Source organism: Sparus aurata, chromosome 4 (genome assembly GCF_900880675.1).
Source record: "Sparus aurata chromosome 4, fSpaAur1.1, whole genome shotgun sequence".
NCBI classification, from domain to species: Eukaryota; Metazoa; Chordata; class Actinopteri; order Spariformes; family Sparidae; genus Sparus; species Sparus aurata.
Window position 1 is genome coordinate 21,246,820 of NC_044190.1, and position 60,948 is coordinate 21,307,767.

Sequence of the window (60,948 nt, forward strand, 5' to 3'; positions counted from 1 at the left end):
AAATTAGCGGTCTCCTAACTTGATCTCTCGAGAGGGAGTCTAACACAGTTTCACAGTGATTTAGACCATAGATTAAACTTACACCGGAATATCCCTTTAATTTTTTTCAGTATATCACAGTTCAGTAGGTCGTGGTTAATACACCATCTTTGCCTCATTTTGAGCACCAGGCCACCATGTCTGGCTACATTAGACAAAAGTAAAACCAAGGGTGGGTGAAAAACTGAAATGCAAATGAGGAAACTGAACTTTTATGGTTGCTGTAGGCTTTGAAGCAGCTGGCAGCGGGATGAGGCGGTAGACAACCCCACATCTTCCACAGATGTAATCCCCTCCAACAGAGCTGGGGGAACATATTAGAACAGGTTAGAGACAAGTAGGGATGGGCAAAATTGATGTGTTTATAAGTTATGACTTTATTACCAGGACAGATGCACATCCCTCTGCTAGGAGGGAGATAAGTACATGTGTGGTACGTGGGTTGTGCTTGCATTTTTTAAGCATAATGTGCTGTTTTAAGAGGATAGTGCTAAGATGGTTACTTTTAAATTTGACTCAAAAACTCACTGTCTGCTTTGTAGAATGCTTAAGAGTGCATTTCTCTCTATGGTTCTCCAAGTTAATGTAGACTTAAGACTTCAACAAGAACATTTCGTGTCCAATCAAACACTGCTCTCGAGCTGTCTTCTGTCTCAGACTCTGGTTGAAGTCAACTCACATTTCATGCCTTTCTGTAACTAAGAATAAACGGTTTTCTTCGAGGAAACCAAATCATACTAAGTTATACTGAACCTGGCTTGAAATCTATATTGCCCAGTACAGACACTATTCAGACCGTGGTGTCAAATTTAAGGGCCGTAAACTGTTTTTAGCCAATATCAACTTCCCCATTTCTGAACTAAACACCTTGTTGGGTCAAAAAGTATGATACCGAACACTTCCAAGTGTTTTGTTAGTATGAGAAAAAGCCTGAATGAGATGGTGTTGGGGTGGGGCTCTTTTGAATCAGATTAAGAGAAAAGTTTAGAATTTTAACATACTGTCTTGACAATATATAGTTGTTTTGTCATTTTGAAGTGAGCTTAAAATGTCAGTTCAGAATCCACAATCACAAAATAGTGTGAGCAAAGGAGGTTGTGAGGTGGACAGATGATAGTGTGAAGAATTTATTCAACATAACGCTGGGATTCACATCCCGTCACCTAACAGCAGTCAATCTAGGTTTATTTTTTCAAATCTTAAGCCAGCTGCGTGAACACAGACATAAACTTGGGGGTAAAATAGGGTCATTTTAAAGGCACTGCAAACAATCTATTTTGTTGAATGAGCACAACAACTTGCTGTCACAGAAGGAGATGCAGTGTTTCCACTCTGTGTCAGATAAAAAGATGAAGCCCATCCCTGCTGAATCTTGGGTAATCCTTTGTTCTGTCTCAATGGAAGTGGTAAATGTAGCGCTCCTCAGAGAGTGAGCACTTCAGCTGAGCCCTGTTCATTACCCTGCTACTATGCAGGGAGCTGTCTGGTAAATGGCTTTATAATGGCTCTTTGCTTCCACTGTGATCCCCCTGCCCATTTCTCTGAATGCTTCATGGTGCAAAACCATGTGACTCAAAACTACTATTAGTCTACCAATAATAATGAACCTTTTATACTAGCATTAAACCTCTGGCTTATGTTGCCCTAGAAGGCACATATAGTCATTGCAAGGCTGGCCAGTTGTCTTAATATTTATATATTCAGAGGCATGTCCAGAATGGGGCCTGCAGGGCTGCTGGGTGCAACTGCTTTGGTCACAGATGTGTGCAAAAATCTGTCAAATATGACTAAACATTTTTATCTGGTACGGCTGAAATTTCAGCAGGTCTTTTTTAAAAATGCAGCCTTTTTTCAAAAACACTGACTGGGTATGTAGCTATGTATGTGTGTTTGCAGGTTTGAGAACCCAGTCTTTCCTGCTTGCAAGTTCCTTGCTGGCGGACTAGAGAAATCATGAGAAATCGCAACCTGAACATATTCTCTTCATTTTGCATCAGGCTATTGATATTTTTTAGTTTTTTGGTCTATAAAAAAATACTGCATTGTCTTTTCCACACTGCGGTGCCTGAAATGCCCAGGCCAGACATCATCAGCAGAGGTAATCGTTTCTCCCAATTTTATTACACTAAAGCTGCTGTAAGTGTTATTTTCTTATTAACATGAGTGTTAAATAGCTCTATATTTCAACTGTAATCACTGTTCTAGAGTGTTTGGTCAGTAATCCATGTCTCTACTCCCATTACACGTACAGTAAAAGAGAATAGAATTTTCTTTCAGTGTACCACTCCCTGCCCAATTTATCCAATAAAGACAAAGAACTGCTTGGGGAGGGCGCAGAGAGCAGGATCACCCCGTTCTGGTACACTGGCAATGGCAGAACAGGTACCGGTAACGGCTTATATGACGCTCAGGGAAAAGAAAGATGCAAAGAAAGCTCCCTCGAAAAAAAAAAAAAAAGAAAGGAGTCGTGCAAATGTGGTGATGTAGAGAAGAGGGAGGGGATTTCTATCTACAAAAAGGACAGGAGGTTAGCTAAAACAAAAATGTTGAAAAATTCTCTGCACGCCAATGCATTTACTTTACTTATGGTGTTGGCAATAGAATCTCATGTCAGTTGTCAAAATAGGGTTTTATTGTGTAAAAGTAACAAGTACATTTTCCAGACAAACATTATAACTGCAGCAGCGCCGTTTTACCTCTGTCTAACTCCAGCTCACCCTCGCCCCTGCATCTAAACCACCGCAGATGAGCCACTGATCCCTGGCTCACCTTATTTGATGTAAATAATCTATGCTCGGCCAGGTGATTATTGCTGGCTGTGTAGGTGTGTGTGGGTGGGTGGGTGTGTGTGTGTGAGAGAGAGAAGTATATGACACAGTAGTTGCCAATTCAAAATAATGGATCCTGAGCACTTAAAATGCTCACACAAAATAAACAGGCAATTTATTCCTGCTGGGTTTACAGGTCTATGGTGATAAAAGTCATAAGAACATTGAGATTGAGGAGATGTAGATGTGAATGTTGTTAACACAACTATGAATGAAAGCATTTTTACATCTACTTTCCCTTGAAAGCCATTGAAGTTGTCCATTTTAATAATTTTCTGTGTTTAGAATCATCTCACAGCTCTTTATAAACTGTGAGGAAAAGATAATAAACAGTTAAGAAATTACAGGAGCATCACTTATATATTTTCTTTTCACTTTCTTGTTCTCAAACACAGAAGGTACGCAGGTTACTGTAGCAGATCAAAAATGTTTTGGTTCCTTGGCAACGAAATTGTGAGCACAAAACAACTCACTTACCTAAGTGTTTCTCTTTAAAGAAAGATTTTCAGGAGTGCCTTCCTCACAGTGTTACCCATGAATTTTGATTTCATTTGTTCATTTTCAGCGACAATGCACACTGTAAATGTGCCAGTGTTTGCCAAGAGGTTCATTTTCACCTGCTGTCCCTTGGCCCGATGTTAAATCAGCCACTAACAACAACAATTAAACTCACACCATGTAAAATTGGAACAAGAGAAAGCAAAAACGTGAAGCAGCTGAGCCAGCTTAATGCATGTGGATTTAGGACTGGCAACTTCCAAACTTCCAAACCAGAGTAAGCTGTTTTTAAAGTTTGGAAGACTTTGAAGTACAGTAAGCTACGGCACGGTGCCGCAGGCTGAATTCCTGATTGACTTGTTATCATTCAGAGGTTATTGTCTAGTGTAGAGCTTTAGCTGGCTTGCAATATATGGTTCCTAAAAGCTGAGGTAGTGATGTTTTTTTTTTCTAATAGCATCAAATGACAGTTAAGTACTGCATTCAATCATGAACTATGAAAAGATCTATTTAACTGGAATATTTTTTTTTATCTCATGGCTCCAAACATACATTTTCACAAGAACTTCCATCTCAAAGGCAGCTACTGGGGGCTACTCAAGGGACTACTACTTACTTTCTTTTCATCTACAAAGCTATTGACAGGTCAGCCCAATCTGTCTTCATCATGTCTCTGTCATTAATTGGTGACTCATCATGCTAGAGGAACTGTCTTCAAATTTGACTGATTTACATCATATGTATTTAATTAACACTTCTGACATTTTCAAACCTTTTCTTCTATTATTAACTTTTCTGAATATTCATGATTTGAGAGATTTTCTCAAGAACATGAATTAATGAGTAGCACAAACAAGAATAACAGCGTTATTACCGCGTCCCTGCTTGTCTCATCACTGTCTAGACTGGGACTAATTCTATGCAAGAAATTTTCAAATATAGCCACAGCTAAAGCCAATATCAACCATTCTGCTTTAGTTTCAACTTTCCTTTTACTGTAATGAAGTCGGATCATGGTGTTTTGTATCCCAGAGCCATAGGAGAGCCTATTTGAAAGGCCTTGATTTATTCTACTGCTGTTTTCTGTCTTTTCCAGACAATCAATAGACACTATCAGGTAAACAGATATTACTGGCATGTGTCTAAACTGAATTATAAGGGCTTTGGAGTGCATTGATTTTAGACATATGGCGTTATGAATAATGTTTTTGAGGAAATCAAAACATTTCTTCTTTTTTTTTTCTCTTTCTCAAACCCAGAGAGTCTCAATTATTCAGTACGAGTAAATACAATTCCGTTTTACCTCTGTATGGATTACAGGCCACCTCTACCACTTCACAATACAAAACATGCACAACACGCTGACAAATACAAAAAAAGAACAACTTACTAACGTATACTATACTAACTTTTCTACTGTTATTTTGCTCACTAAATGACGTCCACTACTACATGGACCCAGCCTTACATGGTCTCCTTGTGGTGTACTGTTGAGCGGTTATGTGTTATGATAAAGACAGTATTTAGTTCAGTTTAATATCCAGATCTATGACCTCAAATGTTTTCATAACCTACTATGTGATAGCTATCTTCACTTGCCACGACAATGGTCCCAGTTCCGTATCTGGCAAACTATAAATGGAATGCATTTATAAAGTGCTTGTATGCAAAGCTTTACATTATACTCCCATTTACCCAATCATACTAAAGTTTAGCTCTGGCTGGATTTTTCTGCCGACTATGGTTAATTGGACTACATAGCATTTTGCAGTCTACTAACCGGTCAATGTGCTTTACAACACTTGTCACATTCACACATTAACAAACATTCATACACTGATGGTAGAGGCTGCCGTACAAGGTGCCAACAAGGACTCTTTGACATGCAGCTTTTCAAACCAGCAACCTTGCGATTACTAGATGACCCGCTCTACCTCCAAAACTACAGCCTACAGGTTTAGTATCTTGCAATAGGGATCAAGGACATGAATTCGGGGGCGCTGGGCATTCAAACCAGCGACTTTCCAAATACTGGACTCTACCTCTTGAGCACCCCCCCCCCCCCCCCCCCCCCCGTGCAAATTTTAATAAGCTTACTTCACAATAAGTTCTCCCTGAACCCCGGATGCCTGTTGACCAAAATATTATCAACGTAGTCAAATTAATATCAGCTATAATAGCGTCATTGTATCTCAGGCACTGGGAGAGCTGAAGTCAAATACTGTCCTTGACTTGTTGTCGAGGTAGTCATTGTGGTGTTTGTCATAAAGTATTGGATGCTGTGAGACCAAATTCATAAGTTTTTCTCCCATTTTAAACTAGACAAAAGCTGAAACAAAGGATTGGTCAAACATATATAGTATTTCTGTAGGCATAAATCTGCTGACTTTGCAGTCCATCTGAATATTTATTCCCCCCGAATAAATGTTCAGCACCAGTGTGCATACGTTAGTAAAAACCCATAAAATCAGTTTTCATACATTTCTGCAAATGTTTCAGATGGAAATCCATGCTTGGTCTGAAAAGGCTTTTACAGATTACAGACATGGACTGAGTAACTGACGGTGACATGGGATTTTTTTCTACGCGCACAGATATAACATTTTAAAAAACACAAAGTTTATATCTATTATTACATCCATACTCAGGACTGGGGCTACATCCAGGTAGTAACTACTACTGACGAGGCCTTGGGTCGGGTGTCCATGCTCACAAACACAAACACACCACCACACACACAAAACCAGTGTAAGAAAACTTTATCAGATAGATAGTATTAGCATGTTAGCATTTAACATGGCAAGACTGAGTCTTGTTTTTATGTTTAAAACTGCTGTAAGTGATATATTGTTTTATTGAAATACGTATTAAATAGCTCTTTATCCATGTCTCTCTCCCCCTTCCAGTACTGGGCAATATAAAGATATAATATCCTTATCATTATATGAGATCATATATTGTCTTAGACTATTGACATTGTCAAATCGTGATATAGCATAAATGGTGTTTATTCATTGTTTTAAAGGCTGCATTACTGTTCTATTTGTTCTAGTACTTTACCCACTTGGTCATTATATCCACATCATTGATGACTATCAAAAATGTCATTGTGTTAATATTCTGTCACCAATGCTGTCATCCTAATGAAATGCTTTTGAGGAGATTTAAAAATATCGGCATATAGCCTAAAATATTGCGATATGATTTTCAGAGAGGAGGGAGGAGATTGCTAACTGCAAAATGGGCAGGAAGTTAGCTAAAACAACAACAACACTTACAGCAGCTTTAATGTGATCATATTAAAACATGTGTTGCCATTCATCACTGTACGAATTCAAAGCAATGAGAGGCATGAAGTGAGCTCAACTAAAGTGGTTCTATGCCGTGCTTTTTGTACCTGGTATACAAATATCACATTCGTGAACATATGAAAAACACAATCCGTTCCTAACTTGAGAATGTATTGTATGTGAAGCGGCAGAGTTGCCCCCTTTGCATAATCAAATTGGCAAGTCATTGATGCACTATTTTTACTTTTAAGTACACATTCAATATTCTGGTTGCACACTGTACAATTTCTGTTACTTGGTGAACTGCATGGATTTATTGCTGCCTCGTTTCTGGATTTGCTGTGCAAGCTCATAGGCATCATTGGATTTAATGAAATATGGGCCTGAGTTCTTCATGTAGGCAGTGGAAGAAATTTTCCAATTTATAATGATTCCACACTGATGCATATTTCGTTATAATGAAGTCAAACAGAAAAGTACAGAGAGAGAGAAGTGACAGCAGAAGATAACTCAGATTAAAACCACGACAGCTATTGCTTTAGCTGAGGGTAGATGCACATAAACATTGTTTACCCTCAGCTCAAAATCTGAAACAGCGCCTGATTGCACACGTCTGGAGCATTTATACATAGTTCACAGGGGTGAGTGTGCTCTCTCGCACCCTTTCTTGTATAAACTATTGGATTGCGAGTTTTTATTTTTTCATTTATCGTGGTATTCTGAGTGAGCACAGAGCAGCCGCCCACTCATGCTTGGTAGAGATAAAAACAAACCCTCCTCTGCACTTGAGCCATATAGGACACTTAATTGTAAGTTTGAAATTAGAACTACTTTGACTGTTAATGTAATCATAAAAATACTTTTCCTCATTTGCATTTCCTTTCTTCCCTCCTTCCTTTTGTGAGTCATGGTAACAGGTTGTCATCTGTCATTTCCGATTGTTAGCCGGAGGCATTTAGTGAATTTATAGCCTGTTGGTAGCTGGAAGAACCATGGAGCTTAGTGATAATTAAATCCCCTATACCAATAAGAAAATCAATCCAAAAATACTACCTGTGCCCTGACATTCTGTCTGTGACCAGAAAATGATCCCTCCACAAGCTCATGATATTATTCAGTTTGTATTTAGACAGAACGCTGCTAATTCATAAATCCTCTTTTAAGGTAAGCTGTGACAACTGACGTGCACTTCTGTAGTGCTCAGTGTCACAGAAGAAAATAAACCAGTTCTTAAACTCAGACAGCAAAAAGTTCGTTTTGTGAAGCGACTGTCACTTCTAAATGCTTTTGAACTATCTCAAAGATGAAATCATGCACCTGCAACAAAACAACTAAGGATTTACCATAGCTAAACTAAACTCTGCCTCCTCCTCCATATGTAGGACAGAGACAAAGGTGCTGACGCATCTAAATGTCTCCTCTGCTTTTCATCTCAGGTCAGTCATTATCATATCGAATTTGCATTAAATCCAAACTGTCCCAGAGCAGGAGCAGCACCTTTCTTACCATTCCACACATGTTCTCTCACAAGCAAATCCCTGCATTAATCTCTGCCCAGTACATCAGAGGTGTCGTCATTCATTGCTTATGTAGGCAAACATCCCCATGAACTTTTAGTCAACATTTATTCGTGGCTGGCTCTATAAACATTAATTATAAAATGAAATACCATAATGGTGTCTGATCCATCTCCAGTTTGTTCATTTGACCTGCACCAGAGTTGTTCGAACTTTGAGGCAAGTTAAAAAAAACACAAAGACATGACACAGATATTTTTGGATTGAGCGTGACTTACACTCCCTGAGGAAAGAAAGTCACACTCAATCAAAAAATATATCTGTATTGTGTCTATGGGCTTTTTAACTTGCTTCACAGTTCTGGTTCAGGTCAAATGAGGATGGAGTAGTCACTGTTAACTCCGTTGTTTAAATCTTACATAACTTATTTATACCACACATGCATTGATATTGGTACACTATTTTGGTATAGTGTGAAAATTTAAACTGCTGTACCCAAATGTTTTGATGGCTGCATTTTGTGAGTTTTGACTCCTACTATTCTTAAATGAAAATGTCAATATGTCATTGCTGTTTACTCTTCAAAATACATTTGATTTTAATGTTGCCTTTAACAATTAATCTTTTTATTTGTTGTGTACAAATAGTTGAATTTGAAGGCTCATTGAACCAAAAGAGAAAACCAAAACTACAGTACCTGGCCAACGTAGACCTCAGCAGTCGTGAGGCTTTGAGGATTTGGTTAAGAATTTTTTGCTATTGTTAGTAGGTTTCACCTGAATGCAGCTAGTTCCTCTTGATAGTTTTACTTCACATGCAAATGCCACAATCAGTGATGCAAGTATTGTAGCTGTTTATTCCTTAACCATTATATGTCAGCTTTCAATGATGCTGAGCTGCATTTACTGTCTCTTGAAGTGCATATCTGGTGCACAACATCACCTAGGTACCATGAGGACTTGAGGCTTTGTCTAGCAAAGAGCATGTGGTCTTCTTTAACAGCAACGACGGCTAACAGCAATAATTTCACAGCACTCCAACATACATGAGTAGTTGTGTAACCTTTAAGGTGACGATTTCCATGTCGGCCAATTTGAAAATGCAGATAAAAAGCACATTTTTAAATTATGTGTAAATGGCATCATCGTCATTCATAGACTCATTCCAGGATTTCTATACATCGTCATGGTTACCGCCAAAGGCTCATGTATGTTAGCATACTGGTCTAAAACGGGAGGTGTTCCCACAGCCCTATGTTCCCCTAAGATTTTTTTCAAAATTAGGCCCTAACCCTTTTCGATCAGCCTATTTTACTTTTTCTTGTAATGCTTGTGATGATTTCTGCTGCTGCTGATCGAAATAAAATTAGTCATTCATTCATACATTAATTTACTATAAAGTGCTTCCTAAAAATCTTGTGGGAGGATAGGGCTTAAATTGAAGGGAAATGTAGGAACACAAGACCTAATTTTGAAAATGTCCTGGAAATGGGGGAACATTGGGCTGTGGGAACATAGGCATGACCCCACATTGTTAATAATATTATTTACTATCTTATTCTTTTACTTGACTACTTTTTCTCTGATTCATTTAATAATTGCAGAAAAGGTAGGGTAAGTGTACCTATTAAGCCCACCAAATCTGCTTTTCAGACATTTTTAATATATACCGCCCCAATTAAAGTGAGAACATTTTAGTTAAAATGATAGTCTAATGTCTCATTTGAAGTGTCAATTCATTTATACCAATTTTTTATGTTTTTATTCTTTAATTTGTCAAAATATGTCAAAAGTCTGGCATGGGCTTAATGGGTACTTAATGTACCCAGTAAGCCCATGGGTGTTCCAAATAAGCCCAATTCATGACTTGTTGATAAATAAATATATATATTTAAAAATCTTAACAATCCAAACTTATTCTATTAAGAAATGTAATGTCTTAGCTCTCAATAGCTATTTCAATTGTGTCTCCACTCCTTTCCTCTGGCCTGTAAATTGCATTTGAAATAGGCAAGATCAGCCTTTTGCTGTGTTGTCAACACAGAAAAAGCTAAACTTACAACATGTCTTCTTTTGAATGTAGCCAAAAAACTATTCATTGACAAAATCAAAATTAGAATGGAAATTACTCTTGAGTACCTCATCTTTCCATATGTGTTGTCATTTTGTCTGTATCTCTATCCTACATTGTACTGTTGGCATTTACAATTGGCCAAAATTTCTGGTCCAGCCAGCTGGTTGAGAGTGCAGATGTTTTTATCTAGATTTCTGAAGACCTAATGACTGAAAGAAAGGCAGTGTACTGGTTCAATACTAATATTTTAAGGATAATAAACGAGTCAATTTCAGTATTTACAATTAAATAAATAACTTTAATTGATTTTTAAAACATAAAAACAGCTTACATAGAAACCATTAAAACCACTGTGGAGTACCATTAAAGAGTATGTTCTTGCCAGAACTGAGAGATTTGTCATTGTTCCCTCCCTGCATATTGGCGGCATGCTTCTGCCATGTGTTTGCATGAGCTGTACTTTTTTCGTGTTCTAGTCATGTCATCTGAAAGTAAAGGATCGAGAATTATGCTAATGGTAGGATAGAATGTAGGCCTATCCAGAATGAATTGACCTATGCAACATCACTCATATTTAAATTTGGGTATTTAATTATCTGAATTATGAAGCTGATTGATTAGGTGAGGTCAATTTTAGGCAGGAAAATGGTTCAAAAGTCAAAAGGGAGAAAATCTCCATTGAAACACAGCTAAGTGGGCTTAATGGGAGCAGGTGGGCTTAAAGGGATCATCAGTGAATTTCTGGTTAAAAGTCAGAATATTTTTTTCTACACACATGACATTAAAAAAACAACTACATGACATGAATTTATATATGCTGTACTAACATAACATGAAAAGTATCAATGGATCATGCATTTAAGTAATTAGCTATACTCATTTACATCCACCCTAAATGGTGTTTTTTTTTTTTTTGCTAGTGTCCCCTTTAAGCCCACTTGGTAAAAATGTTAATTAAAAAATAAATAAAGATTCATATACACATGTATTATCTATTTAACAGTACAATAGGATATTCTGCCTACAAAAATGTAAACTACACATGCTTATCATGCTTTATGTCATTGCAATGAGCAATGCTATGCAGTGACTATATTGATGCAGCATGTGGGTTGTTGGCTAGCATGCTAAAACACATATTTTGACTACAAAAGAAAAAACATTTCTGATTCTAGTAAAATTCTAACATATGTTTTATTTAAAGCACTAATCTCTTAAATTTTGATAACAAATGAGTATTTACCAAAAGCAGGAGTAGAAATATGGAAAAAAATGTTGGTTTTCAGGGCATCAAAATCACCTAAGTTTTTTTGTAACTTCTTCTGGGAGCAGCAGGTACATGTCACACATGTGCTTCGATAACTCAAGATCGACAAATCTGATTGACTTACAATCAAAAGTATAATTTATGTAACAAGCAGCTTCATTGGAAGAACCATGAACCAGCAAAAATGGTGATAGTTTTTTTTTTAAATTGACTCAGAAGTCACAAGTGGGCTTATATGGTACGTGGGCTTATTAGGTACACTTACCCTAACAAGCTCAGTGTTTTCACTTTTTCATAATGGACTGCGTTGAACCAGCTTTCTCTGACGCAGACAAGAAAGAAGAACAGATGCAGACACAAAAACTAAAGATATTTGAATTGTTTAAAAACAAAACCTGCTGTGACTGTTCTGTGCTAAAATCAAACAACACAGTGGCATCTGTGCAGGTCCAACCAAACCGTGGGCCTAAAAGTTTGCATTCAAAGTGGTGATGTGATTTCAAAAGCATTATAAGAAGTTATTCTAATGAACTCTTCATCATAACACTAGCCTGAAAAACAGCAGAAATATTTATAGAAAGACTTTGCTAATCTCCAAGTAAGCAAAAATCATAGGCATGGAGCCTGATTCAATTAAAACCAAATGCAAGGCTGGTACACAAAACACAAGCACTCTGAAGACACAACCAAATAGAAAGTGTCATTAACCCCCACGAACATTAATGTTGATCAATCAATAACATGGTAAACAGGCTATAGGAATCATAAGCCATCAACAACTCAAACTAATTGGAACCAGCCGCCAATAATTGAATCCAGACAAACCGCAACAACTGGAACTATTTAAGTCAGCAACACACACATCCTGTCATAATGGACACACAGCAGCATGCTCACAAAACCCAACCACAATGTTAAAAGACACATCTAAAAAAAAATTGCTTTACCTGAGCTAAGAGGTCAGGGGGCGCAAGGATCAACCCACATCTTCTGAACTCTGGTGTCTCTGCTCTGTCCGTGTCCCCAGCCTGGCTGTAGAAGCAGGTCATTCATCTGACAGTGGCAGGTCAACTTTTGTCTTCATCCAGTGGAAAGATGGTCCTCATTTCAGTCAGCAACATCTGGTTGAGAAAACAGTTGTTGATGTGTTTCTGCCGCTGCCGGCAGTTGCTTAGCTTTCTGAGGTAGCATACAGGCTAGCATGCTAATGTCATGTTCCTGGCTCTCAGCAGGTGTCGCTGTCTTTGCGCAGACAAGGTGGTAACTTCTTTTCTTCCCTAGTTCAAGCCTGGTATATGTCTCAGGGCTGTGCTGTCAGTGCTTGTCCTTAAAGTTCTTATTTCAAACTTAAAAACGGCCCGGCGACTCAGGGTCGGCATAAAAGGTGGATGAGTCAATTAGCTAGTTGGCTAGCGCTGCACAAACCGAGGACAGGTGAAGCCCAGCGCCGTGAAATCCAAGATGGCGCTCGTTGTTTACTATCTTGTATGAGATAGCGCTCCATGTGCCTTTTCACATAATTAAACAGTCAATTGATTATCAACATGGCCAATTATCAGATCTTATATTCAGCATTTTTCTGATAATTGTAATCAGTGTTTGGTTTTGTTTTTCTTTATTTTGTTGTTGTTTTATTTGTTATTTGTTTTTTTCTGATAATTGATGAAATAAGTTAGTTTAAACATGCACTCATTAAAATCTAATGGAGCATGTAATCTGTAAAGTTACTAGAAACCAAATTATAAAAATGAATGTTTGGAGTAAAATTACCAGCAAATGTAAGTAATTCAGTAGTACAGGTACCTCAGAATTGTACAGTGCATGAGTAATGTACCGACATTCCATCACGGAATTTAGCCCCGTTGGCACAAAGGTCCAAAAATGTTACAGTAGAAGTCTCTAAAGTAACCATATGGGGACAGTTCACAAGGGGATGTACACGGAGATTCAGGTTGTTATCCCTAAAGAACAAAAAATACTGAAAAGTTCATCAGTTCATCTGTGCAATCTTTTTATATATTTTTTAAATTGTATTAATAATTTCCAAATAATAATAATCAAAGGGAACAATTTTCCCTTTCAGCTGCTAAGATGTAGGAATGACAACTGAAGCACTGCCCAGTGAAACTCGCGCCTTCTGCTCTCTTTTACGTCTGCACTGACTCCAGGGAATGTACAGTCTGAAAAAAAATCTTTCTCTGATATGTGTGAATATTTGGAAATGTTTTAATTAGTTACTTGTTGTGCATTAACTCTCTCTTAAATTATCAGAACCTAAAAGAAATACTTTAGAAATACTAAAGGGCAAGTTCACAATTTTTTTAATGGCAAAAACTTGAAGTAACTAATAATTATACAGTGGTGCACAGCAAGACTGTGTCTGCTGTCGAGGTCACAGTACAACGCCCTGCCTCGCACTCCTCCATCAACGCGCTGTTTGCCACATCCTGTTCTTGGCCAGTCAAGCACAGACATGCTACTGTCAGCCAACCAGTTACTACTCCTGCTGGAAAAGGAAATCAGCATCCGCGTACAGTATGGTAACGCTGATTTTCTTTTTACCAGCAGGACTTGGCACCTGCCACAGTGCCAAAACTACTAGTTACTGGCTTGATGACCATGGTATTAATGTGCTTGATTGGCCCGCTTGCCTGACCTGAACACCATAGAGCATCCATGCCCAAAAATACAGACCAGCTGAAGGCCGCCATCAAAGCAACCTGGCCTTCCATTACATCACAGCAGCGCCAGAGGTTGATCAATATGCCTAAAAACATCTAATAGATATTTATTAGATGCTTCCATATCCACTGAATGCCAAAACAAATCCAAACACGATATGAATCATATGTTAAGGCCTTCACAGTCACAAGATCTCAATCGAACAGCTGGGAGGTTTCTCCTCCACCAAAACACCAAATGAGGGAATATATTCAGAGTTCACAGACTTGGAAATCGAGAGGCACTGAAGTTATTATGGAGGCTTGTTGTGGCCAAACATCAAATGCCACACTTTACTGGTTTATACTATACTTATACTCTAAGTTGTCAGCAGTCTTTATTCATTAGAAATGAAATGAGAATCATTTCCTCTTCACTGAGTTGCAGGGTAAACAAAAAGAGTAAGCAGGCAGCAGTGTCCAGGGGAGATCACTTCTATTCTGACCTGGAAAGTTCATGAAGAGCCAGGATGGAAGATTGTTGTACCTGTTTCTGTCTTTGTTGTACCTGTTTCTGTCTGTTTGTCTGTACCAGCGTTATCTACTCCCGCCCCACCATTGCTTTTGTTTCCCTGTCATGCTTTGTTTTTTGTTATCTTTGTTTGCTATTGGTGTATTACCTGTATCTGCTATATCTCTGTAAGCGACTTTGGGTCCTTGAAAAGCGCCATACAAATTAAATGAATTATTATTATTATTATTATTGAAATCTGGTTCTCAAGTTGTAGCATTATCTACAAATATTGTGACTCAATTTAAAGTCTCTAAAGTGCAGAATACCTGCACTTAGAGTGCATATTTCTTATTTAACCTTTACATATTGAATTACCATGCAGCTTTATATTGTAGCCAGATCTCATCTCACCTACTTTAGTATTATTGATAGTAGAACAATGCATCACATTTAATTTCTTTATGCTGTGTTTTGTCTGACTGTATTTTGTACTTAAAACTACTTAAAAAAAAAAAAAAAACACATACTCTGGGTACTTGATTCAGATGAAAGAGAAGAAGAAGACAACAAAGAAAAAGCTGAGGAAGACGCACATGAAGAAGAAATGAATCCTCTGATTTCAGCCAAAGTTGAGGCTGTTGTTGCTCAAGAAGCCCAGTCAACAGTTTCTCTAATATTCACGTCCGGCCTACAGGGCCTGTTACTTTAATGTGACAACAGCTTCCTGTGAATCCTTCAGTAATCAAAGCCTTGTATTTTACCCTGACAGCCTGAAATTAGACCTGAGCAAATCCTCAAACCTGTTCACGTGTTCACATGACATCCAGGTTGTGTTCCATCAGGTTCTACTTTCAGCTTTCATCAGATTACTGAAAATAAAAAGTTGTTTTTTTCTTTATTTTGTTTACAGGAAAGTACAGACTGATTGCAGATATCTAAACAAAACACAAACCAGTTTTCTATTATACACTATTTTACCCCATTACTATAGTCTCTCTTTAAATGTGGCTTCCCAGATCCTTTATTTTAGTCTGGTATATTTACACAAGAAAAAGCCAACAGCAGGCACCAGTTCTGGTGTGATCACAGTTCAATATCTCAGACAGTCACACGCGACAGTCACACGCAACTTCCTTAAAGTAGGCACCTGAACCGCTTGTGGAATCCAAATACATAATTTCAGAACTAAAAGAAAGAAAAAATCTGTTTGACATGGACTTCGACATCTTGTGCACTCTAGAACTGAGACTGAGCACAAATAGTGAGGTTGATGATGTAACTAACATGTGACAAATAGGAACAAGTGTAATTTCCATAGGGGATAAGCTTGATGGTGTTGTAAGAGAGGATTTTAAGAGATATCATCACTGGCAGACTTCTTTTATTGGATTCTTTTTATCACTGTGAAAAATATATTGCATTATTGAGCTTCATACAGCTCCAGATCCACGTAAGACATGTCAGTTACTTAGAAAGACTTAGAGAGTTGACTGTTGTAGTTTTTGGCATTATTCTATGAGGAGATTTTGTGTTTCGTGTTTTTCGCCAGTGTATATGTGTCCTCTAATTATAAAGTCACCCATTATGGAAAAGCCTGAAACATTTTTTTCTGAACATATCTTGGTTAAAACTTTCTCGTCAACTGGGACCTCTGCTAACCGAGGCCTCTGGAAACTGGATTATACTGATATATAGAGTAAAATATTTCTTTAAATGTAAAAGCAAGGAATTAAACAAATGCCCCTACTGAATGGATTTATGAATTAAAACAGATGAAACACAGATCAACTAGGGATCGACCGATATGGATTCTTTAGGGCCGATGCCGATACCGATTTTTTTTTCATCAGCCCTAGCCGATGACCGATACGGACTGCCGATTTTCTTGAGCTGATATTTGGAGCCGATACTACTTTTGCTCCCTCAATTTACGTCATAAAAATTACACAATGATGATAACAAATGTTACGAGTCTCAATTTAAAAAAAAAAAGGAACATTTATTGAAATTAAAAAAGGTGAGGTAGAACAAGAACAAGTAGGCTAAACAATATAACAAATATTAAAAACAGGTGAGGTAGAAAAGTGCTCTGTGAAATGCTGCCACACTGGATTGGTTTTCTGCTTTGCCATTTCTTGCAGCGTCTCCAGCAACACGGAGCTGCCTGTGGACGCATGTCTGTAAATAATGCCGGATCGGCGAACACAGCAGCCCGCATCGGCCGATGCCGATACACGTAAAAAACACAAAAATCGGCCGATAATATCGGACGGCCGATGTATCGGTCCATCACTAAGATTAACTATAGATGGAAAAAACGTGTTAAACTTGAAGACACAAATAAGACATAAGACAAAAAATAAATATATAAATAAATAATACCAGGTTGTCTTTGTAAGCTGTATATTAATGGTGTTATAAACTTGCCTGCTTCTGTGGTGGTATGCTGATGCCTCTAATATAGACATTCATCGTTATCTTACAATTATAAATACTGACTATAAAATGTTTGCTTATATAATTACGAAGAGACTGAATGAGGTGCTCAACGACATAATAGACCAAGAACAAACAAGAAAAGCCCAGGTGATGTGGAACAATCTCAGCATTTTAAGAGAAATCCTGCACAAAGCTGAAGAAAGAAATTGAAAAAATTATAATCCCAAAGAAAAGGTACGCACTGAACACACTCACATGTGTTTAAAATTCTGCACTGTTTGTAGTGTAGACCTCCACACAAATTTAGACAGTAATTATATACATTTAGCCTGTACATAAAAAGTTGACTAATTAGGCCATATATCTTTATCTCTATTTGACCCCAGTGGAGACTGTTAAATGTGTTTATATGGCTAATAGAACAGCATTTTGAACTCCATACCTGTGAAATATACTGGCAGATCTACCATCTTGAGCATACAAACGTGTGACCCTCAGAACTGTCAGGCATCAGGAGAGAACATCCAGTGTAGGCCTATTCTGAGTTGTGAGACAAATATTTTATGTTTTTCTGGCTCGCAGTGTCCCAAAAGTATCTTGGTGCATTTTTTTCAAAAAGCTGTAAACCAAAAAGTCAATAAATAAAACATTTTTAAAAAATAAAATAAAAAGATACTATTCCTAAGGTCTCTCAAGGTAAAATATTAGGGATGATTTTGCTGGTCTGGAGAGAGTACACTGGTTTATTCTTCACTAACATCATACTGTAAAAGCAACATGAAGTTTAGTTTGCCACAAAAGCAGCCACATTCAGCGCAGACCAAACAATTGTGAAGCTAATGGTGTAGACACAGCCAGACTGGAATTCATAATTTGAGCTGATGTTGGCTGAGGTCATTTTATATTTGTACTCTCTAATTTTTTGTATGAAAACTACCTGAAACTTTAGATGTTCAAGCTATAATTGTAACACTATGAATAGTAATCAGTATCTCAAACGGGCCCTTGGACAGCAACATGCAGCACGCACTACGTTTACGTTAAAGACTTTGGTTAAAAACCACTTTGAAGGAAATCAGAAAAGGCAAAAGGATCAATTGAGCATTTCCCCTACAAGTCTGATGCCCATGCTGCCCCCTCCTTTCGGCTCCTTTGAGTTGCAGCACGGCTCAGACTCAGAAATAACATTAAAATGCAATGATAATTGAAGAATCTCCCAGGTGACTGCCACTGCAGAGGAAGCACTCTCAGTGTTATCCCAGCCCACATCCTGTTGTGATAATGTTTCAGACCTTGGCAGGGACAACACACAGCAGTCACTAGGGAGGAGAGGGCAGTGGAGGTGAAGAAGCTAAACAATAAGCTCGATGCTTCAAGGCTATTGCTTAAGGGAAGATTATAAAACGATGAATATTTATTATTTTTTTCTTTTGATTGTCTGCCTGTAACAAATTAACACACTGTGTCCTTTGCTTTAATATGGTCTTCCGTGGTTAAATTCACATTATGGAGGAGAGCAGAAATGTACTGGTGGCACGCTGCCTTAAAGACCCTGACAGATGAAAATTGCCGCCCCATTCGATGTGAAAATCCTTTATATATCCGTGCAAGGATAACAGCAGGATAGCAGTTTTTAACAGCCAATAAGCCCAAACTGTTTCTGCAGAGTATAGCTTCAATTTGCACTTTTAATTAGGCCACACACACACACGCACACACACACACGCGCGCGCACACGCACACACACACACACACACACACGTACGCACACGCACACGCACACACACACACTAACACTTACTCATTTTTATTTGTGATAATCATACTCCATAATGACAAGATGATAACAATCCAGCTGTTTGGAGCTCATCACTCTCTCCGTTCTTCAGCACAGAGAAATTATTGTTGTGGACTCATTCGCCTGCATGAAACAATTACAGGGTACCTGAACGGCTTTTGTGGCTCCAGAGAGAGCTGCCAACTACCTGGTTAGGTCTAGGCTCCAAAACTACCTGGTTAGTCTAAGGCACCAAACTACTTGGCTACTGTAGGGTTTAGGCTCTGAAACTACTTGGTAAGGTTCAGGCTGAAAAAACAAACAAACTACTTGGTTAGTTTAAGGCTTGGAAGCTACTTGATCAGGTTTAAGCTAAAAAAAACAAACACTTTGTTAGTGTTAGGCTTCAAAACTAATTGAATAAGTGGGTTCTTACTGTGGGTTACAAAAAACTACATTCATATTTGCAAGTTGTGTTACGAAAGTGACCTGACTCACACCACGCAATGTAAGTGACGTTATTTACGTATGTTAACTTAATTACATAACATAGCTTAAAAACAGATCACTCTTGACTCTTGGTCAATAAACGGGGTGCAAACTATAGAGAGCCAACCAGTTACCACCCTGACCATCCCAAGACTCAGAATTTTCTTACATAGTTCTATTACAAAACATTATAGTACTTCCAGTGTAGGCCTAATCTGATTGTACTCTGAGTTGTGAGACATATATTTCATGTTTCTCTGGCTCGTAGTGTCCCAAAAGTATCTTGGTGCATTTTTTTCAAAAGCTTACAACCAAAAAACAAAATAAAAAGATACTATTCCCAAGGTCTCTCAAGGTAAGCAAACATCAGGGATGATTTTGCTGGTCTGGAGAGAGGAGCACACTGGTTTATTCTCCACTAACATCATACTGTAAAAGCAATATGAAGTTTAGTTTGCGACAAAAGCAGCCACATTCAATGCAGACCGAACAACTATGAAGCTAATGGTGTAGACACAGCCAGACTGGAAGTCGTAATTTCAGTTGATGTACTTTCTAATTTTTTTTATATGAAAACTGCCTGAAAAGTTAAACATAAGTTATGATTTTAACCCTCTGAATAGTTTTCCTTCTCTTTTTGATTCATCAGAAAAGAAAGGCAACAGGTACTGCAAGTAAGTAATAGTGCATTCATGGGCATGCTGTATATACATTCAAAAGTCAATAAATATGCTAATCTTAGTTTTATTTTGAATGATTATAGTACATACTTCAGTACAGCTGAAGTGGAGACTGTGGCCTCTACACACTTTATATACAGTTCACTGAGGAGTGCTGTAGGCAGACCCTCCAGCTAATGATCTCAAATTTGAGTACCATGACCCTAATGATTCGCTAATGCAGTCCGCTCCAAGTATAACATTACTACAGTAGCGCTCACTCATTGTGTAAAATAGCTCATATAATCCAGTACAGAAAGTCCCCGGGCAACGCAGACAAACGTATCAGGTTGACGCCACTGACAGGGCGGCTGGAGTGAGAATGAATCGAATGGTGCAACATACTGTGTGACTGTTGTAATTGTTGGGAAGGAATGTGAAATACATTTAATACGCACACTGTTAATTTGTATACGATGCAATTCAAATGATTGCGTACATTTATGCTTTTTTATACATATAAAATATGTGGTTTTGACAATTTCTTAACACTGTATGAGTACCCGAATACCTTTTAGTAGTTAGTGAATTAAACACTGCAAGAGCCCTTTTGTTGCACCACATATTCTACTTACATGTCTCTACATCAACAGCACAGTCACATTTAGACCCAAGTAGTCACAGAAAGGCGTTCGGCAGTGACGTGGTTAAAATATGTAAATTGACATCACTGTGTGGAAATATTAAAAATGTTATCTTGTAGCGTGTTGAGAGTCTTAAGTCCAAATCTTTTTTTTGTTTGCAATTCAAATTCTATCTGGCAAAAAATAATGGAAAGGAGATTAGCTGTTGATGTTGCCGCCGTTGATAACAGTAATGATAGTGGGTGTAATTGAAAACCGAGTATTTCTGAGCAGCGTCACATCACTCTCCTCGCACTAGACTGGACCCAGGGGAACGCACAAATGGGAAATATGGGAAACAACTGCTTCATGTGAAGGCAAATCTGATTGTCGTTACTGTCCATTTCACTCAGTCACTCCCCCCCCCCCCCCTACACTCCCCCCCCCCCTTCCTTCCCCAAATGATGAATGCAGATGCAGAGTTACAGCAGCACCTACTGGTCATCATGAATAAATGCAACAGCTCTGATAAGGGAGATGTATTCACAGGGAAACGGGCCACATTTAAAGTGAAATGCATTCAATCTCTGTGCTGTTGTGTTTTCTGGTACTTTTTTTTTTGTGCACTTCGCGCTCATTGTTAAGAGTCTTTCCTTCTCTGAGATAAGATATTGCAAACGTTGACAGCTGCGAGAACAAAATTGACAGGCATGGCAGAGGCAGTGGTGGAAGCGCTGTGCATGGAATACCAAACGAGGAGGAAAAAGAAAAGAAAAGAAAAGATGATACTTATTGAATGTTATTTGTATCCCCTTCCATTTAATAACAAACCAGCTGTGTATATGAGCTACATAAAATATCTTAACTCTAGATTACCACATAACAGACATTCATAATGTTTTCCGCTTTTTTAATAAATCAAGTGTCAGTATTGAAGGACACTCTTTTGTACAATATACAACACTGTCTACTTGACTCACACTTGTCATTTCAGTGGGTGTGATCATTATACATCCAATCACATCAAATTAGATCAGATTAGATTATAACCATGCTGTCAGGTTTTGTTCTCTGCTCTTTTCACTCCTGAAGAAACAGAATAAACACACGTCAGAGTAGTCTGAATGAATCATCACAGCACTGCTGGTATTGTTTGCATCATCGTGGCTATTCATACTCGGGCTGACGATGACTAATCTCATTCCTCATTTAATCCGCGGTCGATCAGTGTGTGCATCAAAACGCCCATTCCTGTAATAAAGACGATGAGCATCAATCTGTTTTTTCTCAAGCGCGCCACTCTTCAGTCTCAGCATCAATTACATCACACGTGCAGGGCTGGTGGAGTGCTGCTTCCTCCAGCCTTTTCCTGCTCCTGCAGTTGAGTGTTTGAACTGCGTAGAATGAAGTGTGTGCTGAGGGCCTTTCACATGCATTTCTTAAAGTGTACATTTTCTCTGTGCCTTTTGATAATCAGATTTCAAAGAGTGTGTGTGATGTGGGGATGTGATGTGGAGACTTGAAGCCTCTGGTGCACATACACCGGGATATGGACATAAAGGACGAATTCACCCCAAAAATTGAGCCGATGGAAAGTCGGGTGAAGCGTCGCAGTCCACCAGACATTTCACTCAGAGGCAGTGGGCTGTGACAGAAGGAACACTTACAGGATATGTCCCTGAGAGATCCCCATCCAACACATGAATGCAGGCATACAAAAAAATCATGTAACGTGTATCGGAGGTGGTGTTGATACAGACAAAAAAAGTATGACTACCAAATTAAAATGTCTTTCTCTCTCATTATAAAAATCCAGACAACATGACTATGAAATTATTTTAACTGTTGGTGACTAGATGTGTCATACTTTGCTTTAAAGGATGAGTATAACCCCTAACCCTAACCCAAAAATGAAAATCCGGTCATCTTCTACTCACCCTGATGCCGATGGAAAGCAAGGTGAAGTTTCGCAGTCCACAAAACATTTCTGGCGCTTCAAGGCGAAACAGAGCTGCAGCATTCTGCTAAACAACTGAAGCAGATGGGGAACCCAACCCTAACAGAAAGTGGCTCCTACGGCTCGCTGTTGAGGCTTTTAACTTGGCAGCTATACAGCGAAGATGTCGGCTTTAAAAATGGCATATATAACATCTTTTCAAATCAGTTTGGGATCTCAGGGCTTCAAGAAACTTAGATTACACCAGATGAGCTGTATGGCGCCATCAAATTTTTAAAAAAAAATTTTAAGGTTTAAAACAAGAATATTACTGCGCTGTTTTGCTGCAAAGCTCTAGAGATGGTTTGTGGGCTACGAAACTTCATCCGGCTTTCCATTGGCATGGGGGAGGGTAGGTCATGATTGAATTTTTCATTTTTGGGTGAAGTTATCCTTTAAAGCGAAGTAGAAGACATCTTGGGAAATGAAAAATATTTGCATGTTCAGATATTCTGAAAGATGGAGAAAGTCATTTTAAGGATTCTAATTTGTTATGTTTGTTTTTTTCCTGCAACAAAAAAACATTCCTGATTTGAGATGTCTTTGAATGCCTTGATTCTTTTAAATGTTCCTGCTATCACAGCCTACTGCTCCTGAGCATCCATCTGTTGTTTTCAGCATTAGATGGTAAAAGGTTTACAGAGAGGATTCGGATGTGTCCTTGGGTGTATTTTCAAAGATGTTTTGTACAGATGTTTTGCTTCAATGAAACCTCGGAACCCTGGCGATGCTCTTTTATAATACTTACAAAAGTGAGCAAGAGGATTTAGGATTGAAACAGAAAGATAATCCCTGTTGTTCAGTTGGAGTAATAATACCACCAAATGGCGCAGGAAATGATCTTTGAATATTCCCGGTTAAGCCAATAAGATGGAAGAAGATTATTAATTCACATAACGTCCATTGTGTTCCTAGACATCTCATTGCATTTTCTTCAGCGTCCTATTGTTCCGCACCTCATTTTACTTTAAGATTCTGTGATTCCATCAATGCCCTTTGTTCCACATGTGGTGCACCTCCTTGGGCATCGGCAGGAAATTGGATTGGAGTAAGTGCCTGCTGTGATACACGATGGAGCCTGCTCACCACATTCTTAGTATGCTGTTCTTTCAAATGTTGGGGGGGGGGGGGGGGGGGGGGGGGGGGGACACATACAAGAAACACATACAAGAAAAAAAATCCATGTGTGAAAGTGAAATTGTCACATACCATTTTTGATCATTTCAAATTTAAAAGATAACCAGTGAAGAGCCCTGCCCTTTGAAACACACTGTCTGATTTTGCATACAGTATCAGCTATCTTCACAGGGAGAGACCGGCAGTAAAGGAACTGAAGGAATGGAGTTGATGTTTTACATATCTGTATCCGTAGCCTATACAAACATTTTATTTCACATATTTGCCTTTTAAATGCTTCTGAAGTTAATGGGTAACGTGAGGCTTTTCACATTCCGTGGCTGTGAGATCAGATGTTCAGCTTTTCTCGTCAAGCAGGGCAGAGGACCCAAACTCTGTACAAGGGAGACAGAATGTGCAGCAATCAACACCAGGCTGTTTACCTTATTATCTATTATTATCACAAAAAAAAATCAACAGGGCTACCAACTTTTACGCTTTCTTGTGGGGACTACATCTGCTACAAAGGACCTGAGATCATGTCCTCTGAGAACTGAGAACAAACACAGTTTGGATGCAGTCATATCAAAATGAATGTAAAAATGGATTAGGATGTAGAATGTAATGAGTAAATCCAACAGTGATGTTTTGTAACTAAGTGCATGTAATCAAGCAATGTAATTAAGCACAATTTGAGCGTACTTGTACTCTTCTTGAGCCTTTCCAGTTTCTGCTACTTTAAACTGCCACTCCACTACATTGTACCTTTTACTCAACGCATTCATTTGACAACCGCACATACTAGTTACTTTGCAATTGCAAGCTGCATCAGAGCCAAAGTAGCGCATTTCTTTAATTTTGGAACTTCATCTGCAATCGGATTTTAAAATAAAACCACGCTGATTAATGCTGAATATCAGCTCTGATGATAGGTCAACCAATTAATAAACAGTCTGTACATACATGCAAATGTGTGTTGAATAAACTTTCACTTGTACCTTTGATACTAAAAGGTCCAGCATTGCAGGATTTAGTGGCATCTAGCAGTGAGGTTACAGATCATGACAAACGAAGGACGTGAGGGTGCACAGGTGAATCCTTTGCGGAAGTTAATTCAGCACCCGTAACAAAAAGAAACGACACATCAATAAAACAAACCACGGTGGACTCTACAATTGCGTTCCTTTTTATTTATAAGTTGTATAACTCATTTAGAGTGATCAAACGCTCATTTAAACGTTTTTGTTTGTGTGGCACTGTTCTTATCACATTCCTTGTGACATTCCGTCTTGATATTTGCTTGTTTCTTTTATGTGAAAATCGTTGGGCTGCTGTCTTGGCCAGGAGTCAATTGTAAAAGAGATCCTGAATCCCAGTGAGAATATTCTTGGTAAAATAAAGGCTGGATAAAAAAATGATTATTTATGTCACATTGTGCCACGCTGTGAGCTGCATTAAAGTAAATCTATGTTGTCGTGAGCGGCTTGGCTCATCTGACAGAGATGATGAAAACCAGCAATAGGCTGCAACAAAACAATGAATCATACAGATGATGCAGCCGGGCCACACATCATATGTAATTGATGCTTTCTTTAATATACATCTTCAAGGTGGGGACGTCTAGTTTTGTTAAATGTCTGCTGCCTGGAGTCCTCACCTCTTGACCCGAGGAGAGGTTGCAAGGAAAGAAGTCAAAACCAAGGAACCTAAAAAACAAGGAAGGGTCATTACGTCACTGGAGTCGCTGACACACCTTTTCACTTCCGGGGCGCTTCACAGTGTGCGACCCAGCAGTCTGTATATTGCACAGGTACATGACATCGCTGTTGGGAACCATGAGTTGAACTGATTTACTGATAACTGAGAGTTGTGTGTCAGAGTTGTATGTCTAATGAATGATTGTTGTATGTCTTGTTTTGTTTTTTTCTTTCTTTCTTTTCTAATTTAATGTAACTGGGAGCTGTAAACTGAATTGCCCATATGGGATACATAAAGTTTTCTGAACTGAACTGAACTGAATCTGTCTTCAGGGCCCAGACTGTGGTTCCAGTTGTGTTGAAGTCATTCATTCCTTCAACAGAAAATCACACAACATAGATATTCTGGGTTTTGGTTTGTTTTGCCACCTCCCATTGACATTAAAACAGCTGTCATCAAAGTCAGGCCCCAAAGTGAGATTCTGCGATGTAATGACCTTTAGTTCTTTTGTTTGTTTTTGGTTTGTTGGTTGAAACTGAGAATGAGAAAGAGGGTGTGGAAGAGGACCTGCTCTGTAGATGTAAAAGGCTCATTCTGAGGCAACGAGAACACAGTGATTCTTAGTTTCATTATGAAAACATGATTATGAATATTCAATTTCTGCCAATAGACCCTAACCCTAACCCTAACCCCAATATTACAGAATAAACCATCAACAGTCAGGCCAAACACACAGGCAGAGTCCAAGGTGAGTTAAAACAAGAAGGCAATAAAAACCATAAAACAGGCAGGATCGCAGAAACAATAGAAGCATAAGAGAGGAAAAGTGATGCAGAGATAGCCCAATGAAAGAATAAAATCAATACAGGTCGACACGAGGATGACATCACATGAGAGGAATTGAAGACAGATATAAAAAAAAGACTGAAGGATAATAACTAGATTAACCATAAATAAAAGCAGTAAAAGGCGGTGACACTCTTGCATGAGAGCAGTAAAAGGAACAAAAAGATAGAAGGATGAAAAATCAGTTTTAAAGGGGGTGCCTTCACAATAAAAGTGTGTCTCGAAAAGTGCGTTTTAGGAAGTGATTTAAATGAAGTGCCTTATTCTGCGAGTCTCATGTCACCTTGTGCTTAGACATTTATTTTATTTGACTTTGTGTGTGTGTATGTGTGTGTGTGTCAGGCACCATACATCACCTTTGTTGTCTGAAGGGTGCTCAGATCAGCTCCATGTCACGTGGTGTCTGGCTCACGCTGTCACACACCGGCCGGCCAGCAGAGGGCCGAGGAGCTCACCTCACCTCACCTCAACCTCGACCTCAGAAAAGTTTTGCACTTTCAAAGTGGGCGGGGACCCTCCTCCTCCTCCTCCTCCTCCACCACCACACCTCCACCCGATAAGCGGAACTTGTCAGTGATGGAAAACTCAGCGGCAGGAGTGTCCCGGTGATGAGCTGGACGTCAATCAGCGGAGGAGTTTCACCGGTGAGCAGCTGGTGACCGGGAGGCAGCGGGCAAAAAGAGACTCTCAATGAGTTTATCTCCACCATCGGTCGGTTTAACAGACTGTTTCCTCTTTTGTTTTTCCTCCCCAGATTTGACCCCCTGTGTTTTTTACCTTTGTGTTGCCTGATCAGAAGATAAGAAGATGGAGTGGCGCCAGCAGACCAGTGTCAGCTGTGCAGACGCCTTCATCGAGGCTCAACGCTGGATTGAGGTACAAGCCTCGCTCTCATCCCTCTCTTTACTTTTTCTTCATGTGCTTCAGACTTTTGTTCCTGTGTGAGTCACGGTGAAGATGTGGTCCAGTCAGATCACTTAACCGCGTGTGGAGACAGGAAATGTGTGCGTATTTCAGTCTGCGGCAGCCATGAAGGATCACCTGTCCATGGTTTGTGTCATTAAAGGGGCCCTGTGTAGAAATCCAAACTCAGATGTTTACAGTGCTAATGAGGTAGTGATACAAACGACAAGAAGGTGGCGGGGTCCGCCAATTATAAATCTTTCTCTTGTGATTAAACTTTCTTTCCCCAGAAACTACAAAGTGCACCCCTTCTTTTCTTTTCTTTTCTTCTTTTTTTTAAAGCTCACCTACAGCCAGACACCTTTTTTACAGACTTATCTGTGAGTTTGAATGCAAAACACAAGTGGATAAGACTCAGGTAAGAGTTGAGCTGCTGACACAGAGAGCCCAGTGTGAGAATCTTATGCGGTCGTCCAGATAAAGACCATTTGACTACAGAGCTTCAGAGGGAAATTCACACGGAAGGAAGGCAGATAATTAGAAGAAAAGAAAATATCCTTTATTTTTCCAGGGGGAAACAGACTTGCATACAAGTCCATAACTCAACACACGTGCACGATTAAAAGCAACTTCACATATTTTTCTTGAAGTTCAGCCTCCAGCTGTTGGAAAAAAACACCACATGATAACAGAGGGCAGCTTGACCATCTGTTGGCCATTTTCTGGATGAATCAACTAGTTGTTTCATCAATAAAATGGCAGCAAAATGGTGAGGAATATTAATCATGTTTCCCAAAGCCCTAGATAACGTCCTCAAAAGTCTTGTACGTCTACAACCCAAAGGTATTCAATTAAGTGTCAAAAGTAGTAAAGAAACCAGAAAATATTCATATTCAAGAAGCTGGAATCAGAATTTTTGAATTTTAGTTCTCTCAGAAATATCAAAGAGTTGCAGGTGGCTGCAGATCGCCCAAGCATTGCAGCGGCTCTGAGGGTTGTGGTGTTTCTTCTGTGATGCACTGGATGTCGATCCTCGCTCAAGTTGCTTGTTTGTGATTAGCTGGTTTGAGCCCTTTGCACGTTTGCTGTAGTTAATGCGAGGCAGGCACACTCAGTCTGCAGGCCGTGCCATCCGCAGGCGGTGGAGGATGTGGTTTTAAAGCAATGCAATGCAATGCTCGACTGTTAGAGGCTGCCGCTGTCCAAAAATTGTCAAAGTCGTAATCCTTAAATCATAACCAATGAATACGACTCGTAGACAGTGTGCCCTGAGTGCTGCTCTCTTGGCAGTGAGCCCGTGCCAATTTTGCCTGTCTTATTTCCCGGCACTGATGGTGTGTGTGTGTGTGTGTGTGTGTGTGTGTGTGTGTGTGTGTGTGTGTGTGTGTGTGTGTGTGTGTGTGTGTGTGTGTGTGTGTGTGTGTGTGTGTGTGTGTGTGTCTTTTAGAAAGAAGGAGAGCAAGGCGTATTGCTTTTTAAGGAAATGGCAAATGGTGTCATAAATGCCTTTTCGTGCCAAACAGCATTGGGAATGTGTTGGCACTAACATCCAGCATTACAGATTGTGGGATAATAAGCTTCCATATATTCAAGTGTCCAGAAAGTGCTGTTGTTTATCATTAGCAGCAGCACCAGCAGCAATTACATTTAAATGTTTGCTCAATGCCGACCGGACTGGAGAATAAATAAGAATGGATTGCCCTCCTCTGCATTATGTAAACAGGCCATTTAGTTTCTGGTGACACGGGAGCAGCACAATTTTTAAGCCGGCGTTCTTCTATAATAGAAACAATAGCCGACATCTCCGCAACAAGAGGAAATTATCTCTTGAATGTAGCAAAACTTCTGATTATTTCCATTAGCGACCAGTCTGCCAGTTACTTTCTCTTCCTTGATTAGTAGTTTAGCATATGAAGTATCGTGAAAAGCTTGGTATACTGTGCGAGCGCCCAGGTGACATATTTGAATATGTTATTTTTATTTAATCACAGAAAAGCTTCACATCTTCACATTGAAGAAGCCAAGGTTGGTCAATTAATCGATCAGTCGATTGAAAGTACATTAATCTCAAACTATGTTCATAATTGAGCTGCACAGTGTATATATAGTATACAAAAAATTAACTAAACATATCGACAGAATGTCAAGAAATACAAGTTTAGATATCATGACGTCTGTGTATTGTGTTGCAGGAATATCCACTGAAGTTAGCATGCTAACCTGCTAGCCTTGCCCTGTCGCCGGTTTCCATAAAGCATTTTTGTGTGCCGTTTGAAGAATATCACATTAGAAAATTGCTGGAAACGGCAAAATTAAAACCTCTAATGTGCAAAAATGTTTGTACGCTCGCTTGAGGTGTCGATTACAACTTGCCCTATTTGAAAATAATTCCTGAAGAACTCTCTCCATTTTGTCTCCTGGTTTGTTTACCCCTAGCCTCTGTTTACTTCGACATTCATGTCTGACGTAGCCACGTAGGCTACACCACATCATCTCCTGTCAAAATTAGGCTTTACGTAGTCTAGTTCATTCACTTAAAACAGTTTGCACTCCCCTCCGATGCTCTGAGCTCCCATTATCAGCAGCCACCTTTGGTAGCAGTTGGTTATCAAAATGCTGCCCCCTGTTGAAAAGTCTTTGGGTGTTGGACTTTTGGTTGGACTAAAGCAATTAGAAGATGTCGCTTTGGGAAGTTTATGATGAGTATTTTTCACTTAAAAAAAAATCAAATGTCTAGACTCAATTAATTGTGAAAATAATCAGCAAGTCAATCAATAATGAGTAAATAATTGTTAGTTGCAGCCGTCTGTATCACCACAACGCCTCACTTATAATGGTTGTGTTGTGACGTGTTTCACCTTCACAAAAAATTGCAACCCTTGCAATTACGAAAATATCTTGATAAATGTGTTACTTTGTTCGTTTTTCTGTCGACCACCTGTTGAACCTGGGCCAGATTCGTTCAGTGAGGATTTCAGTTAGATGGCTTCATCCCTCTTGTGTTTGTGGAAACTCTCTCTAACAATTGAAGCTGTCTAGAGAGCACTTAGGAACATATGGTTGAAATTCATTGAATCTGTGTTTCCTAGAGGCAGTTGTTGTGTTTTTTTTTAAATGACCAATTAAAGTGTTGGAGCTGTAGAACAGACAGAACGTTGACCTCCATGATGGTGTGTTATCGAGTCAGCCTGGCACTGCGTTGTTTGATTGCGCTGAGAGGCGTCCCGTCCATGCCCGGTGCCCGGCTCTACCAAAAAGGAATTGTGATGGTGGATTCCTGGGGGGATTAATTAGTGAGAAGAATGGCCTTTTGGGGCCCTCTGTTAGTTATGGAGCTGAGCCTTAATAGCCCCATTTTTATGTCCTCATTACAAACCCCCCTGGCCTTGTGCTCGCTCCTGCCATGTAAGATCATTTAGTTGATGTTGTATTCTTTGATTTGACCTAGACTGTTTTTTTTAATTTTTTTTTTTTATGTGAATGTTTGTCCATACACATTTTTTTTTGGCCCACTGTTTTGCATTATGGTATATGGTTTATTTAGAGAGAATTCAGGCCTTGTGCTGTAGTTGTCGCTGTAGCTTTTAGCTGTTTAGGCTCAATCTGAACAGCACCCAGCGCATGTCATTAACTTCACTTTGCTTTAACTAAAAAACGGGCATTGTGGATTGAAACATTATTCTGATTGACTTTAACCAGGACCTTGTCTTTGTTTGTTTTTTTGCTTTAGTAGTTCCCACTGAGCAGCTTTGTGTCTGTTACCAGAAGTGCATAAACTTGTTAAGCATGTTGTGACGTTGCTGTGTGAAAGTTGTGATATTCAATAAAATGTGCTTACTTACTTTAATTGAAATATATACAAACCAAACTGCAGTTTATGTGTATTGTTTTAAATCTGTTTTTCATAGTTAACTGTTTGTTTGCTTTTTCTCCCGGTTCATTGCTGTTGGTAGATGAAGCACCAACGAAGTTTGTGTTGCTATTGGGGACAACTTGTAGCCTGAATAACCTAAAGCAGGTCCAATACTGGATTTTAGGGCTAAAACTGAAATCTTGAAAACATTTCTTAGAATGTTCCCTTTTTAAACAAATGTTGATTTTGAAAGATTGTTGATATGAAAGGAGAGGGATGTTTTACAATCAAAAAAATAAACATTTCAGTGCCCTCTGATGGACAAAGTTAGAAATGGCAGCCTTGTTTATACATTCTCTCACACATATCATGACTTTTTCTGTATTTGCACACTTTGTTACTTAACGGCCGACACGTCCCGAACTAATATGCTAACAGATGATGGCAAATGATAACGGGTAATAACAGACGGCTGTTCAGGCTTGAGCAGAAAACCCTCTTAATGTGAATGGAGTTTCTCACTTGCACTCTTCTGCACACCACATGCACATTTCTGCTTCATGTAATGAACATCTGAAAATGTGGCTGTGGGCAGGTCCCACCAATAAGTATGTTTTACCATTTGGAAAAGTGGCTTTACAGGCTCAACTGTTGGAGATTGTATGCGTTTGAAATCATCATAAATGTCACCAGTAAAATGAAACTTTGAACACACATGTGCAACATTCAATGGATAAATTCCAATTTTTATTTTTTATTAATTAATTTATTTTTTTAGGAAGTGACAGGAAAATCGTTTGGTTGCAACGACTTCCGTGCTGCCTTGGAGAATGGAGTTCTGCTCTGCGAGTGAGTACATTTTGATGCGTTTCGTGACTTTCACAGTCGGGCTTTAGTTTCAATTACCATGCAAACCTGTGGTTGGATTTTTAATTTACCAGCTTGGCTTCAACAGCTTTGAGGAATGTAACTGCATGTAAAACAGACCGCTGGATGAGAACTGTTTCATAACTTTCTGCATTTCTTTACAGTCCTAAAGCATATCATAACTTTTTATAACGCCAACTTGTAGGTATAAAAGCGCAGTGAGGTTATCAAATGAGAGGTATGTGGGCAACAAATCAAAGCTAGTAGGTTAGTCCAGAAGTCTAAAAGCTCTTGGTTCTTTGTCTAAAGTGCATTAAAGCCGGTTTACAAGCGAGTGAACTGTTTCTTATATAAAGTAAATAATCTTAAGGTCTATTGTTATCTTAAGGTCTACTGTTATAGTGTGTGTGTGTGTGTGTGTGTGTGTCACATTTGTGTTTTTCATGTTTTTTTTTTACCTGTAGTTTGATCAACCAGTTGAAACCTGGCATCATCAAGAAAGTCAACAGACTTTCTACTCCCATCGCTGGCCTGGTGAGTGTTTTGAAGTCCCTACCATGTCTTATGTGTGTTTGTGTGGCTGTGTGATGCAAGCAGTGTTTACTTTGCCACAGAGAGTCAAACGAAAGACTTCTGCAAATGCTTGCCTGTAGACAAATGTTTTGTAATCCACCGATTTAAAGAAAGCATTTAAAATGTGTTTGTTGCTTAAAATACAAGAGCATAAGAAGGCACCTGCTAGCCGGGAAGTTTCAACACGTCTTGTGGTTTCCTGTCAAAGGCACCGAGAGACAGTGTTGCCACAGCTCGAAACTGCATATCAGTGTCACGACCCAGCTGCTGAATATGTAAAAAAAAGAATTCATGAGGTAAATGCAGATGTATATTTTTTGGCCTCGGGGTGTGTTTTGATGGCTTCACACAAGTATAATTGCAAAAACTGCCCTAAGCAAGGGCAGGGAAGGATCAATTACCATCTCCCATCAGGGGCCGATACATAGGCAGAGACCACCAGTGGATGGTGGTGATGGTGGTGTGTGAGATGCAGATGTAGCAGAGACTAAGCAAGCTACTGTGACTGCCTAAAGGACCATTCTGGGGCTTTTGCATGTTTTAACTTACAAATCAAAATATACTCGACATTGCTGCTCAAGCATTCATGTCTATAATGATTTTTCTACCCTTCAAGCAGCTTTTTGAATAAGCACAGAATAAATATCCTGTTTGTACAACCTCGAACCCTTTAATTCACAGTGGTAATTAACCATAGTAGACAGTAAGCTTCCTTTTTTATTTGTTGGGAAAGTCTTTGCATGGTGATTGGAGATCTGATTCAATTTTGTAAAGTTACACATCAGTATAGAAATATAGATCATTTTGTGGATATTTTTTAAAGCTAAAAACAATAGAGTCACACGCTGCAGTTTGTCTGTCTGCCAGTAGAGAATGCCAAAACATTATCTGACTTATGTTTAAGTACGAGGGACGACATTAAAGTTGTACATAGAAGTATTCCTTGCCCGTATTATGTTCATTTTCAGGTTCATACTTTTATCTTGTACGTCGACTAGAATTTGTTTACATACGCAACACATGATTGTCTCGCATAGTGTCTCGTCTGTCTCTGTCTGAACAGTCCCGAAAAGCCCAGTCTGCCCTGATTGGTCAGCTCTCACAGACCTGAGCAGGCACCACCAGCTGTTTTCCACCACCGGCTCTCGTTTTTACGCCCGTGCTCAGGGTCGTGCTGAGGGCGATGACTGTAGCGTTATCACAAACCTTACAGAGGTCCTAACCCCAGATGTAAATGCAGTTTCTGAATCGATCATTTTGACACCCTCACAGTATTATGTAGCACCTAGAGCTGCTTTGAAAGACATGGGAAATATCACTTCATATAATATGCAACCCTTTAAGCTGAATGATCCTATGTTTAGCTTTGAGTATTGATTTGACTTCATAAGCTTAGATTTTGACCTCTTCAGACCTGCCTTGCAGAGCTGGAAGGAGCAGTCTGTTGTTTTAAGGGCTGCACCTACGAGAGCAAGTTTGTTGGCGACAAGGCATAAAATCTGCTGCTTATATGCTTGAGGAAAGGGTCAGCACCTGAATATGAAAATTGTACTGACGTTCCTTTTTTTCCCGTTTTATTAAATGTGGCAAAAAAAAGAAGTACGCTTATAACTACATTAAATTCATTTTTGGCTTTGGCTTAACCGTCGTCAACCAACATCAGATTAGGTTTCTAAGGAATATACACATTCCAGTTGCAATTTAATAGATTGGGATTGATAAATCAGTGGTTATTGATAACAGCAGTCCCAGTCTTAGTGGTAACACAGGAGTACTTTACTGTAAACTCTTTATTGTTGCTTGTAGTTGGTGTGAGGTTAGTGGTGGTGGTGGCATTACCAAAAGCTCTCCTGACGTTAGTTGGAGCCAAACAGCATCAACTTCATCATCAGCAATCTCTTCTGATTGTTTTCCAGACCCATACTTTTAGATGATCTTAATTTTGCCGTGTCTTTTCATTTTCATCTCCAGGATAATGTGAACGTTTTCCTGAAGGCCTGCGGGAAACTGGGCCTGAATGTGTCACAGCGGTTTGATCCAGGAGACCTGCAGGACCTGTCCACTCGTGCAACGCTGAGGTACAGTCATCTTTTAAGTAGCTGAGGTTAAATGTATGTGCCTGAGGAGAGTTCTCTTTTGGCTGTGTTGAAGGCATTTAACACTGAGGTGTTTTTACTGCATAGCCTGTGCTGAAAAGGGTCATAGTTTGAGTCTCACAGCTGCTTTGCATTCATAAAGAAAAGGTATCTTTGCCTGACAAGCTGCTGCTTTATACAAGTCGATGGCCTGTTCTCTATAAATGTTGATAAGTAGCTGATTAACAGAGCATTGCAAATGAGATTTGACATCAGGTTTTTGTCCATACAGCTCTCTATCTTGTTTATTAGTGATGTAACTGTACGTGCAGTCCTTTCTGTAAATTGCAACATGAGTAGCGTCACTCTTATTTCCCTTTCCTTTTATTTTAGACGAGATGAGACCAACCGAAGACTCAAAAATGTAAGTTTGACCGGGATCACTGCCACGTTTACTCTCCTCCTCGGCTGATTTTTCTTTGACTTGATTTTTTTCCCGACGTTCTCTTTTTGCTCTTTGAAGCACAATCTTAAAGGAAGCTCAGTCCTGCTTCACTTAACCTATAAATAACCCCAAACACTATCACCATTCCCCCTACAATGGCACATGTATGGCCTAATGTTTTATCACTATGCTGTAAACTGCTGCTGAAGTGTGTGCGTGTGTGTGCGCCTGTGTGTGTACACCTGTGTGTGTTTGTGTGTGTGTGTGTGTATGCGCGCGCCTGTGTGTGTACGCCTGTGTGTGTGTGTGTGTGTGTGTGCCTGTGTGCACTCCTGGTATTTTACATGTTTGGAAGCTCATGAGCTTGTTTGGTTATCTGGGAGGCCTCATTTGAATCTCACAAAAGCTGTGGACCCAGTAATGAGGCTGTTTTGTCAGAGAGCTCTTTCTTTGACATGGGTGGAGCATTTTTTTTTTTTCCCCCTCAAATTTACCAATTAGGGTTAATTTGCCTCCATTGAAATCCAGTTTCCACGCAGGACTCCAACCAGATACACAGATATCTCACTGTGTTTGTATGCAGTAGTGATGTAATGTGGACTAATGTTGACCTGTACTGTCGCACCCTGAACAGAACATTCCATTACCAGTAACATTATGTAACCTTTTTTTTTTTTTTTTTTTAACCTTAAAATAACAACTTCGGAAACATTGTGATGGGACAGTCTCTTGTAACAGGGTGAATGATGTCTCTGTCTCAGCCACTACACCCCCCCATCACTTGTTTCTGCACTGCGTGACTTCAGTGAGCGGGTCGGATTACAGTGTTACATACATTCTTACTTTCATAGTTCATAAAAATCAGGAAACATGTTGATAACTGGCTACAAATTAATACACCTAGGAGTTCTTTTAAGTCAATGACTTTGTGTGATTTAACAATTCTCAGTCGGAGAGAATGCAGAACATGGACACATTTGCCTTTTTCTTAGATTTGCCACAACCTTTAAAGATCAACATAATGATTATTTATTAAAACTTTATAACTTATTATTATTCCTTTGCTGAGCCTAATTTGGTACATGCACATCCATCTGTATCAAAGGCGACCATGAGTGTTTTCAGCAACGTTGCCTAAGAAAAACATAATGCGATACTGATCAGTGTTCATTATAGTGGCGTCTTATTACTAATCTTTACAGTCCAGCCTCTATTTATTCCTAAAATGTAAGCCATGGAGCCACTCTGCACTGAACTCTGATGGAAATTGGGGCCATTGTTAAGTAAAATCATACATGGCTAATAATACCATTAACTAGGATTAACCTGTGATGACCCTGTTGCCTGCAGTGTAATGATTTTCTCTGCATGAGGTCGGTAGACTATTAGAGAATAATGAACACATCCTGTCCCGGTGCTTCAGGCCGACAATAAGACCTCAACGCTCTTTTATTTTTTTTTCTCAGGTTGTACAAATGAGGGGACACTGAAACCAATTTTGGCTCCGGTGGCTCCAACAAAACTGCTTATTTAAAAAAAAAAAAAAAAAAAAAAAAAAAAAAAAAGAAGAAAAGGAAAAAAAATGCATATTATAGTGTGTCTCTGTACATCATTAAAATGAACCCCTAATAGGTTATATTTCTAATCTGCGGTGACACTGATGTGTTGACCTGGCAGATCATATCACCGTTCAGCAAATGGTTTCTATTGACAGACGCTGGATGAGCATAATATGAGAATCCATACAGACAAAAATGATCGTCGTTCTCCTCTAACTAGCATTTTGCTCTGAAGTATTTGCTCAATTCAATCCTCTTTCCTTCATGGATTTTTTTGTAATCCGGGAAGGAGGGCAGTCCGTCAAGAAAATATCCCTCCCTCGAGGCAAATCGGAAGTAAATCGTGTCCAAAATGCTTTGGTTGTGATATATAACACTAACGGGAAGAGACTCCTATTTCACAGCCTTTACTCTCTGTCTCTGCTCATGTTTGTCAGTCGCAGACATTCATGGTTCCCAGAGAAGTATTCCTAATGCATTCGGTCGCCCCCCTGGCTTTTCTTCTTACGTCACAGCGAGGTTGACATTTGCGAAATTTGGTGCATGCTTTTGTGTCACCATGGGGGAGAATATTATTCCCATGACTTTTCATCCAGCACCGTCACCATCATCATCAGGGCTAAATGCCAAAATACCAAATTCTAGCTAAACGAATTACATTCCCATCAGCCTCAGTTGTGAATCGTGTTTAGTCCTAATTAGCGAATGTTGGCATGCTAAAACATGAGCATTTTACCCGCTTAAAGGTGTACTATGTAGTTTTTAGGAAGACATTTTAAAAGGAGAGAAAAATATTCACTTATTGATTATCAAGACTGAATACACAAACTGTACTAGATTGTTTTGGCACATTATGTAGAGTTTTGGAGAGGCACATTTGAAAAAACTCAACAGCAGTTTCTCTTCCCATATTTCATGATGTGGTTACTCAAGATTATCCTCAGGCCTTGTTGTTAATAGTTTGGTGAAGGAACCTCTTATTTCTGTATCACCGTGCAGAAGGAAGTGAGCATCTAATGAGGGATGAGAGGCCAGCTAACAAAGATGGCTAACGTGAGCATAAGGTCATCCATGAGTAGATGCATGCTTCCTTCCTCGCAGTGATACGGTTGGCAGGTGTAGTTTGGTAGAAAGTAAATGGTTCCTACTTGAAACTGCTCTCAACTAGCAACAGCTTTCCGTTATATTAAAGAGAAGGCAGACATCTCTACAGTTGAAACAATCACGTCAAAACAATCTCGATGGATAAATAGTAAAACTTTTGGGGTGACCTTTCCCTCTTAATGCATTAATCTGTATGCGCATTCTCCTTTTTAGCAACACTTGTGTTTTTTTTTTTATTATTTCCCCCCTGAGAACGAGTTTCTCAACGTTTTCTGAATGCAGTAGCGCTCAGCAGTTTCTCTTGGATCTTTCACAGCTTATCCTCCTCCTCTGAGTAGAACTGAAAATAAACCGTTGCCAGGCTCAGACTGACATGCACCTCTGTCATTTTGGCAGCCTCTCCCCTCTCATAGCAGGTTTGACAGTGTTACGCTCAGCAGCTTTCACTTTTGGACGTCTAAAAAAAAAAAGAAAGTCAAAGGAAAATGCAAACAGTCAGCCAGATGGACATTTTTGTCAGAGCTGTCTGGACGGGCTGCCAGTTAGGTTGACCTTGTTTTGTCTTGTGTATTTTTTAATCTGTTAGGTCATTTTAACATTTATCATCCGATTACATTATGAAAAACTGTTTTCATGTTTGTTTTGTCCACCGTGGTGTCAGTCCTACATCCTATTTTGCAAACCTATGAATGTACAAGTGATTTATGTGCCCCTCATCTGACTTTTTCCTCTCTTTCTCAGGTTATGATCACAATCTACTGGTTAGGCCGCCATGCCCATCTGGACACTTATTACAGTGGGCCTCAGCTTAACTTCAAGGCCTTTGAAGGGCTGTTGGGGTTGCCCTTGTCCAAGGTGAGCTTCTCTTCAAAGCTTTTAACACAATTGAAGTCCTTTTTTTTTAATCTTGTAATCGACATTAACCCTGCCTTCCAAAGATTCTAGATGAGGGTAGTAATGTGGTTGTGAAAGACGGCGGGTACAAGGAGTGCTGGTACCCAGAGAGGGAGGAATACCTGCGTATGAGGCCGGGTTATAAGACGGAGATCTCTCTGGACTCCCGAGCCCTCCACCTCAACAGCGAAGGTACTCAACAGTCTTCTCCTTGTCAGGAATTTGTGCACAACACAGGCTGAAGTTTGAATCCGTTGAGGTCTAAACAGTGTCACATTTTTACTTTTGTTTTGCAAAAGAACTTGTCAACACATAAATGTGTTTTATCAAAAGTTCACGAGTTGTGCAACCACGTCATTGGGCGTGATCAGCCTTAATTGTTGCATCAACATTCAGGAAGCCGCATGATCCTGAATTTGTCTGCACTCTGCCGTGCTCTGTCTCGGTGCACGTCAGTGATGGCTTGTGGCAAGTTCCTCACTGTGGTGATAGAAAGTGTGTGTGATGGGAGAGGGTGAAGGACTTGGCACAGTGCTCGCTCAAGGCTTGGCTGTGTGAGGAATCAGTCACCCACCAAAGGTTCCTCTGTTACGCTCTCTTTCTCTGTTATTAACCATAATGCATGCATAATTTTAACTTGTGTTTCTCTAAACCTGAATCTTTTTTTTTTGTTGCTCATTCTCCACTTTTGTGTGGTCGCAAGGTTGTGGAAGTGACGCAGAGGCTGAACAGGTGTTCAAGATGGAGAGCACACAGCACCTGACCCAGCAAAACAAAGGTTTTGTCCCAGCACCGCTCCTACGTAGAAAACAAGGACAGGAGAATGGAAGGGGAGGCGATGGTCCACTCAACAGGTACTGCAAATATGTTGGTTACTGCACCGAGAGAGTTCATCCGCTGATACTAACTCACTTATCCGTAACTGCTGAAGGACTGTTTCCAGTTTATTTAGCATTAGCTCCTTGGTTGAAGATTTTTCTTTCAATTCATATGAACAGGAACTTGACCTTACCCTAGAAAACTCAGTTTTATTTCAGAGTCCATATACAGTCTGTCACAAGAATGCAGTGATGAGGAGAGAACTGTGTTCCATGATCAGTATGTTGGTTGAAACAAAAAAAAAAGTTTGTAGCAACGTGGACATAAAAAAACAATTTGTTTTTCAAAGGAACATTATCTACTGTGCAGGCTCTTGTCGTATTTGGACCTCATTTTGTACTGCCTTCAGATTAAAGTTTCTCATTAATGGAGCTACTGATTCTGGCAGCCCCTGTGGATAGAAGTGGTAGCAACACCGCTTGTGTCTAAAGGTCTTGATCTGGCCAGTGGGTGTAAACGATGTGAAGGAAACACAACATATCATTTGCACTTCTTTTAAAACACCGCTATCTGCATGCTGAAGGGTGATCATGTTATCCATCGAATTGTGGCTGTAATGTGACGATGGTGAAACGAACTTAAATTTGTGCCGCACCACCAGACTGTAGAGCAGCTTCTTCCTTCGCGCCGTGAGACTCATCTTCAGCACTCATCCAGGTTACACAAGTCAAAATTGCAACTTTTAAAAAAAAATTTTATGGAGAAGTCAGAATCTAATGACAGGCTTGAGTCGCTATAGTAATCATATGGAGGGATATACTATTATACTGAGATTGTTTCAAGTTAAAAGTTCCTTGTTGTAATGTTAAATTGCAGCTGAGTACTTTTTTCTTCACGCTTAGCCCAAATCTATGAACTGTGGACAGGCAGGCATTCATGAAGACACACGTCACGAGGAGACAGACTCATTTTTGTTGATTTTCTAAGTATATTTACGTGATAATTAAGCCTGGTTTTTTATTTCCTTCCGGTCTAGATTGACAGAGTATTTCTGACGTGATTATTTATGACCAAGTTCTGTTTTTAAATGCCTATTTTGTTATAAAAATTTGGACCAGGAAGTAAATCAAAGACCAGTAACTTGAAACTGAATATAGAACAAAGACAACTAGGGTAAATGCTAATAAATGAAACCAAAGAATAAAATACATTTACAAAAATAAACTATGAATAAATTATGATTTATTTTATATCACTCTTGCAACAAAGCTTTTTCAGAATGGTGTTTTAGAATACAAACACACAGTCTGGATCACAGAGGACAGGCTTGCCTCTTGTGACTGAGTTTCTTCATGCCTCTGGTCTCTATGGTAACAAAGAGCTGGAGACTATGTCAGGTTGAGTGCTCCTTTTGGTGGCCAATCACCCGCAGGGTCAGTTTGGCCGTAGGTGACTTTCTACAATAGTTCATGTGGAAAGGTGTCGGCAGGAAGCTGTGGGTGTGTGTTTTTAAAGAGCTGTGGGGGGCCTACGCTCTGTTTGGCTTTGCTTTTACTCTACAACACTAACTACAACTCCACTGCTTGCAAAGTGGAAAAGCATTGTATACCTCTAACTCTTCTCCTCAGAGACCAGTGAATTTGCCTCCCTGCATTAATCATCAGCCTCACCTCTTGCCTTTTAACATTTGGGAGCAGCTGTGTGCTGTCGGATCACGTCTGAGATACTTGGTGTAACTGTTTTATCCGAAGCGATGTCTGTGTGATCATCATCACCACCACTTGAGAATAAACACAGACATGGGTCTACCACTCTCTGCTGCAGCACTCAAGATGCCCCTTTCTCACCTCAACCCCACCTCACTGTGTCTCCCTCTGACTGTACCTTCAACGAAGAGCTTTTCCTACGAGCTCTGTGTGAGGAAGACTCTGACGATGACACCGAGGCTGACCCAGTCCTGGATGACTTGTATTTGCGGCGAGTGCAGCAGACCCTCCATCAGACCTCTACCAACCCCAGCTATGACCGCTTCTTACCCCGGAATTGGACACCGGAAGAGGCGGTTCGCGTGCGCACGATCTACCTCGGCTCCCAGAGAAGACCATGGTATCGTAAACTGCTGGGCCTAAGGTCTGTTCACTGTTTTTTATTTATTGTGCAAGTGTGAAAGCTTTCGTGTTTTATTCAGAGCTAATGCAACGCTGACACTGCAGTTTTGCTCTTTTGCTGTTTAATAACTATGTTGATGCGCTGCTTGAAGTAATCCTTGTCACGTTAAAGAAGCCAAAACATTACATGGCTGCCAGGTTGGACTTTGACTTGCTGTTCCTCATCAAATCTAATATGAAACTTTTGTGTGTGATGCAAAACAAAAAAACTCTCAGTGAGACATGATGGCATGCTGTTAAATGTATTCTTGATTGTTTTTGGCTACAGCGTTAGATATTAGTTTAAAAATCCAGCTTAACTACACCAGCAAACCAAGTCCTGGTTTGCTAGTCAGGGAAACAGCTAGCGCTAGTTTGCAAAGATGTAACTGCTGAACCCTACATCTTGCAAAATTCTATCCCTTTTTTTTCCCTTTTTAGTGATTTTATAGATTCTTGTGCATGTTAAAGTCTCTTGAAATTAAAAAAGGACAAAAGTCCATACTAACAGAAGCTCCTCTCTCCCATGGAATGCACTGCTCCTGAAATGCCTCATCAGTAGTTTAATTTTCGTGAATTCAGATTATGTCACCATGTCACACATTTGCACGATTTGACTCCTCACCGCTAGATTGGCACTTGAAAATTAATTTAGCAGAGCTACTCTGTTGTTGTTAGTAGTGCTTGTTCAAGCGTGTGCAAGCTGACCAATCAGAGCAGACTGGATATTCAGGAGGAGGGCCTTTTTTAGAGAGACAGGAGCTAAAATAGACAACGATAAAGCATTTAAACCTATTCTAGGTTCAACCCAGAATAAAAGTATAAACATGAAAATGAGCAATCGCACTGTGTTTCTTTTCTTTGACTGAAGCCACAAAGCTTTAGGTTCTTCTGAGGAAGAGTTTGACGTCATTTCCTGGCTCGTGACATCAGCAGCTGTACAAAACATCCCCGAAGAACTTCGGACGCATCTCTAAGAAACTCTCCAGGCCTCAACGTTCACTTTCATCCTGAAGATCCATACCCGACTCATACACTAACCATACACACTGTAACCGACTGTTGACAGAAGCTCTAACATGCTATTCTATTTGTTATCTCCTCATGTGCCAAGTGTACCTGTTACTTTTGCATTTGCAAATTTTCTAATCCACTGGCAAACTGCGTAATTCAGTAAAGATATGCAAACGTTGCTCTGTTTATCTAACTGATGTCTCATGAAGTGGATAAGAAAAATAAACGTGCCTTGAATTTATACCATTAATGCGTGCTGGCATTTACTCTGGCACCTTTTTTTTTTTTTCCCTTTTTTTTTTTACAGTGCTGATGACGTGAGGACTTTTTATAACGGCTTCATGCTGAGTGACTCATTAGTTTATAATGGTTAAGTGGATGACTCAGGCGTTGTGTCATTCATCATGTTTTGATAGCCATAACAGAATAATAAAACCCTGTGTGTCAGCGCAGATGTTTTTCAGTCTACATTTTGTGTTTTTATATGGCTTTGGTGTGGTAAAAAAAAAAAGTGTTGTGCTGATGATATTGTGCATTAAACACACTCTTTGTGCTATGATTTTCTCTGTGTGTGTGTTTTGTGGTAGGTTTGTATTACATCTGTGATTAACTGTCACATAAGATGGCCTTTTTCTGAGTGATGTATACAGTGACTCCTCAACATCAATCATTTTTTTCAAACCCAATGTTTAGATGCTGTTCATCAGTTTTCATGTCTGTTTCTCTGGTTCTGTAGAACATTTCAAATCCAGGCCAGACCTGAGACACAGGTTCAGGTCAATCCTGGCTGGATTTGGTGAGTCCTGAATTTTGAGGCAAATGAAAGTCGTCTGAGGCCGCTTGGATCGTAACTGCTCTGTCGCCGCTTCGTCTGAACGTGCTGCTGTTTGTATTCAGCCTACCTGCAGAGGAAATGATTCTGCAAACATCATTTGCATTTTCATAAAGATGGAGCACTTGGTTTACCGCCCACTACTAATTTTCCAGGCAGACGCTTGACAGTAGAATTTACGGCGATCTGCAGGATTGTTTTTAATCACAGTCTTGGTTCCTCCCATCACATTATGTCACAGTTTTGATTCACCACCTGCTAAATGCTGCTGTAAGTTATTTGAATGTCACATCTGACATCCTCTGTCGCCCACAGCAGTGCTATTACTTGTTACAAGTCATGGCTGTTGTTTTTCCAGACAGCAACATCTGTTGCCATTTGTTCTGCTGCGCTACTTGACTTGCATGCTATTCTCGGGCTTGCACTTTGCTAAGGATTTTGTTGTTTGGATGCAGAATGTGCCGTGTTGCAGCTGTTAATATTGTGGCTTACTGGCCTGTCATGTGCAAGGTGTGTCTGTGTCTGTGTGTGTGTGTGTGTGTGTGTGTGTGTTTGTGTGTGAGACCCACATACAGAAAGCTGTCAGTGTAAGATGACGTGTTGGTGTGCGCTGCATTGCAATACTCCTATTCATCATGCTTGTTCTGCTGGACTTGCACTTTCATGCAACTGCAGTGTTTGAAACACCATCCTTGTTTGCTCTGTATCCATTATTTCCTTGTCTTGCCTCTTTGTTTGTCTGAACCAGGAGCAAATCACTCAGTGACATCCCGATGGTGTACCCTGTGCGTAAAGTACCTGATGGGAACATCATCCACGATGGCACGGGAGGACAGTGGAATCAAGAAGACAAACGCAATTGTAGCGTCGCTCCCAAGGATGGCGAAGAAAAATGGCAGGATGTAAGTCCAGAAGTCTTACCACAGGAAGATGCCGATAAAACAGTTTGCTTCAATGTCCATTTAGTAGCTGCTGGTGTGATATGCTCAAAAGCTCTCCATGCTCTTCAGCAGATGACGTGCCCTGTTGTCAAGAAACTGCAGATGTTCAATTTTTGTTTTTTCTGAGTACTGTAAGGACTTCTTTACCAAGTTTATGTAAAAGTTGGAAATTGCAAGTTTACCCAGTTTTTTTCTTTTTCCTCTCCCTCAGGAGAAAATGATCTTGAAAGTTAAAAATAACAAGAAAAGCTCCTTTCTCCCACAGAAAACACTGCTCCTGAAACGCCTTGCTAATAGTCTCGCCTTTTAATTCTGTGACTTTGACACACTACGTCACCGTTACATATGTGCATAATTTATGTCTAGTGGCAAATTTGATACTTAAGATTGGATTTAGCCCAGCTGCTCTGTTGTTGTCAGACGTGTGTGAGCTAACCAATCAGAGCAGGCTTGGTATTCAGGAGAGGGTCCTTTTTAAAAGAGGAGGGAGCTAAAACCGATCGTCTCAGACAGAGGGGGAATACAGTGTTGTTGCACTGGACAGTATGTGAAAACTTTGTGTTGTTTTTTATTTTTTTAATTTATTTTTTTGCGTTAAAGTAACATTATAGTTGTAACACAGAAAAAAATTATGAACCTAGGAAAAATAATAGGTCCTCAGCACAATATGTCTCCTTTTGAAGTTTAATAAGTCCTCAAAGTTCTCAGAAAAAGGTAAATTTGAACATTTACAAATCCATGACTGGGCAAACTTGATCAGGAGGTGATAGTCTGATAGCTCAGGCCTGTGGAGGTGTTCGCTGACTGATGCCTGACCTCCTCTTTTCCTCCTCCCTTCACTCCTGTGTCCACCTGAACTGCTACAGTTAGCAGCAGTTAGCTGTGACTCTTGCAATATGCTGCCCCCTACTTGATCGGAGTATGTTTTCACCGTTCAAATAGCATTTAAACAGACATTTCCATAAAGCCTTACATTAATTCTATGCCCCTAAAAGCACTTTGACTTGCCTTGTGTTCAAATGCTGGTAATACAGTGTTGCCATAAATGCACTTGTTCCAGGATTTGACGAAGTGGAAGAACCGTCGCAGGAGCACCAAGTCTGACCTCCGCAGGAAGTCACATGACAGAGATCACGTCATCAACCAGATGATCAACGGGGCCTCGACCAGCTTTGAGAGGAATGAAGCGGGAGGTTTCTCAAAGAGGTACAAACATACACTTTTAAACGTGTGTGTGTGTGTGTGTGTGTGTGTGTGAGAGAGGAGCAGCTCACCTCGCCTGATAACTGTTCAGTATCCCACAGTGAACTCATGTAATATGACACACCATCTTTTCTGCTTCCTTTATTACGCCCACTCCTCTTCCCTTACACGGCAATATCCCCAGAGACCAGGAGTCACCACGCAGACAAAGCTCTGCCCCCCGACCTTACTCCATCTCTCCTCCATCAAAGAGCTCTGATCTGCGGCCACGTACTCGAGCTCTGCTGGCCCGCAGCTACGCCACAGAGGCTCCGTTCACACCCACAGCTCCGCTTAGCCCTCATCAATCAGCCCACCCTCAGGTAAGTGTTGCTCTGTGTTTACTTCCTCAACCTTTTGGAACATCCCTTGCTGTATTTACTTCAGTACACCTTTTCTCTTCTCAGAGATTGTCGGTCAGGGCCATGCCTGCCTCTGATGGGAACATCTTGGGAGAAGAGAGCCACTTTGCCTCCCTGGCTTCAGATGGAGCAGGGGTTACCACACCTTCTCCTGACTGCCCGTTCAGCTCCCAGACACAAGTCAAAGCCCAGGGCGGCCCGGCTCCTTTCCAGCCCACATCTGAAAAAGTCTTTACAAGCCAAATCTCCACTCTGATCACAACTATACAGCCAAACAAGACCGCAAAGTCGTCTGAGTCAAGTCAAAAGGCACTTCAATTCTGCGCCGATTCAAAAGCTCCAACTTTTTGCACCGATGCCATGAATCAGGCAGATTTGCATGCCCTGGAGGATCACCAGAACCACAAGTCTCAGGAAGAGGTTCCGAACACATCTTGGCAACCAGCTGTGGAGCAAGGCAGAGGCCAGCAGGCCACAGGCATCCACAAGTACTTGTCCAGCTCCGGGTCCTGGTCCGGCTCAGCCAGCCTTCCTCGTGGATACCGGAGGTCCGAGGGCTCATCCCGTCTCTCCACTGCAATCACAGCCAAACCCTTTGGGACCAAACCGTCGAGGGTGTCCTCACTACCAAGACTGTGCAATGTAAGTTTACTGTATTTAAGCAGTGCATGGTGTCCTTAAAATAAGTCAAAATAATTTGGAAAAGTCCATGTTTTACCTTGTAGATTGACACAAGTGAGTTTACAGTCATTTTCACAATGTGTTTTATTATTAATTAGATAAAAAAGTGATATGGGGTGCACCTAAATTGAAAAAGTTAGGTGCACCAGTGCAACCACTGTGGAAAAATTTGTCTGGACCCCCCTGTCTCAATTCATTTGTCAGCACTCTGTTTTAATTTTATAACTTACTTAACCCAGATAAATTGTGTCCGAACCAGTGACAGCCAGTAAGGGTAACTAAAGTATACAGAAATGGTAGATCTTCTTGCTAAGGGTCTCGTTTATGTATTTTGAGTAGAGGCATCAGTGTTAGGTTTAGTTAAAGGTTGGTCTCTTCATGGGATTTTTTTGACATGAACAAAAACTTGAGATTCACAGTCAACTTTGTCTTTAAGTCAGTACCAGGGCAGGAAACAATACAAGGTAAAAGTTGTTCTTTTCCACTGTAGGGTAAAGATGGATGACGCTACCTTACTGCTCACCTCATGGCATACCAGTAGGCATACATAATACATTAAACCGGCGCTGTCAACTACCATCCTCCCATTCCTAAACCCCTAAGTTGAATCTGGAAACACTCTGATGGATTTTATATTAGCAACAACATCACTTTCCAGCCGCACATTCCCATGATTTATTCAGGCTTTACATCCTGTTTCAGGTAGAACTGTGTCCAATTTTGAAATTCTCTCAAGATGCTGGTGAATAACGGAGATGGATACGATGGTTGGAGAGTAGATCGGTTTGTGCCTCTGCGGTACAAATTTTAAAATACTCTCCAGCGTTCCGAAACTGTCGAGGAAGCCAACTTACTGATTTTACCTTTACGCGGACTGGACAGTTATAATTCAGGCTTACTTGAGGTTAAGTGCTCAAGGGAGTGCACAGGGGCCGAACAAGTTAACGTGATGTGCTTACTAAAAGTGGGTGAGCTTGTGTTACCTCTGTTTTCTTGGATCGCCGTCCTCATTAATAATAGAAGTGCTGCGGCACCATTGTAAACCGTGTCAACCTATTTTCTGTAGGTCATTCAGTCGCTTTCGACGCTGCAGAATAAAACTGTGAAAATCACATGCATCCGTTCTTTTCTCTTTTTTTTTTTTCGTACACCTCCAGGTAGACAACAACCAGGGGCTGCTGTTGAAAAGTGAGAAAGAGACCTCTCTTTCTTCTCCGCCCATTGAACCTTTGCTCAAAAGACAGACTGCCAGCGCCCATCTGCGGGGTCAGTACCAGGCTTCAATCAGACAGAAGAAAGCCAGCCAGGCGAAGCAGGATGGTGCGGAACAGGCAGAGGAGGTGAAAGGTGCCACTTTTTCCAGCCAGACATCCTTTCAGACCAATGGCCATCATCAGCCCTCCACCCAAACCCAGCTACTGCCGCAGCCTTATTCAGCACCGCAGGCCCGCCACATCAAAGGCTCCATCCTCCCGTCTAATGGCAGCACAGACCACCCAAAGGTAAGTTGTGTCTTTCAGCGCACGTGAATACACTGATGTACTTGTGAATTACCTTCGAAAACTTGGAATGTTTGAATCCAGGATTTAATGACACTGGATCAAACTGTACTCTACGCAGGGATTATCATTATCATTGACGGCGCCTGTCGATCAACAGAAAAATCCAAACGAGTCAGAGAAGAACACGGGCAAAAGGACGGAAAGATAATCACTCTTCTAAGTAGTCATAAGCTGTCTTATGTGGCCGACTGATCAGGCACTGATCTATTTGCTGCTATTATGACTTGATTAGTTGTAAAGACACTGAGGCAAATAAATGAACACTGCCCCGATGAGAGAGGCAGAGAGGAAGAGAAGGTGCAGTCCAGAATTTTGACTGAGAAAGACCAAGTTCTCGATTTTGTGCTTGTAACATAATGAGGAGTAAATGATCAAGCTCTTTTGAAAATTGGCTTGCGTAGGCCAAGACTGAAATATTTTGGAACAGCAAGTCAGACTTGGACAAAGGTAGCTTCCTCCGCGCCTCAGGTCTCGCTGCCCAGCCATGTCTCTTTAGTGACAGCTAGTGTGTGTGTGTGTGTGTGTGTGTGTGTGTGTGTGTGTGTGTGTGTGTGTGCGTGTGTGTCTGCGTGTGTGTCTGCGTGTGTATGAGTGTGTATGTATTTGTGTATGTCTTTGTGCATGTCTGTGGGGGTGGGAGGGTTGGGTTCTTTTACATTTTCTTTTGATTTTATTTGCTGTTTCTTTTTTTCTGTTTTTAAATCTCTGTAAGGCGCTTTGAGCTACTTTTCGGTATGAAAAGCGCCATACAAATAAAGATTGATTTGATTTGAATATGTTTGTGTAACCGATATCAAGCAGAAGTTTGTCTTCCTTAAACCATGCGCGATCTTCCCCCACGACTGACTTTCACCCAGCAGCCATTTAGCAGGAAAAACACAGATGTAATTAACAATATTAAAAACGATTGTACTCAATTTAGGTGAGCTAACTCCAGGCTGCTCAACTTCTTTTTTTTTTAATGGCAATGTTGTTGGTGCATTACCTTTTGAGCAACGCGTGTCTGTCTACACCCAGGTGAGAAAAATGGCAGCAATTCAGCTATTTCCTCTCCACTTCCCACTCAATCGCTCTAAAAAAGCAGGGTCATTTTTTTTTTTTTGTTCCCAAAATTGTTCCAACTATACCTGCCCTGCTGTGCAGCGATTGGCGATCGCTTGTTTTTCAACTCGGTGCTGAGAGCTCTTTGTGGGGAACCAGATCATTTGGTCAGCTCAGCACAAAGAACCAGCTCTTTCTGCTCCCAACTCATTCTTCATTTAGTGCCACTTCTGACACTTCTTTTTTTTTTTTTTTTTACCTATGATGGGTTTTTTTTTTTTTTTAATCACCTGAAGTATTCAGTGTATTTATTTTTCCAGAATATAATAATTCTATATATTGGTTGGCGTGTGTGTGTATGTGTGGGGGGGGGGGCGGGCGGGCGGGCGGTTACAGACTGTAAATAGCTGCATTGGCTAATCCACCTGGGATGCAAATGGCATCGTCTGCTGCTGATCCCAACTGTCCTTAATTTAATCAGCAGGGTTAACACAGTAGTGGCCCTAAAATGCTTAATAGTCACTGGCTCATTGTTTTGAAGCTTTTAATGTTCAGGACACAATGTGTTTATCTCTCTGTCCTCCATACTTGAATAAATATGTTGATGCTATGCCACCACTTGAAGCCACAAACATAAACATGTCATAGAATCTGATCATCATTAAGATGGCGCCTGGGGCAGGGCTGCTGTGATAATTGCACCACGCTGTACACAACAAGTTGTCCTCTCATTGCATCCCTTCACTGTATCTGCGTAGCTGCCCTCTGACGTATCTAGTTTCCAGCAGGAAGCGCGGGACATTGGATCACAGGGTGTCACCTTTGTGTGTGTGTGTGTGTGTGTGTGTGTGTGTGTGTGTGTGTGTGTGTGTGCGTGCGTGCGTGTGTGTGTGTGTGTGTGTGTGTGTGTGTGTGTGTGTGTGTGTGTGTGTGCGTGCGTGCGTGTGTGCGTGTGCGTGTGCGTGTGCGTGTGCGTGTGCGTGTGCGTGTGCGTGTGCGTGTGCGTGTGCGTGTGTTAGGTGGATCACAGTGACATGAGAGTGAGCCTTACTCTCAAACCCAACAGCAGACCAGACTTTGGTTTCCAGACTCACTGGGACTCGACAGGAGCGAGAGTCAAGTCCATTCAACCTGGTAAGACTTTATTTGCTTCATTTTGATTCTGGATTGCTGATGATTTGTCTCACTAACAAGAACTTTATGTTCATGCTGGTGTGACATTACATAAGTCAAGTCTTTGCTGATGTTGACACTGCATTCCGCTCACAATGTTTGTTTTGTTGTTTTTGCTCCTCAAGAGGAAGTTTGCTGTAATATCTCGACAGTTTTCATTCCAAAAAGACAAAAAATTACGTTGCTGTACAATTAAATGAGTTGAGACAAAGCAGCCTCTCGTGTGAGCAACAAAAGTGATTTCTTTTTCTATGTTTATGCTAAAAATTTCAAAAGAAATGTATGTGAAAGATTTTTACAGACCAGGCAGATAATAATGGCATGCATGAACAGTGAAATTTTCACAGTTTTAAACTACACTTGAGTGAGTGATTTTAAACTCTGCCATGAATATTTAATCAGATGTGAGAGGAGGTGTCACTTACTCGCTGCAATGTAGTTTTGGTTCACTGGCCTACTTTTTAACTCGGAACAGCAGCCTTGGCCTCAGTAATCTGCCGCTTGCAAACAAGTACTTCCTGAGTTCTTTTTCACAAAATGTTTTTCTCTCTTCATCCCTCTGCTGCCCGTCCCTCCCCTCCTCAGGCAGCCCGGCGGAGCTTTGCCAGCTGTGTGTGGACGATGAGATCGTGGCCGTTAATGGGGTCGCAGTGGCACACCTGAACTACACCCAGTGGAAGGATAAAATGACATCTTCACTGCAAACTGGCAGTCTGACCATGGACATTCGGCGCTATGGCAACAAGGGTGAGACGATGAGCCGGAAAAAAAAAGACAGTTGTGTCTTTTTACCACCTTCTGAAATGATTTGTGATAATTCAACCTCAGACTTCTAACCAGAGGGCCACAAACGGTTCGCAGTTAGTTTTGATGGCCGGTTGTTCTCATTAGATTGGAGCACCAGCGAGGGGAGCCATCTCAACCAGCCAGGCCAGAGCAGGATGACCCTCAATCTGACCGCCTCAGCGCCCGTTCTGATAGGTTGCCCCGATCACCTTGCCAACACTTGCTCCTCTGCAGACGCCACGGTCAGGAAAGTGTCCAAATTCAATGGGCAGACGGACAATGTGAGCAGTGTTTTTAATCGCATCTCGCTTTATGCAAAGCTCTGCTTCTGAGAGTGCAGCTCATCAGGTGAATCTTCTCTTACCCGCCCAGGTTATACAGTGTAAAGTCATGCATGGAGAGCTGGCTGGCAACCACGAGACAGCCAGAAGTAAAGGTAATAACAGGCAATAAAGTCTGTAATGGCAATAACATTACAAATTGAAACATGACAAACATCTCCTTTAAGAAAAACTCTCTTCTTGTCACCTTGTCCGTCCTTCCTCTACGTGTAGGTTATAGTAATGTTATTAGGAATAATCAGAAACGGAGGGCAGATTTTTTCAGACAGACAGGTAAACTTCAAGTTTTGAACTCGAGACTCGTTGTGTAGCAGCTTTGGTGGCTTGTGCTCTGCTTGGTTAACTGTTGGGTATTAATTAATTAGCGATGCTCCAATATGGAAAATTCTGGGTCCCTTTTTTGTGTGAAGGGAACAAAGAAATCCCCTTTTTATGAAAGAATAGGTGAAGTGTTTTCTAATCATTCAGCCCTTCATTACACTATCCGTGAACGAGCACAAATTAAATCATGCAAATTTAAACAAAACAAACCTTTTCATTCAACCACTTTTCCCATGAAAAAAGACAATATTTTTGAAAAATAACACTACAACCACCTGTTCAATGAGGGGGGGGGGTTGTTCTGCACGTAGCCCAACAAAAACATTCTCTTTATTAAACATAATAAATGTAATTAAAGGTAAAAGTGGTTACGAAGTTGCTGGTGATGCCTGTCGTAATTGTCCTCTCTGGTTCATTTCCTCCAGAAACTCCTCAAACATGATCTGTTTGAGTGGAGCGTGCCCTGAATAGAGTATTGGATGGGTTTGTTTACAGCCTCCAGTAACACACTCCTTTTTTTTTTTTTTAACACCATGGTCCGTGTCAGGCTCCACCCCGAGTGATGGACAGAAAAATGAACAGATTTTACAGCCCTTTTCTTTCAGCCTTTATATAGGCGCACCAGTACAGCAGACTACGTGCTGTGCAGTGGTGGAAATGGGTTGTTATTAAGTTTTAAAAGGTGACCAATTTTCATGAATTGGGTGGTAACCGGAAGAGGGCAATGAAAAACTGGAGTCCGCTGGGCAAATCGGAAAAAGGTTGGCAAGAATGAGTCTCAAACACGAGACTCAGTTGTCTCCCAACTGAACGCAAGAAAATGAATGTTGACATGATTGTGTTTTTGCTTTTAGAAAAAAAAAAATTTCAGTTCAGAGATGCAAATAGCATCGCTACTGATCGCAACTCACTTAATTTAATCAGCATGGTAGGTGAGATTATAAACATTAGTGATCTGCACAGCATGCATTTCCTAACCAATTAGATTTTACAGCCCTTTTCTTTCAGCCTTTATGTAGGCCGAACCGTACAGCGGAGGCAGAAATGGGTTATGATTATGTTTTAAACGGTGAAAGCGTGAAAAATTGTCATGAATTAGGAGATATATGGGAGGGTTGTGGCCCCCAGGTGGTGACCGGAAGAGGGCAATGAAAAACTGGAGTCTGCTGGGCGAACTGGAAAAAGGTTGGCAATAATGAGTCGGGGAGAAAAGTAATGGCTGTGGTCGGCAGGAGGGCGAGGTTTGATGGTGCGTGTACCCAGCACAAAATGGATGGGACACGACAGATGAACATCAGTGAGTGCCATTTGGTTTGCTGAGAGATCCGTGGCAGCCAACAAGGCGAATGTCAGCCAAAATGTTGGACTGATAAATCGGTACATCCCTAGTTTTCATGAAAAGAAGAAAATAATGCAAATAAAAAAAGGATTTATTTTAACATGAATCTAACACTTAAGCAGCATTTTTAATCAAAACAGACTCACCATGAACAAACTATTAAAGATGTAGCATTTCTATGAATTAATCTGTACAACAGTCACGATGCATTTTTCAGACCAGGGCATGTTCGTAATAAACCGTGTGCAACATGCAAGCGATTCATCTTTTTCTGACATATTCCGCGTCCTTTGTGTCGGCGGGTTGTAACTTTTTAATTGGCATCTTTCTCATTCTTTTGCACAATGGCTGATTTGTGTCTCACTACAATGGCTTCCTTCTCTCTTCAGGCTCGGCGGGATTCAGCTCATGGGTTTACTTGTGTGGTAAATGTTTTGCGTGGTGTTTTTTGTGGTGTTTTTTTTGTTTGTTTTTTTTTGACTGCTCTAAAATCAGTTGTTGTGGAGCATAATGAGCGAATAAGCAAAGCAGAGTTGTGTTTTTATATTGCATGTGAATAACATTTTAATTTTCCTTCACTACGACTTAACTCTTCGCTCAACCGTCTCTTTTTCAGTGTTTGCTTGGAGTATCTTTCTGCTGGGGATAAATTAGCAGATCAGTTTATTTAATCTGCTCACTTAATCTTAACTTCTCTCACTTACACTGACATTTGAGTCACCTGGAGTTTGATATTTCCACAAGATATTCAAGACAGTCCTGCAGTTGTAAAAAAACTTTACAAAGAACAGAATTTTCACTGCATTAATTCGGCATTGTATACTTAAATGGTTGCTGTGAAGCGGCTGCACTAACCTCCTGCTCTGGCTGCAAAAGATTTTTCAGACAAGAGATTGAACACTGTACTTCTATACCTCTCGGCTGAAAAACAAGCATGCTCTGTAAGATCATCCATTGTGAGATCCGTTTCAAAATGAGATTTGGATTCTGTGTCTCCTAATGTGTCCCCAGCCTTCGCGTGGTGTTTGTCTGACCTGTCGCATATTACACACAACCTGATCGTGTTTCTGAGCTGACGTGTGTCGCTGTCTTTGCTGACTTGTTGTTTTCTCACGCAGGTGGTTCAGAATCTGCGATATCTGATGTAAGTTACCAATTCAAAAGATGCTTCGATGCATGTTCAGACTAAGTTACCCTCGTGTGTGTGTGTGTGTGTGTGTGTGTCTGTGTGTGTGTCTGTGTGTGTGTCTGTGTCTGTGTGTCTGTGTTGCACTGTGATCATGATGGAGTCTGTCTGTGCATCACCAGCTCCAGGTGCCATCCCTCAGCCCCTCCCCATCCAGCTGGTCGTGGGACCCCGAGGAGGACCGAAGGCGTCAAGAGAAGTGGCAGGAAGAACAGGAGCGCCTCCTACAGGTGAAGACTGATATCACCAACAAGGAGGTTTTAAACACTCCTTAAAATATTGATTTTCACCTTAAACAACTTACAAGTGTGTGTCTGTGTGTCTGTCTTTTTGTGTTTTTTAGGAGCAATACCAGCGGGATCAGGAGAGGCTGGAGGCAGAGTGGCGGAGGGCTCAACAAGAAGCCATGGGGGAGTCATGTAGGAAGTCGGGGGTAATGAAGTGTGCTCCTTGGTGCCTTTTCCAAGCATTTATAGTACAACTGAGTGATCATATAAAACAATGGTCTTTGATTCTCCTGCATGAAGTTTTCATAGTAAAAGACCTCAAGTGTGAACTAAGGCTGTGACACTTTGTTTTATTTGATAAACGTTCAAGAAACATTTATAGTTTTTGTTGTTTTCCTCAATATTCAAGATGATATGAGACTTTTTAAATGATAAAGTCGGTATTTTTAATCAGCAGCTGGAACTGTCAGTTCTGTAGATTGTTTCCGTCTTCTCTCTTCTTTATTTTCATGTCTTTTGAAGCAGAACCTCTTCGAGATGACCAATGGAGGCGAGAGGCCTGCCAGCATCCAGCCACATGTGAACGGACTGACCAATAAAACCAGAGAGGAACGGCGCCCCGACAGGAATGAGCTGAAAGGAGCAGCCTCAAAACCTCAAAGTAACGCACGGGGAGCGCAGGACGGCAGGATGACTGAACAGGCCTGGTGAATAAACGTCTTCCTTCCCTTGTTTCTGTCATCAACATCGTCACTTTTCCATCCTTGCTAAATGCGAACAGTTGATCATTGGGCTTTCTAGTAAAAAGCAATGTTTGAGCAATCCTTTTTTCTTTTTTATATTTCTGATTTGCGATGATCTTTTCTTCACTGCTGCTGTTGCTGATTCTGCTCTGCTTCCCGCTGCTTTGGCTGGGCCTTCATGCTGAACCTCAGGGCTGAGGACGCTTGTGGCTTTGCTCAGCTGTCTCCTGCACACAGGTCAGAACAAGACTGCCCTTGATCAGTTTCCCCTTGTGCTCAGACACTCAGTAAGATTTTGGGTCCTGTACAAGAGTCCTTTTTTTAATATTAATCTTTGGGAAAAGAACAAAACCTTGGCAGTGTCCATAGCTGAGAAAATAAACACAGATATGTTGACACTTTGTTCCTTTAGATTGAATATACTATTTTGTGTGCTGACAACTTTGTGTTTATGATCTGATTAAGTCAAGGCACAGACACCTCTTGGCATTTTTATCCCGGTGACACATTGAAGCCATATCGGCGTTCAACAAGTTTTGATGCAGACACCGAAACCCCTAAAAATTCAGAAGTTGAGCTGTTTTTTTTTTTTGTGAAATGATGTCTGTGTGTCCACCCATAGGGCGAAGTCCTTGTCTACCCCAGCACTAGGTGGTCCCCATAAACAGATAAGAGGCAAGTCCTGCCCCTCCCCATCATTGTATTTCCTCTGTTCTGGTGATGCACCGAGCTAACCGCCCAAAACCTTTGGTCGATCCAGGTGACGAGAGGAAAAGAAAAGGACAGTCCTTGTCTAAGGTTGAACAGGAAAGGCAGCTGATTTTGGAGGAGATGAAGAAGAGGACTCAGCTTCTGACTGACAACAGCTGGATCCGTCAGCGCAGCAGCAGCTTTTACAAGGAGCCCATCTATGTCGGGGTTCCTATGAAGAGGTGGGTGTATCGCCCATGCCTCAGACAGCTGTTTATGTCCCATTTTTCGCCCTGTATTTTCCTTTTGTCATCTTTTCTGAACTTGTGCAGGTTTGAGTCTCTGGACAACTTGGACTATTTGCGCCAGTCCCCGCTCTCATCCCTCAGTTACCCTCGTCCACACTCAGCCGCTGCGGGTTACTGCGCTCCGAGCAGAAATTCCTCCTCCCGCTACAGCACCGGAGCAGTGCTGTCCCAGAGGAATGCGTCCATGGACCCCTCTCATCATGGCGGGTATGCAGTTCCTGCCAGCGTACTGTACAGCCTGCCTCTCTCGCGCACGCTGTAGCATAATATTTTCTGTGTCCTCTCACATATTTTGGCCTGACATTGTTAACATGTGCTGCCCCAGGATGGTCGGTGGCTGGAGGACTTGCTGTGTGTGTGAGCGTTTCCTCGGTAGTGGGGCAGCCATGGTCATAGAGGCCCTTAGTCTCTGCTTTCACCTCGCCTGTTTCCAGGTGAGAGGGCATGACCCCGGGGTAAGGTGCGGTCACAGTAGCTCCGATTCCCTGCAAGCAATGACTCTGTCCGTGTCTGTGCACGGGCCCCTGAAACGCAACATCTCTCTCAAAGTTTTTCTTTTTAACCGTTCAACTGTTTTTAATTTCAAATTCAATGGAAACGGCAAATAAATCATTACCTAAATGAAGAGAGACAATTATCACTCCAGCTTCTGTTCCTCATGAAAAAGTCAAGTCAGTCACACATCTGTGATAGACTAATGTTGGTCAGGCTCTAATACTTATAATATCATTGCTATGTTGAAATGTGGTGTTTAAACGGAATGAATAGAGAAAAAAGTTTTACTGCGCAACGTTCAAATATTGATTTTTGAAATTTGATTATCCGGTATCGCTCTTATAATAAGCCTTTTAATGTCCCGATTTTCTTGACATTTGTTTAGATTTATTCTACAATTTGAAGTTCACCTGACTAGAGACTGCTTACACTTTTTAATCATTCCGCCCCACTGTGTTTTATCTGCGTCATACCGTGACCATGGCAATTAAACCATTTTTGTGGTGCTTGTGGGAAATTTCCATTAGACTGGACTAATGTGACCGTACCTTTTCAAAAGGTCAGCAGGAGTCTCATATCTCCACATTACAATCATATCACCTTTTACAGCCACCTGCCAGCAGGAGCACTTCTGCCACCTTTCTATACGTTTGCCTTTCCCAACCTGTTTCTTAGTCTAGTGTGTTCGTTCTCTGTGCTATTTCTGTCTTAGTCTCCCTGCATATGATTGGTCGAGGGGAAGGAACCGGCCCGATGTCCTGCTTCGCTTTTAGATGCTTATTGTGAAAATCTCACCGGCAGAAGACCCCCACATTTAGTTGACCTACGCTATTTGGCACGTAGATGTGAGAGTTGATTCACTTGCGCAACTCTCTGTTCTGTTACAGACGCACATAGCACCCTGAGAGTATTTATATATTGTATGTGTTTTTTTTTTTTAATGCAAAGACAATGACAAGTTGTTCTGTGCTTGGGTGGCAGACAAACTGGTGAGATAATTTCGACACAAAAGGCCCACGTTTCACGTCAGCCGGATTTCTCTTCGTCCTTTCTCACATCTCTCTCCTCCATTCAGTGTGTGGGCTGCCACCGACATCTCAGAGGAGCTGAGTATGGAGTCCAGGTTCGAATCCGAAACAGGAAGCTGTATTGTGAGCCCTGCTATTTCCACCTCAAGGGTGAGTGCTGACCTTTTCTTTGGAAACGATGACCTCGGCTGATTCTGTCAGAAATGCATCGCAGCTCTGTTTCTGTACTTCATGAGTATTCACAGATTGTTGTCTGCAATTTTCACACTTGTTGACCTGGCTTAAAGGGACAGTTCAGACCAAAATCAAAAATGCATTTTTTTTCTTCTCTTAGCTGTAGTGCCGTTAATCCATGGATTGTTTTGACGTGATTTGCTGAGTTTTGGAGACATCGACCTTCACAGATGTCTGCCCCCTCTCAAATTTGATGGAGCTAGATGAAACTCGACTTGTGGTGCACAAGGCAACAAAAACTACATTTTGAAAAACTCAACAACAATGTCTCTTTCCCAACATCATGACCCAGTTGCTCAAGATAATCCACAGTCTTTGTTGGGAGCAGCTTCACACAGGAACTATCGTCTTTTTGCCAAAGTTTGTGACAGGATGTAAACGTGAATGGCATCATCTTTGGCTGAACTGTAGCATTAGCTAGCTTAGTCAGCTAGCCTCCAGTCCTTGAGTAGATGCATGATTACTGGAGATACAGTTGGCAGAAAGAAAATAATTCCTTTGAGAAACTGCTCACAGTTTCTAGTCTGTGGATTAACCAGGTCATGATGTCTGGAAAGACACATTGCTGTTGAGTTTTTTTAAATGTATTTTTTCTGTGCTTTGAGCATCAGAAGTCGAAGTTCCATCTACTTCCATTATATTTGAGGGAAGGCGGCCATTTCTAAGGCTGACGTCTCCAAGCCTCAACATGTCACACCACAGCAATCGAGATGTCAATTTAGTTTTGATTTTGGGTTGAACTGTCCCTTTTAATCACTGTCCAGGAAACTTGTGTTTTAACTCTGTTATTTTGAATTGTTTATGAACATTTCAGCCTCTGATGCCTCCTCCATGTGATCAACACGCCGTCCTCCACATTACGGAGTAAGCGGCGGAGTCACTGGGGAGACCTGTTGGGTAGAAGACATAGTGACGACATCTACACGACCAAGCCATGATTATTAATCGTTGGTAAAACCGCAAACTCTACGCTGTGATGTAAAATTAGACACTTGATGGCTGTTTTTTTTTAAATCAAATATTGTTGTTACGCTACTCAGTTTGTCTCTCCTTTCTTTCTGCTAATTTTTTTCCAAGAGAATTTAGATTTAATATATGAAATAAAGTAATGTTGGCTGTTATTAGTGTCTGATTTAATGCTTTTATTTTAATAATCGTGTCGCTCTCAGTCATTTCCTTGTGTTACTTTTGAAATTTGCCTCAGTAGTACATTTATGATGTAAGATAAGATCAGATATGTTGTTGTTAATGTATGGAGGCACGGTTAAACTTGTACTGCAGCACTTTCTCTCTTGAAATCTCACCAAGTGCACTTTGGGATAAATCAGTTGTATAAAAGATAAAATGCATGCATTTCTCATGTGAAAACGGGCATCTTATTTGAAATGCTTTCGTAAATTGAGTGCACTGAACATCATCTTTAAGGGTTTTTATGTTATTCATTAATGTACCACATGGTGGCATCATCGGTCTCATAGTAAAAACAGAAGGCGTCATACTGAAGGTACAAATGTCTTGCATAGAATTGTCTATTTCAGTGTGACCAAATTATTGGAGGTTAAGTCTTTTAATATTTTGGGTCAGTAGTCGCAAAACAACTATTTTTATACTCTGTCACTGAAACAGAGTTGCAACAGCAAATATAGATCTATTTAATAAACAAGAATTAACAGTAGAAACCAGTTTCATCTGGCTCCGACAATTTGTGAAAGAGGTTGTTGCAACAATATGTCATGTGTGTAATGCATCAACATTTCTCAGAAATGGACTTGTGTCTGTGCTTGTCTGCTCCTGTATAGTAAGCTTTATGGGTAAGAAGTTGCAGATAAATCTCTAAAGATAATCAGTATGTATATTTTCCTGTGTTGAGAACTTTCGAAACAGAAATCTAGTGATAATTCATTCTTGATTCCTACCTTTGCTACCAATAAACTTCCTTATCTAAATACTTGTACTGTGTTCATTTGTATTAGGACTTTATGATGCTAGATGAAACGGCCTTAAAAAAAACATGATGCAATTTGAGGCTATTTTGCGACACTGTTTTGCAACAATGTACTGTGTCTCTATTTTGAAATCTCATCAAAAGCTGGGCAACAAAATCAAAAATCACACAGTTCTTTCCCAAATACCTCTGTCAATATTGCAGCAGCATTGTATCACTATCGGTGCTGCTCAAAAATAGTAACACATTGCAATTTTTTATAAATGATCATCAGCGCTGTGGCTAAAATGAGAAAGTCAAAACAAGTGAGTTAAAAAAATGACATCAGTTTACTGCAATGCGGCCTATTCATCTAGGTAAAGACAACTCTTGTGACATAAAACGAAATACAAACTCTAAGATTATGTATATTCTCGTAACATCAAGATATGATATAATGCTGATGTATTGCCTAGCCCCATGAGGACCCCTCTTTCTTTATCCGCACTCTACAACAGTAGTCCGTGGTTAAACAAAGAGCATCTTATCACTAAATATTTACTGTGGAATATCTCTGGGGATTTCTTCAAAAACTCTGTGTTGTGTTTCTCTTGAGGGGAGACATGATTACATGCTTTGTCCAAAGTCCATTTTTGGCAACAGTTACTGACGGGGAAAAAGTATCTATTTTTATAAACTGTTGAAACTGTGTGCAAGCCACAGTACTTTCCTCCCATATAAAGGAGCCGTTTCTGCTCCTCAGAGTGCCTGTTTGGAGAACCCTTTAAACACCAGGTTGCCCCTGTGGAGAGAATTCTTTCCATTTCCACAGAACTTCCCCCAAATCGCATGAAAAGCTTGTTAATTCTGTTGAAATGAAATTCCATTCACTCCCATTCTGTTACCAACA

The 60,948-nt window shown here is 40.6% G+C and overlaps 1 protein-coding gene across 5 annotated transcripts; it reads left to right on the forward strand.

Moving 5' to 3' along the window:
- The first annotated feature begins 26,889 nt into the window (after positions 1-26,889).
- On the forward strand, positions 26,890-60,060 carry LOC115580712 (LIM domain only protein 7-like). 5 transcript variants are annotated; one of them, XM_030415313.1, is made up of 30 exons: positions 26,890-26,973; positions 27,084-27,205; positions 31,864-31,934; positions 32,417-32,486; positions 34,497-34,603; positions 34,994-35,024; positions 38,450-38,563; positions 38,647-38,794; positions 39,306-39,456; positions 43,319-43,378; positions 44,163-44,316; positions 45,416-45,561; positions 45,743-45,920; positions 46,005-46,601; positions 47,798-48,142; positions 50,263-50,377; positions 51,002-51,163; positions 51,308-51,483; positions 51,575-51,638; positions 54,322-54,347; positions 54,512-54,619; positions 54,733-54,822; positions 55,139-55,323; positions 55,552-55,596; positions 55,982-56,034; positions 56,120-56,291; positions 56,382-56,564; positions 56,683-56,791; positions 57,928-58,030; positions 58,929-59,095. In XM_030415313.1, exons 2-30 carry the CDS (start codon positions 27,137-27,139, stop codon positions 58,949-58,951), a joined length of 3,855 nt encoding a protein of 1,284 aa, XP_030271173.1. In that variant the 5' UTR covers positions 26,890-26,973; positions 27,084-27,136; the 3' UTR covers positions 58,952-59,095. The 5 variants fall into 5 exon arrangements, with proteins under 5 accessions (XP_030271173.1, XP_030271178.1, XP_030271174.1 ...); XM_030415314.1 differs by having other exon boundaries at positions 26,891-26,973; positions 55,142-55,323; XM_030415317.1 differs by lacking the exon at positions 56,683-56,791 and having other exon boundaries at positions 26,891-26,973; positions 58,929-60,060.
- Positions 60,061-60,948: the final 888 nt, after the last annotated feature.

What these genes read in the sequence shown, in the direction of transcription:
- LOC115580712 (XM_030415313.1), top strand. Translation starts at nt 27,137, where the DNA reads ATGGAGTGGCGCCAGCAGACCAGTGTCAGCTGTGCAGACGCCTTCATC. An exon ending in TCAATGGGCAGACGGACAAT is followed by an intron (nt 51,484 to 51,574) that starts GTGAGCAGTGTT and finishes TTACCCGCCCAG; the next exon opens with GTTATACAGTGTAAAGTCAT. An exon ending in CAGCTGTCTCCTGCACACAG is followed by an intron (nt 55,597 to 55,981) that starts GTCAGAACAAGA and finishes GTCCACCCATAG; the next exon opens with GGCGAAGTCCTTGTCTACCC.